The following is a 72089-nucleotide window of genomic DNA, read 5'->3' as shown; positions in this document are numbered from 1 at the left end:
GAGCACCTAGGGTTTCACCCAGCACACAAGCTGACCATCCAATTTGGGTTTCAATTTTTAGGACCGTCTTATGACAAATGGGTCAAACTTTTCATTGGGACATGAGCTAGAAATACCACGAACATATTTGAAGCATTAGAATTAGATTTGGAGAACTTTCATTTTTGAGCACCCGGTGCCCAGGTTGACAATTTGTCACCTGGGAAACTTCTAAGCATCCAACTGAAAATCTGACTCGAGCATCTTTTTCGTCTTAATAAAAAATAAGGAAGCAAGTGTTTTGGTGGAAACAGACCAACCTAGAGGCCAAAATAAGGGACCAAGGCCTAGGTTGACACCTGGTGATGGCCTAGTGCCCAGGTTGACATTTTGTCAACTTGGGCCAATTCCAATGAGTTTTTCCAAAAATTCTTCTAGGCACATTCTCTGTTTTCATCAAAGATTAAGATTCAAGTATTTTTTAGGAGCAAACGAAACTTCCTAGAGGCTTGAAACTAGACCCAGCTCCCAGGTTGGCGTATTGTCAACCTGGGCTATTTCCAATCATGTTTCTAAAAATTTGTTCTGGGCATTTTTTTGTCATAAAAAATAACGAAGATACAAGTAAACTCGGGGAGAAAATGACAACAACATAGGCATCAAAACTGCACCCAACGCCCAACTTAACCTAGTGTTGGGCTCAACACCCAAGTTGACAATCAACCTGGTGTGCTGGTTTTGATCTTTCAAATGAAAATTTTGCTCAGGGCATTCTCTCCGAAATGGTGAAAAATGTTGGGGTTTATGCCCTAAATAAAACTCCATTTCAATGTAATCCTTATTATTTAAATATCAATAAAGAAACAGAAGTATTTTTATCACTTATTGTGTCATTTGGTTCATGTTATCATTTATTTGTTTATTTGATTTATAAATTCATCCAAATCCTTATCACATTTATATTCTTGTTTATTGTGTCATCAGCACAGTGGAAAGTAATCAAGATTATGTGATTAAATATATATTCCTAGATTTATCAGTAAACAGGGTTTAACTGATATAATAATCTACAACATAGTTTACTTGCACCTTGGATAAGTGCTATGTCCTTTCCAGGGCATTGGTTAAAGTAAAACTTGGGTTGGGTGCATGGAGTATGCATCAGAAGGGACCGATATTGAACTTTGGATCAGATATGATAAACTTACCGTAATATCTATTCAATTCAATATCACTTAGTTGGTCCTAGATCAAATGATCTTAATCCTGACATGGTTAGGTTCGATCTCAAGAGTATTATACATGTTCTTTGATTTGTTAGTTAAGCCTACTTTTTGGTCAGGATGATACGTACATTTTGGGAACATGGTAGTACAATTGAGTGGGAGCTCTAAACATAGATATGGAATCTATAGCTTCTATCTAGCACATAGAAGTGAAATGATGATTTCTTTCGAGCTTGGCTAAACAGAGATAAATGGTTGAGTACTCATTTCAGTGATTATGTTTAGTTCACTGAAATATCATTTATAGGTGGCTAAGTGTTTTAAGGATAAAATGCATTGAAAGGTGAACGGTAATTTAATCCCTATACAATGTAAATCATCTATAGAGGATCATTGATTATTGGGATTATAACAATGGATAACTAATAGCGTATCTATATCGTGGAACATATAGAGCGTTCTATATAGCTGAGAGTGAAATTCCAAGTTCTATGAGTGGATGCAACAAGGAATTAATAAGTCAGTGAATTTACTTGGTAAATTCTGGGTCTGCTTATTGGAAGCTCAGATATATAGGCCCATGGTCCCCATACTAGTTGAGATAATACTACTTGTAAGACTCAATCAATTGATTTTGATTAATCAATTATAATTCTAAAATTAGACTATGTCTAATTTATGAATTTTCACTAAGCAAGGGCTTAATTGTGAAGAAAGAGTTTCTAGGGTTTATTTGTTAATTAAGAGACTTTGATTAGTCTAATTAATACATAAAAATGACAAATATTATTTAAAAATTAATTTTTAGTTATTAAATAATTAGAATTGGCATTTGAGTGCTTAAATTGGAAAATTGGCATTTTTGAGAAAATGAGATGGAAAAATGACAAAATGGCAAAATTACAAAGTGGGGCCCATTATCCATATCATGGCCGGCCACTTATGTAGCAATTTATCATTATTTTAATGCCAAATAAATCTAACCTAACCCTAGGTGGTTTCCTATAAATAGGTAGTGATGGCTTTAGGGAAAAGATGATGCATCTCATTCCTTCAGATAAAATTTGAGCCTCCTTCCTACCCTAGCCGAAACCACCTTCTCTCTCTCTTCCTCTGTTCTAAATCGAGCCTATAGTGAATGAGTGAGTGCCCACACACATCAAGTAGTACTCAATCATAGTGTGTAAGGCTGTGAAGAATCCAGATTCAAGAGAAGGAGATTCGGACTCAAATCTTAGTGATACTCTGCTACAGAAAGGATACAAGGGTTAGAGATCTGAGTGGAAGGAAACATTATATTCCGCTGCAACCACTGTAAGGTTTCTTATACTTTATATGTGTTTATTTCATATCGTTTTAGAAGTTCATATTTAGGATGTTATATAACATACTTGTTAGTAAATCTAAGATCCTGGTAAAATAATTCCAACAAAAATGGGGTAGGACACCCTATCCTCAAGTTCAAGAACCACGGAAGGGTAAAACAACATCCTGAAAGCTCCAAAAGAGCCCTCAGTGTGTGCAAGGTTATGCTTATCAGATTTTGATTTTGTCTCAATTGTTTGTCTAGTTTTTCATAGTGACTAAGAGCTTTGAAGTCAGTATTGGTTTTATGGTAATAAATCAGGTACGCAATGGAAGATTTGTGTTATAGTGAGATTTCTCTCACCTAGAAACTCGAGACCAGACTCCTCTTTAAAGGACACGTGTATTCAGATTTCCAATGAAGGCTGAATGTCCATGAGAGACTTCTCGAAGTTTAGACCTCGCTCAGGATAAAAACAGCGAGATACTGTAAGTGTGACTTAAGTCGCACCGCATAACCATAATTCTCATCATGCAGGGTAGATCCAACTCGCATATGTCAGAACATGTGCGAGTGTCCCCTCTATATCTCCGCGACAAGTATAGAGACCAATCCCCTATGATGCAGTTTGGTCCCAACGACCCAATAGCCCTGACAGACCAATATAAGTTCGCATGTCCAGACTTTACTAGCTCCAACATGCGACGTCTACAAAGGGCGATTACCTAAGGACGCAGACGTTCCAAACGTACTGGCGATCCTGCGAGCTCAACAAACGGAACATGAACGGTCAACTCGCAGATGCGGAAGACGCATACGTTGATGAATTTAGTAACTGTCACACATTTATTAATGTTAACGTTGTTTGAGTTTAGTTATTGCAATTCAATGTGTAAATAATGGATTAACAATGAATGTGATCCTCATGTAACCGATTGGACACCTACTTTGTATATAAAGGGGTGATCCACCATGAAAATGCACCTACGAATCCTTTGCTACAGTGGACTAAGCAGAACGAAATCTGACTGAACCACTATAATTCATTGTCTTGTTTACTTTTTCCAGCCTTGTTGTTTGTTCTTGCATTCCCAGTCGAGTACTCGCCATTTTAGGTTGAATACTCGCACTTGTCATTTCTCAAATAATTCTCTTTTTTATCAATTAAATAATACTTTTTGGTGTTGCGAAATTCACTCGACAACAATTTGTTTATCTGATTATCATTGTACCATAACCCCAAGGATCTCCGAATGTATAAATATTAAATCAAAACATAAATTACGTGAAAGAAATATATACCTCTTGATGACTATCAGGGTATCCTCAAAACTTCTCGTAAGTTGAATCATTTTAGGTTGACTAGAAACTCACACCGTAGTCTTCCGAATCGATGCACCACACACAAGAAATAGTGTAGGCTATTAGGATAAAGTGTATAATTTGTTCTTGATAAATTCTCAACACATGAGCAAGAACTATTTGAGAGAGAAAAATAGTTTTTCTTTTCTCCCTGTATTTTGAAAATAACAATGTGAAAAACTTTTTCTGATTCTCATATCAGGCTACTATTTATAGTAGTTAATTCTCAAAACTATTTATTTAATAATTATAATTAAGTGTCAAATAAAATTGTCATTTATATAATTTATTAATTAGACCATACAAAGTCTCTTAATTAATAAATTGACCCCAAAATCTCTTTTCTTCACAATTAAGCACTTGCTTAGGGAAAATTTATAAATAAGACATAGTCTAATTTTAAAATTATAATTGATTAATTAAAATCAATTAACTGAGTCTGCAACCAGTATTATCTCAACTAGTGAGGGGACCATGAGCCTATATAACCGAGCTTTCAATAAGTAGATCTAAAACTTACCAAGTAAATTCCCTAACTTATTAATTCTGTCTTGCGCCACTATAGATTTGGAATTGAATATCACTCTCAATTATATAGAACACTCTACATGTACCACGATACAGATACGTTATGATTATCTATTGTTACAATCCTAATAGTCAAAGATCCTCTATAGATGATCTACACTGAATAGGGACAAATTTACCATTCTACCCTTCAATGTATTTTATCCTTAAAAAACTTAGCTACCTATAAATGATATTTCAGTAAACTAATATAATTACTGAAATGAGATCTCAATCATTTATCTCTATTCAGCCAAGCTCAAAAAAAAAATTATCGTTTCACTTCTAAATACTTATAGAAGCTATAGATTCCATATCTATGATCAGTGCTCCCACTCAATTGAACTACCATGTTCCCAAGATGTAAATATCTGCCAGAACCATAGGTTAGCATCCATGAGCAACTTGAAGAACATTAATAATACAACTAAGTTGAACCTAACCATATTAGGATTAAGATACATAGACCTAAGATCAAACATTGATATTAACTTAGAAAGATATAACAGTAAATTTATGATATCTTATCCAAGATCAATTTCAGTCCCTTTCAATGTATACTCCATACATCCGATACTGGTAAACTTTGCCAATGCCCTAGAAAGGACATAACACTTATCCAAGGTGTAAGTATACCTTATCGCTGATTATCATGTCAGTCTAAATCCAGTGAACTGACAAATCATGGGAATTAAACTTCTGAACATATAATCATGATTACATTCCACTGTGTTGATGACACTATAATTATGAACAAATATATATTTATATATGTCATGGACTTAATAGAATTTATACATTAAATATAATCATGAAATATTCATGTGAACCATGCAACATAAAATAATTTCTGATCTATTATTAATTAGTAAATCTGATTATATTGAAATGAGTTTTATTTAGGGCACAAAATCCAACAAACTCCCACTTGCACTAATATAAAACTAAAAGTGCATTTCAAATAATCACAACACCTTGATATCCAGATCAAGTGTAGTATGTAGTATTTTCTTCGTAATAGGATCTAACAAGTTGTATACATTACAAACTTTCCTCCACCATTACATATCTTTAATCACAAAATTCTTGATATTGTGAAATTCCTCTCTATATGTCTACTCCTCTAGGGATACTACATTCTTTACTTTTTGGCGACTACTACTTCTGTGTTAGTCAGGAAGTAACATTAGTAGTTAATAAATTATTGGTACAATACCAAAAGCTGTTAGAACTTTCCAAAGACTGAATAAGTATCTTTCCTGCAACTTTAACATTAGTCTCACTGGTACAGTTAAAGACTTCAAATAAGTTTTTACACTTCTCCAAAATCATTGCTCCATCCCCAGAGTAATCACCATCTCATCAGTAGACTATCTAGCACTAACGCAAGTCTAGAAACCTAATTTGGTGTAATATAAAAGTATTAAAATACCACCTTTATCGACTAACATATAGTTCATCTTCTTGATCTTAAGAATTACTTGATTGTCTTCCAATGTTCCTTTCCTGGATTAATCTGATACCTACTCATTACTCCCACTCAACAACAAGTTTCTGGTCTAATGCATATTAGGACTGAGCATAAAATCTAGATCAAAAAACTGTTCAAAATGACCTACCGAACACTGCTAAAACCAAAACTGGCGGAACCAAAAACCGAAATAACCGCCAATGGTTAAAACTGACAATGGTCGGTCGATTTTTTTTGGATAGTAAACCGACCAAAAAAATCGAAACTGACCGAAATAACTTATACATATATAATTTTTTAATTTGTTTTGCTTTCTTTATGTATTATTATATTGTATACTGATAATATAGAATATATTATTGTTTTATTAATTTTAAAAATTAAAAGAATAAGACAAACTACTTTATTAAAGTTGACTCTCTCTCTCTCTCCAAACTCTTTCTTTCTTTCTCTCGTGACTCACCTTCTCTTTCTCTATCTCTTCTTCTCATTTTCTTTCTGCTATTAGAGTGTAGGGATTCAAACTCAAAGCCTTGCCCTGCCCCGACCCCTAACCCCCAAACTCAAAAATCAAAATCCCCAATCTCACTCACTCATTCACTCTTACTCGCACTCTCTTCTTCTCTCGTCTCTCCTGTTGGGTTTTATGCCCTAAATAAAACTCCATTTCAATGTAATCTATTTTATTTGACATCAATAAAGAAACAGAAGTATTTTTCATTCATTTGTGTATGTTTTGGTTCACTATATCAATTCCTTGTCTATTTGATTTATAAATTAATCTTAAACCCTTTTCACATACTTGATCCTGTTTATTGTGTTGTCATCACATTGGAAAGTAAACATGACTATGTGAATAAAGTTTCCTAGATTTATCAGACACAGGGTTTTACTGATATGATAATCTACAACAAGAGTTTACTTACATTTTGAGAAATGCTATGTTCTTTCCAGAACATTGGTTAAAGTAAAGCTCAGGTTGGATGCATGGAGTATGCATCGGAAGGGACCGATATTGAACTTTGACTTAGATTTAATTAAACTTACCATAAAATCTATTCAAGTCAATATCGCCTAGTTGATCCTAGATCAAATATTCTTAATCCTGTTATGATTAGGCTCAATCTTGAAAAGCTATTCGTGTTCTTTGATTTGTTAGTTAAGCCTACTTTTAGGTCAGGGTGATACGTACATTTTGGGAACACGGTAGTGCAATTGAGTGGGAGCGCTAGCATAAACATGGAATTTATAGCTTCTATCTGGCGAATAGTAAGCAAAGGATGATCTCCTTCGAGCTTGACCAAATGAACATAAATGGTGGAGTACTCATTTCACATAAGCTGAAATATCATTTATACGGGGTCAAGTATTTTAAGGATAAAATACATAGTAGGGTGTAATGGTAATCTAATCCCTTTACAGTGTAGATCATTCATATAGAGGATCATTGATCAAATTAGGATTATAACAATGGATAACTAATGATGTGTCTATATGGTGGAACATATAGAGCATTCTATATACTGAGAGTGCAATTCTAAGTTCTATGCGTGGATTCAACGAAGAATTAATAAGTTAGTGAATTTTAGTGATAAATTCTTGATCTACTTATTGGAAGCTCGGTTATATAGACCCATGGTCCCCGCACTAGTTGAGATAATATTGTTTGTAAGACTCATGTAATTGGTTTTGATTAATCAATTATAATTCTCAAACTAGACTATGTCTATTTATGAAATTTTCACTAAGTAAGGGCGAAATTGTAAAGAAAGAGTTATTAGGGGCATATTTGTTAATTATGATACTTTGTATGGTTCAATTAATAAATATGATAAATGACAATATTATTTAATAATTATTTATAGTTATTAAATAGTTAGAATTGGCATTTAAATGGTTGAATTAGAAAATTGGCGTTTTTGAGAAAATCAGATACAAAAGTGATAAAACTGCAAAATTGCAAAAAGTGAGGCCCAAATCCATTAAGCCATGGCTGGCCACTTTTATAGGAGTTTTACCTCTGATATTTTCATTATTTTGATGCCAAATAATTCAAACCTAACCCTAGTGGAATGCTATAAATAGATAGTGAAAGCTTCAGGAAAATAACATACTTTTCATTCAGAAAAACCTGAGCCTCTCTCTCTACCTTGGCCGCCACTCTCTCTCTCTCTCTTCTTCCTTGAATATTTCGAAACCCCTTAGTGATTAGAGTAGTGCCCACACACAGCAAGCAATACCTCAATCATAGTGAGGAAGATCGTGAAGAAAGATTTTCAGCAAAAGGAGTTTCAGCATCAAAGATTTAGAGAAAGAGATCCAGGTTCAGATCTTAATAATACTCTGCGACAGAAAGGATACAAGGGTTAGAGATCTGAACGGAAGGAGTCATTTAATTCCGCTGCACCCAATGTAAGGTTTCCTAAAATGTGTTTATTTCATCGTTTTAGAAAGTTCATATTTAGGGTGTTAATCAACATATTTGTGAGTAGATCTAAGATCCTGGTAAAATAATTTCCAACATCTCCATCCCAAACTCTCTTCTCATCATCCACATCAAGCATCATCTTCCATTTTCAGATTGAAGGTATTGGTAAGTTTTCTTTTCTTTTTCTTATACATCATCTTATTTTTCTTTCTTTATTCTACTCTCAGATCTCTCTCTCAAATTCAATGTTCTTTATTTTTTTTATTAGAACAGCTCCTAGTTTAAGGTTTAACAGTTGGAGTTTATTGTTTGAGGAGAAGAAATTAAATGTTAAATTTGCTTATCGTTTAAGTTCTAACAAAGTAGAGAATCAAAGAAATGTGGATGAAGGAAAAGGAGGAGGCAGTGGATTTAATATTTGCTTTAGGTGTTCTTTTATGCTTTGCGAAGTTTATTTTAATTAAGTTTTCATTTCAGATTTTGGTTTGCATCTATTACTGACCTATTATCTTTCATTTATGTTAATGTTCTTGTTTTATGCTTTATCAATTTTGTTCTGTAAAAAAAATATATTAAACAGAGCAATTTCTTACAGTGTAAAACAATTTATATATACATTTCTGCTGCACCTACCCATTTCTTTGATTATAGATAGATTTTTATATATACTTATATACATTTTTGATATTCATTGTTGATGATGGTTGTTGACCAAGATTAATAATATCCAACTAAGCTTTATTAGATAAATGAAATGGGTTAATTAAGGAGAAAAACAAGTATTAATGTGCTTACAAAATAAATTTGATTATATTTTACACAAAAAAAAATCAATTTTGGCGGTTTAAACCGACCAAACTGCGGTTTATATTGGTCGGTTTTAAGGATGTTTTTGGATTGGTCGGTCGGTTTTCAGATTGAACCAATCCAAACTGAAAACCAAAATTTGGATTTTTATTTGTAAAAAAATCAACCAAACCGACCGATGCTCAACCCTAATGCATATTAAAGCATATATGAGACCTCTCACTATTGATCCTAAGGAATTATTTGCTTGGCCTTTATCTTTTCTGGAATAGTTGAAACTGTCCTTTAGATAAATAAAATCTATGTCTAGAAGTCGAGAAGCTTCTATAGATGTAGCCATTAGAAAAATACTCGAGCATCGTACTAAAGTATGTTGCTCGCATTAGAGTAATTAAATAACCAGGTATACCATAAGCCATAGGTTTAGATAATCTTAAACCTATTATAATACTATGATCACGAAGTTTTGTTGAGTCCATTGAATAGATTTATTTTCAAAATTTCCTTTCTTGTCTTTGTAATAGAAAACATTTGGTTACTCCATATGAATAGTTTTAACCATAGTTTTCTTGGCTTTAATTCTTAGTTCCTTATTCTGACTATCCATTACTTATTTAAACTAACAATGGATTTTGTCACGAGTATCTTCTAAGTCATAATAGGGTGAGTTCCTTGACACCCTCCCACTACGACAAGGTACTGTAACTTTTTGTCTAAGAACACTAAGTGGTATTATCCTCATCGGTTGTGTCAAGACAACAGAGACAGTGGGATCATCTTATGCAGAATAAGATGATATAACACTTTGGAATCAAGAAAAAAAATATCTCCTCTACTTTGCTTCTTTTGTTTTTTAGATTTAGTCATATTCTTTGAAAAGTAGTATTTGTTGAAATAAACACTTTCTTATCTAAATGACCATAGGATGGTCCACCCCTAATCACTTTAGAATAGCTATCAAACATGCAAACCTTAGTTAATAGTTTTAGCTTCTCTTAAGGTCACGATTAGGACATCCATGAATCTAGTAATGGTTAACACTAAGTACACAACCATTCCATCATTCTGAAATGTTTTTATCACTAGGGTAAATCCCTAGAAGGACTTAGGAAACTGCTAGTAACTAATCATAACCTTTCACTATCATCTATATGTAAATTGAATTTTTGGAGAGGTAAGTTTTGGATACAATTCAAAGTTCAACTTAATGATCTTTGAATTGCATATCCACCAAATATTTCTCCAGCCCCATCAGTTCTCAAGATCTTTAATCACTTACCTTAATGATTTTCCACCATTGCTAGAAATTCATGAAATTTCTCAAACATTTCAAATTTTTTTGCATAAGGTAAAATCTAGAGTGGTCGTCTTAAGAATTTAGCGATAACTCATATCCACCCCTGAATGTACATCCATATTCAAATACAAATGATTCTACTTTCAAGTGGATATTGGCATATTTTCTCTTTGCAGAGAATGATCTTGCCAAAACCACTATGAACAAGAAGAAAATGCCATAGATATATTAGAATGTGGTTGTGGTCTTTTCATAATTTAGGTCTAGTTACAATAAAGAGTTCTTAGAATAGTCCAAGTGGATCCTGGTCACAGAATACTAAACTCATATTCCATACATTAACATACAGTTTGAATCCATTGACAGAAAATAGATATTAATAACTTATGAAAGTCATACTGTATTGTCCAATGTATTCTAGGAAACTGAAATTAAAAATTTCTATTTGGAATCTAAAATTTAAAGTCAAAGACTTAAATTTATACCAAATATTCATGAGTAAATATTATAGCTAGGACTACCACTACTAATCTAACTCTAAGTTTAAATTGCCTTAAGTAAGCATATACAAGTAGGAGATTTTAAGATCAAGGGTTTATATCATTTCAGGATAGAATTTCGGGAATATAGTCATCTGCGCCATTCAATTCATAGAAGAAATTAGAATGACATCATAAGCACTAATTTTTGATATTTTTTATAATTATTTATAAATTTAATTATCTGTGGGCCCCATTATTAGAAATGGGCATTAGAGTTATAATTTCTCAATTCCAGAGATTTTATTAAACTCTAGGGGTATTATTTGACTTATATGTGAATTATGTTATTTTTGTAATTTTTGCTCGGCGACAACGGAAAATGCGATGGATGGCTAGTTTGATCACATGGGTAAGTTTAGAACCTTATTTCTTAGTGAGATATATATTCGAGAAAATAAAATACCGGGGTTAAGCGGGGTTATGGAATTTGACCATTTTACCCCTAGTTTTGAGAAATGCCTAGGTGAGTAATTTTAAAATGGTGGTTTGGTGGCTGCCTAGGTGAGTGACACATGGCCATTTAATTTCAGCTAAGGATTATTGTAGAAATCCATTTTTCATTTAGAGAAAATCAAAGGAAAATAAGGAAAAAAAAGACCAAAAATCAAAGAACCTCTCTTCTCCTTCTCTCTCTCTTCGAACCAGCCATAAACTAGGGAATTGGTGGCTGATTTGTGGTGTTTTCAGCAAGGAATTCAAGGGGAACTCAAGTTAAGGTAACCCTAAAACCTATGGTTGTTTTATTTTGAAGCTTTTACGTGGTTTGAGTTTATGGTTTTGAAAAGTAGGAGCTGTTAGGGTTTGATTGTTGTATAATTCGAATTCTAAGTTTGATTTGAGTTGATTATAGCTTCTAGCAGTTGGTTTGGTTGTATTGTGATGAAATTATGCAAGTTTGAACCTTGGAACTCAAGTTTAAGTCTTTAATGGTATTTCTTGATTTAGTGTGTTTTTCTGGGAATTATTGGTTGGAATATATTGTGTATATCCTAATTAGGTACTCTGGAAGGTTTGGTTGCATTTGCTGGAGTTTTGAGCAAAATATGAGATTTTTGGGTGAACTGGTGTAAACCGGCTAGCCGGTTTTACCAGTACCTATAAAACTAGTTAGCTGGTTTTTGCAGGGTTCCCCGAATGTCCCATTTTCTCAATTCTCGTCCATTCTAGTGCCGTAGTGTTGGAAATATATTTTACCAGGAACTTAGATCTACTCACAAGTATGTTGATTTAACAACCTAATATTGAACTTCTAAAACGATGAACTAAACACATAAAAGTTAAGAATAACTTACAGTGATGACAGCGGAATTAAATGTCTCCTTCTACTCAGATCTCTAACCCTTGATTCCTGTCTGTAGCAGAGTATAATCAAGATCTGAGCCCGAAAGTTCTTCAGTTGGATGTGATCCTTCACAGTCTTCCAAACTATGATGAGGTATTGAGTGATGTGTGTGGGCACTTCTCTCTCACTAGGAATTTCAAAATTCTCTCTTGTTTTTCTCTCTTGATTTCGTGTGATACAATATGCTTGCAAAGACCTTGCAAAAGCATGTCAGAGAAGAGAGCAAAGGGCTACTATATATAGGAAAAGGGAAGAGCACAACTTTCCAAATAAGCAGTTTCCTTGTGTAATTGATTAACTGCCTTATTTAGTGTGATTCACTACTTTCCTATTTAGGCTAGGCTTTGATTAGCAATTATATGGCAATTTAAATTGAAAATAATAATTGGGAAACATGCAAAGGGTAGCCGGCCATGGTGTGTATGGGCCTCACTGGAATTTTGCAGTTTCCTCAATTTTATTTCTATTTCTCCAAAAATGCCATTTTTCCAATTCTAATCTTTTAAATGCCAAAACTAATTATTTAATAACTAAAATAGATTATTAAATAATATTGCCATTTAAAATAATTATTAATTAGACATGCAAAGTCTCTTAATTAATAATTAAACCTAGAAACCCTTTTATTTACAATTTCATCCTTAAACTGTGAGAATTCACAAATTAGACATAGTCTAACTTTTAGAATTATAATTGATTAATCATAAATCAATTATAGAGTCTTACAAACAGTATAGTCTCAACTAGAATGGGGACCATGGATCTATATGCTGAGCTTCCAATAAGTTGAACCGATTTACCAAGTAAATCCCTAACTTATTAATTCCTTGTTGAATCCACTCTTAGAACTTGGAATTGCACTCTCAGACTTATATAGAGCATATCATATGTTTCACGATATCAATATGCTATATCATTTAACCATTGTTATAATCTTAATGTGATTTAGAGATCCTCTATATAGATGATTTACATCGAGATGGGACCAATTTAACACCCCTCAATGTATTTTGCCCCTTTGAACACTTAGTTACCTGTAAATGATGTTTTAGTGATCTAATATATAGTCACTGAAACAAGAGCTCATCCATTTACTTCTATTTAACTAAGCTCAAAAGCAATCATCACTTTACTTCTATACACCAGTAGAAGCTATAGATTTCCATATTTATGTTCAGCACTCCCACTCAGTTATGCTATCATGTTCCCAAAATATATGTATTAGCTTGACCCAAAGATAGGCTTAACTAATAAATCAAAGAACATGAATAGCACTCCTGAGATTGAGCCTAAGCATATCAGGATTTAGATTCTCTTAATCTAAGATCAACTTCTGACATTGACTTGGAAAGATACAACGGTAAGTTTACAATATCTTTGACCAAGTTCAATATCGGTCCAGTCCAATGTATACTCCATACATTCGAAACTAGTATACTTTGCCAATGTTCTGGAAAGAACATAACACTTACTCCAAGTGTAAGTATACTTCATTGCTGATTATCACATCAGTGTAAATCCAAAACACTGATGAACAGGGACCAAATCTTTTGAATCATATAATCACAATCACATTCCACTGTACTGACAATACTGTAATTGTGAATAACTATATGTTCTGGATTTAACTGATTTTGTGCATATATCAAGTATGTATATTAAACCATAAACATGTAACATACATGTAATCATAATTCACTTCAAAATTCTAAATTGATAACTAATCAGATTGTAATGGGTTTTATTTAGGGCACAAAACCCAACACGTAGTTGGGTGTTTCCCTATTTCTTGAGTTAGTGTGATCCTTAGTGAATATAGCAGAGCCTAGAGTTGTAGGTTCGGGCTTCCTGGATTAGGGTTTCGGACATGTGATTTACCCAGTTTCGTTATGTGATTGGGCATCCATCCAGCACGAGACTTTCCGTTCAGGTTGGCCAACACACTTGAATCTGGAAAGAAGGTAGGAACTGTGTATAATATGTAATATGAATATCTAAGTGTATATATATGTTAAGTGTATATGCATGCTTATATGTTAATTGCATTACCAACACTTGTACGGTTATGGTACAGGTTATACATGTTGTGGCAGAGCGACCTGGAGTGTTCGGTCTCGAGACATTTGGGGATATTATTTTGTAGTCGCTGTGCGACCTGGTTATGTATTTTGGCATATTTTGTATAAAAGTTTAGAAATGGGATCCCGGTGTTTGTAAATGACTATGTAAATTATAAAGTTGAATCTTTATTATAAAAGTTTTAATCTGACACATTTTTTGAGAAAATTCTTTGATTAGCAAAGATAGCAGTGTAGGGTGCCTTAGCTTTAGGGCGTTACACATCTATTAGGGATGAATCTCACTAAAACAAGAACTATGTAGAACCAACAATGAAGATCGAATATCTCTATGATTAAACCTCATTATTTAAAATAATGTATTTTTAATTAATCACATATTTTAATGATGAAAATTACTTAGTTTAAGTTGGTCTAAAATTAATTTTTAACTTTAATTTAATTTTCAAAATTAAATTTCAAAAATCTAAATATATATAATATATATAATTTCAAAATTATATAAAAATATAATAAAATAAATTCCTGAAAATATCTAATTTAAGTTGTTCTAAAATAATTAAATTTTCAACTTAAATAATTTTTAAAATTTAATTAAATAAATAATTAAGTATCTTGAACTAACCATCTTAATTTGAAAAAATATCTCTATTTAAGTTGATCTAAAATTAACAAATTTTCAACTTAAAAATATTTTTTTAAAGAAAATCTGAATAACTAATTTCCTAGAAAAATCTACTTAATTATTAATTTTTTAAAAATATTCTAATTTAAGTTGATCCAAAATCAATTTGAAAATTAATTTTCAACTTAAATATATTTTTTTAAGAAAAATTCAAATAATTAAGTATCTAGAAAAATCTAATTGATTATAACTTTTTTTATTTAATTAAATACAAAAAAATACATATAGTTATCTTGAATTAATTTCATTAAACTAAGTGTGTTTTTCTTAGATTAATTTCAAAATAATCTGATGAAAAATAAATTTTATATATTTTAAAAATTAATTATGTTGCTAATCAATTTTATTAGGTTAAACTAGTGTAATTGACCTATACAATTATTCAACTAAGGCAAATGAGCCTTCACATTTGGGGTTATTCATGTGAGGGAGGGTTGTGTTCAGTATATCGTACCCACTACTATGGTCTCCTAACTCTCACACAAGGTCCAAAAAGAGAGGAATTTGACCCTTATTAAACAACTGATATTCATTGAATAAGCCCAATACTAATTGGACCTAAATAAAATCTATCAAATGTGACGATTTTATTTTAGTAACCTAATATATTTTAATTATCAAAATAAAATAGGCTCCCTATATGCACTTAGGCCCAAAGCAAACATATAGGCACAGGCACACACTGATTTGGATGGATCCTATCATGTTACTAGGTTTATACATAGATGAATGAAGATTACAAACTTTACCTGTTACAAATTATTTATTTGACCTATTGACAAGTGGACTATGGTTAAAATAAGATCATTGAATCTGTCAAGAAGTTAACTATAGCAATTTAGATCATACAATAATAGGTTTTATAAAATAAGTTTTAATAATAAATAATATATAAAACACACATGCAACAAATTTGATAGTTAGATATAGGATTTAAGAATTTAAATTAATTTTTAAAAAATAATAAAATATTATTTTCGAAAATAATTAAATTAAGTTGAATAATTAATTTAAAAATTAAACCTATAAATTTGAAAAATTAGGTTTTAGCAAACCTAAATATCTATTAAATATCAACTAACTTCTTAAAATTTATGTTATTTTTAAAAGATAATAAAATTAAATGTCTAATAAAATTAAATGATAAATAAATATCATTTATCTAATTTTATAATTTACTTTAAATAAAATAACAAAAATTTAAAATTTGACAAAATTATCTGGTTAAATTTTCAAAATTTTCTAGATTATTTTATTAAAATATATCTTATTTTAAATTTCAAATAAGGTCATTTTATAAAATTATTTAATTAATGTAAAATATAAAATATTTGACCTCCTTATATTTAAAAATAAGATAAAATAATCAAATTTTAAAAATAAGATAACCAATTAAGTAAAAAAAAAGATCGATTTTATCCATTTTCAAGTTCAAAATCTACTAAAATTAATTAAAAAAATTAATTAATTTCAAACTGATAATTAGATTTGAGATTTGAAAAATAAAAACCTAAATACAAAATTACACAAAAAAATCGAAATTAATTCCTTGAAAAATCATGAAAAAATAAAAAATCGAAAAAATTTAAACTTATAATTGGATTTGCATACCATCCGAGTGTGTGGGATGGGCATGCTGACCGAGGAATCACGACGTAAGAGGCTACATGCAACCTCTCCCCATGCGCAAGGCTCAATTTTCAGACAAAAATTGCCCAAATGGGTGAGGATCCTCGGACAGATCCCTGTCTAAAACTGCGTGCACTCGAGAAACAAGGGTGTTCCGCGCGCATAAGGGGTGATGTCAACCCTGATTTTTTCGATTTTTAAAAATTCATAACTAATTCAAATAAAATCCAAATCAAGTTCTGTAAAAAAAAAAAATAAGTTGTTTGATTTTTTCCATACTATCCAAGAAAAATAATTCTAGAACGAAATTCTAATTATTTTACGTAAAATTTTTGTAAACATCAATCAATCATCAATAAAAACATAGATCAACATGAATCACATCTAAATCACACATACATCGTTTTAAATCCATATTTCTTGAAAGTAAATCATTAGCATGACTTTGAGGTCAGTTGTTGGATTATATTTTACCAGGACCTAGATTTACTAACAAGTATTTTTTTAACATCCTAAAACAATAAAACTTAAACACATATGCAGCAGAATTAAATGACTCATTCCACTCAGATCTCTAACCCTTGTTCCTTTCTGTTGCAGAGTATAATCAAAATCTGAGCCCGAATCTCCTTCAGTTATTTGGATTCTTCACAATCTTACACACTATGATTGAGGACTAATTTGTTATGGGTGGGCATGCACTCAATTACTAAGGCTTGAAATTTTATGTGATGAACACTCTTAGATTTCGAAATTAGGAAGAAGAAGAAGAAGAAGTCTCAAAACTCTCTAGTTATCTGACAAAATGAAAACTAGGTTTAGAATCATTAGTTAGATTATGAGACTATTCTTTTCTTTTTATACTAATTTACTTAGGGTTAGGATTGAATTACATGAAATAAAAAAAAAATATGGTAAAATAATAGCTAAATAATCTCTATAGTGGCTGGCCATGAGAGTGGGTCCCATTAAATATATTTTTTTTTCTCCATTTTTTCAATCATTTATCTATTATTTTACAAATACCATATTTTCTAATTTCAATCCTATAAATGTCAAAACTATTTATTTAATAATTATAATTAACTATTAAATAAAATTGTCATTTATATTATTCATTAATTAGACTTCACAAAGTCTCTTAATTAACAAATAAACCTTAAAATCCTTATTCTTCACAATCAAGCCATAACTAAGAAAAAATTCATAAATAAGACATAGTCTAATTTTGAATTATAATTGATTAATTAAAATCAGTTAACTGAGTCTTACAAGCAGTATCATCTCAACTAGTAAGGGGACCATGGGCCTATATAACCGAGCTTCCGATAACTAGATCTAGAATTTACCAAGTAAATTTCCTAACTTATTAATTCCTCCTTGCACCACTATAGATTTGGAATTGTACTCTCAATTATATAGAGCGCTCTATATGTTCCACGATATAGATACGCTATGAAATTATCTATTGTTATAATCTTAATAATCAATGATCCTCTATAGATGATCTACACCGAGCAGGAACAAATTTATCGTTACACTCTTCAATGTGTTTTATCCTTAAAACACTTAGCTATCTATAAATGATATTTCAGTGAACTAATATAATCACTGAAATAAGTACTCAACCATTTATCTCTATTAAGCCAAGCTTGAAAGAAATTTTCGTTTTCACTTCTATGTCTAGATAGAAGCTATAGATTTCGTATCTATGATTAGCGCTCCTACTCAATTGAACTACAATGTTCTTAATCTATATGTCACGAGAAGATCCATTGGTCGAATTTAAAGAACAGATTGAAGAACACAAATAATGCAACTGAACTAGAACCTAACCATCTCAGGATTGAGATCATTTGATCTAAGATCAACTAGGTGATATTGAATTGAATATGTATTACAGTAAGTTTATTATATCTTATGCAAGTTCAAAATTGCTCCCTTCCAATGCATACTCCATACATCCAACCCAAGCTTACTTTAACCAATGCCTTGGAAAGGACATAACACTTATCCAAGGAGCAAGTAAACTACATTGTAGATTATCATATCAATTAAACTATGTGTACTGATAAATCATAGAAATACATTTAATCACACAATCTTGATTACTTTCCACTGTGTTGACAACACAATAAATAAGAATATCAATGTGATAAGGATTTGGATGAATTTATAAATCAAATAAATAACTAAATGATCACATGACCTTAATAACACACTAAATAAGTAATGAAAATAAATTTGTTTGTTTATTGATAAATGTATATAAAAGATTACATTGAAATTGAGTTTTATTTAGGGCACAAAGCCCAACATTACATTCATTGGTGGAGTGTCCTACTTTTTCGTGATACTCACACCTGTTACTCAAAATCTCTTTTGAATTTCCCCCCTTGAGGCGTCCGTGGGGCCTTGGACCATGTTGCAAGTTGCTTTATACATATTCTATCGAGTATCCACTAGACTGGAGTGCTCGGTGTATCTCGGCTAATATTCTTTCTTGGCTTTTTTGGAATTTTTACTTCGTCCTAGACCCTTTCCTCCTCTTTTATTCTGGGATTGGCTCACGATTTGCTTTAGAACTTTTGCTTTCGATTGTCTGGGAGCGAGACTGCATCTGGTATGTGCCGCTCTATACCCAGAGAAATGGGTTTGCGTGGGTACTTGTACAGACGCAGATGGTTCGTAGACTGTCATGGTATATTGCGTTTAGGAACAGGAGCTGTGGAGGTAAATCCAAGAGTGGAAGCAACAGGAGCCGGTGCTGGAGGGACTTCAAATGCTTGCTGATAAGCGTCTTCCAAAATGATAAAGCCTTGTGCCTAAGCCATGAATTCAAATAATGTCTCAACCATTCTTCTTTGCATTTCTCCCCACAATAGAGAACCAACTGCAAGTCTAGATTGTAAGGCCACCCGTTTCATGTCACCGATCACTTTAGTGTTGGCTTCCACCTCCATCATTCGCTGAATGAAACTCTTCAGGCTTTCTCTTGCATGTTGCTTGATGTTGGTGATGGGGCCCATTTCTAAATCATAGTCGCGGGCAACAATAAAATGTTTTCGGAAGGCAGACTATAATTCTTTCTAGGAGTGGATCGATCTGGGAGCCAATCTCTTCCACCAATCCTTGGTACTTTTGTACCAGTCCCTTTTGGTGCTACAAGTCCATGACAGAAAAGATTAAGGGTTAGAGATTTGAATGGAAGAAGACAATTTATTCCGCTGCACCCAGTGTAATGATCTACTAATCCCTTTATGTGTTTATTTATTGTTTTAGGAAATTCCATATTAGGATGTTAGAATATAATTAATCCAACATACATGAGTAGTAACTAAGATCTTGGTACAACATTTTCCAACACCTAAATACTCATTTGGAAGGTCTGCTTCTTTTCAGTTGAGGGTGAGGTGCCCCTTCGGATTTATAGACAACCAAATCTGGGTGTAGATATCTTGTATCTCGGATGGGCTTGAGGCCCATCTCTTCTTGTGACATTGGCCCATCATCTCGTAGGGCTTACGAGCCGACCTTGATCCATTAGACTGGGATTAGAAATGCCACGTGTTTTCTTTTCGAAATCATGAATAACACATACAATACCAACCATAATAATTCTTATTCAGGTATTAATTCCCAATCCCATTTCATTTTTATTTTGTAACCACACCCACCTAAAATACAACCAAACAAAAGTTTAGAATAAAAATCAAGGTTTTTTTTTTTTTTTTTTTAGAATTAGAGAAATGGATAGCACCGTGAAAGAATAAAAAGGCAATATTCAAGGGTTTTGGGGTTTAGGGATTTTTTATTTTTATTTTTGAGAGATATGGATAGCAGCTTGGAGAACATTCTTCAAGATGGGAAGCTATACAGACAGCTTAATTCTCTCATCGTGGCTCACCTTCGCCACAACAATCTCAATCAGGTGCTTTGTTTTTTGTTTGGTTCCTGAGAAAATTTGTAAAAAACAACAACGTTCATTTGAGTTTTACAATTTAATTAGATTCATTCTTTTTCTGGACACTTCTTGATTGAGTAAACTAAGTCCTTAAGTCATTTAGTGGAGTTCCTTGTTAATTTGTCTTAGAAATGAATGTGTTTTAGTCGCTGAATGTTTTGAGGAATAAATAGTTTAGTCTCTTATGTTACGTTGTTTCAAATAATCTTAAATTTGGGGAAGAAATAAGATAACTGGACTTGTATGCTTAGTCTGATTTGTATCATCTTGGTAATTAGATAACTCGACTTGTGTTTACACATCTCGATTCCCACTCCATTAACCGAGTATAATTGATCGATTATTTGACGAGCATACAACCCAATTGGTCCCACCAGTAGATTCAAATGCTGCGATTGAATCTGAGTTTGATATTTCGTTTGTTTTGTAGGCTGCAAGTGCGGTTGCTTCTGCAACAATGACACCCTTGAATGTTGAAGCCCCGGCTAATAGACTTCTTGAGTTGGTTGCTATGGTTAGTGCTTTGACTTTTGCCCCTCTTTTATTTTTCCGGTGTTATTTGTAGTTAAGTAAGCAGTAGAAGTTTTTGATTCTAAGATGAGTACAGGGTCTTGCAGTTGAAAAAGATGAGATGGTAAGAGGGGTTCCTTCATCTCTATCATATGATTCAAGTACATTAATGCCCGCAGGATGTGGTTCAATTCATGGTTCTCGTTCTGCCACTGTTGATTTCAGGTAGTTATTTCGTTTAGAATAAGGTGATATATCATAAGTACCTGATAGCGCCTATCATGTGCTGCAACCAAGCCTTGCATAGAGTGTGTGTGCACTATTCCTTTTACATGCATGTACGATTAAGAGGCTAAATGAAGGAAGAAGAGTGTCTACAACTGTATATGTCAATTCACGGAATGGACATTAAAGAAATCATTTAAAACTTATGAGTTCTTGGTATTTTCACAATTCCTTTTGTTTTTACCCACCTTCTGGATTAGTTGGGGAAGCATATTTGTCTGTATCCCAGCCTTAAAATATGTGGCCATCAGAATTACTAGTTAAGGGAATACCAGACATCACTCAATGTATTGTTTGCTGGTTGGGTGTGATCTGGAGCTATATTCACTGTGGTTTTTAAAAACTATGACATTATACAAAAGTGGAGACTAATTCTGCAGTCTTTTGTCAACTAGTGCTGTGCAAGATACAAAAGGCTCTTCAAAGAGTTTCCCCAAGCATGAGACGAGGCATCTTTCAGAGCACAAAGTGAGTATAAATTTAATACAAGAAACTGTTTTATTGAATAGAACCTTTAGTTTTTATTGACATGTTTATTTTTTAGAATGTTGCCAGATGTGCTAGGTTTAGTCCTGATGGGAAGTATATTGCAACCGGAAGTTCTGATACATCAATAAAGCTTTTTGAGGTGATGATTTTTTAGTTTTACTTCTTGTTTTTTTTGCGGTAACTCTTTCTAATTCATTTGCAGCCAATTTTCTGATTTAGGTTTCGAAAATCAAGCAAATGATGTTGCCAGATCAAAGAGATGGTCCTGTGCGACCCGTAATAAGGACATTTTATGATCACACTCAGGTGAACCTACAATTGCCTCTCCATTCCTTTTGCGTGCCGTGTTTTTTTTTTTTTCTTCTGTTCAGTGGTTCAAGTTCTTATAAATATACTTTATAGAACCTGAAAAGTGTGACCTACTCTAATGCTTTTACTTGTTTCATCTCTTATAAAGTTCAGCCAATAAACGACTTGGATTTCCATCCAGAAAGCAATATTCTTATTTCTGCATCGAAAGATCATACAATAAAGTAAGCCCTATCCAATGATATTTTAGTTAAATAAATTTCAATTCCTGTTGCCTTCTTATTGTTTTAATTCATCGATATGTTCAGCAGCCATGGGAAAATTGAAAACCTTTAAATAGGAGGTTTACACATGATACTGTTCTCCTAGTGGTCATAATTTTACTTGATGACTGGTCTCGATTGCTTGCTAATATTGAACAAGATTTAACTTCCAGTTATTTTAAAATACTTGTTCTGGTGTGTTAGGTTCTTTGATATTTCCAAGATGACCGCAAAGAGGGCATTTAGAGTTATTCAGGTTTGCATGTCTTGTCATCAGATGTAGGAGCGTGTCCTTTGAATTCAGCTATAGAGTTGTGACTAAGTTATGTATGTCATTCCTTTTCACTAATGTTTTTCTGATTTCCAGGATACACACAATGTGCGTTCAGTTTCTTTCCATCCCTCTGGGGATTTTCTTTTGGCAGGTAAATTTGTGTGTTACTCTTATTTATATTTTACATAAATTTTGTGTGCGAAATTACTTGTGGTGATTTAAAAAAAAATTAAAATCACAGGAACTGATCATCCCATTCCTCATTTGTACGACATTAACACTTTCCAGTGTTACCTCTCTGCTAATGTACCAGAGATTGGTGTTGGTGGAGCAATAAATCAGGTATAATCAATTCAAATTTCATATTGAAAATGTGTCATCCACTGTTTAGATTATTCAATATCCTGTTAGTCATCAGGTCAGGTATTCAGCTACAGGCGGCATGTATGTTACTGCTTCTAAAGATGGTGCAATACGTATATGGGATGGTATAAATGCGAGTTGTGTACGTTCCATAGTTGGTGCACACGGGACATCGGAGGCCACCAGTGCTATTTTTACCAAGGACCAAAGGTTCAAGATCACTTGTTACTGTAATTTGTTATTATATTAGTATTTAGACTTGCATCTTTGAACCAAAAGATCTCTTAAATCACTAGGTGTCAAGGTTTTAAAAAGTGGAATCGGGTAGTGAGGCATTTTCCTTTAGTCCCGTGAGGCGTGCACCTCAACAATAAGAAGAAAAACTTCATAAAATATCGTAAAATTCATAACAAACAACTCATAATTCATAACAAAGTCATAAAATTCATGAAAAGTACTAATTAGGTCTTCAAATGGCAATTTATATTCATAAAAAGGTTTGATTACTTATGAAAATAGTAAATGTTCTAAACATATATAGAAACATATTCCACATTCCAACTCAAAATGTCAGAGAAGTCATAATGATCATTATCGCTTTCATGATCATCATTATCTTCTTCTGAATGATAGAGAGGAGGGAGGAGAGAGAGAGAGCTGCGTGAGATTGGGGGAGAGAGGAGGGAGGAGTCGGAGAAGAAGAGAGCTGCTTAGGGTTTATTTTTCAAATCTATCTACTCTACTAAAATTATGTTAGAAAAGGCCCAAACTAACGTCCATAAAGTCAATTACAAATCAATATAAGCTATTAAACTAAAAAAAGTCCAAGTCAGCCCAAAACAAACCCTGAAAACACAAATTAAACCCACTTGGCGAGGCGTGCGCCTCACACACCTCAACACGAATCGCCTAAGAGGCGTACGCATCAAGATGCCTCCTCAGGGTGAGGCGTACATCTCAAGTCCAGCAGCTGAGGCGTTGCTTCAAAATCGTTTTTTCACTGCCTCGCCTTGAGGCGCGCCTCGATCGATTTTTGAAACAATGCTAGGTGTAATCTTCATGTGGCTTGCTTTGTGACATGACATGAAGTTTGACCTTGTAGGTTCATTCTCTCTTGTGGGAAGGACTCCACTGTGAAGCTATGGGAAGTTAGCACTGGAAGATTGGTCAAACAATACCTAGGCGCCATTCATACACAGTTGCGATGCCAGGTGTGCAAGGACTTGCCTACCTTTGATTATTAATAATGCGTGAAGTGCCTATTGACTTTCATTTCTGTTATCTCAATTATTTTCAAGTTGCTATATAACTTATGTTTATGTTTGGGCCTATCATACAAAAAGGAATATTAAGTTGTCTGTTGGTTGGCTTTTTGGAAGAAGTGAATATGGTTAAGGAAAAGGAATGTTACAAATGGCACCACTTGCTCTAATCTTTAATTTTTTTTTTTTTTTTGAGCCAAATATGTTGTTTAAACCTTTCTTGGTTGCAGGCTATTTTCAATGATACCGAAGAATTTATACTATCCATAGATGAACCTAACAACGAGGTTTGTGCAGAATCTTGTGCTGTTTTGTTGTCTTATTTCTTTTATTCCTCAAATTCATTTGGAATCTGTGTTGGTTGCAGATTGTGGTATGGGATGCGGTGACGACAGAAAAGGTGGCAAGGTGGCCTTCCAACCATATTGGGGCTCCTCGTTGGCTTGAGCACTCACCAGTAGAGGCTGCATTTGTTTCCTGCGGTACTGACAAGTCAATCCGTTATTGGAAAGAAAATCTCTAGTCAGAGTTCCAGACTAACTGCTATTTATTTATTTATTTTATATGCAATTTTATGGGAAAAAAAAAAAAGTAGCTAATAATTTTTATTCCACTTGATTTCTCATGTTAGATTAAATGTTTATTTATTTAGGTATATGATGTCTCCACAGTGCGAAAATAGCAATAACCAACAACCCAATCCAATTGTTCAAAAGTAAATAAAATAAAATAAAATAAAACCTATCCAAGAATAAGTCAATTTCTATGTTAGAATACTTTGCCATCTTATGTTTTATATCTGTTAATCTAAAAGATAAATCTTAATATCTTTTGTATAAAAAAGAAACGAACCAATCTGCTGTATTAAACGTTTATAGATGAGGTTCACACAAAGATCTTGACTCAACACGTTCAATAATAACATCCTATTCTTTAAAAGCGTAGCAAGTAAGCTAGGCGAACATAATATTATAGAAAACTAGCTGGTCTATATACCTTTATTTATTTAATTATCTTTTGGAAAATTAGCGTCTGCAATACAGATAAAAGATCAGGAGGTCATTACATGATAGCATCAACTGAAATTAAGGAATACTCAATAGATTCAGTAACAGTCACGTTCAAAGCTAATGCCCACTTGGTAATATGTTGCATTAGGGGTTTGCAGAAAGTTATCCGATCCAATCCCAACCGACCGATCTAATCCCAAGCCGATTCAATAAAATCAGATATCCAATCTTAATTGGATCGGATCGGATGCAAATTTTAAAAATCCAATTGGATCGGATCGGATGTTGGATGAGACATCCGATACAATGGATAACCGAACCGATCTAATTCAATATCATCCAATGTCCATCCAATCATATTTAATATTTATAATTTTATATATTTAATTATTTTGTTTTGAAAAAATATATTAATTATTAATAGGTTTTTACTGTGCACCTGTACACATTGATTTAATATTTTATATAATATTTGCATTTGATGTATTGGACTTGTTTATTAAGTTAGATTTGTGTTATATTTTTATTATGGGATTATGAAAATTAGGTTGGATTTGGATTAAACTATTGTTTAGGCTAATTAGGATTTTTGCCCCCTGAACTTTGACATGTACCAAATCATGCCCCCTGAACTTTTAAGGTCATTGAAAATGCCCCCTGAACTATTGAGATTGTTGGATTTAAGGACTTTTTTCTAATTTTAGTAAAAAAATCTAATATGGATGAAAGTTCAGGGGGCATAATTTAGTGCATGTCAAAGTTCGAAGGGCATGATTTGGTAGTTATCAAAGTCTGTGGAACATGGTTTAGTACATAAACAATCATTGAAATAGTAAAATTGAATAAAATGAGACAAAAGTCTTTAAATCCAACAGTCTCAATAGTTCAGGGGGCATTTTCAATGGTCTTAAAAGTTCAGGGGGCATGATTTGGTACATGTCAAAGTTCAGGGAGCAAAAATCCTAATTAGCCTATTGTTTATTATTAGATTATTAGGTTTTAAATTATATTTTTTCATATATTTTTTCTTTTTAATGAAATCAACCTAAATAGTGGCTAAAATGGATTGGATTCATCCATTGGATCCAATCCAATCCAATAAAAAACCAGTTAAAGCATCCAATGGATGAAACCGATCCAATCCAATACATCCATTGGATCGAATCGGATCGGATGACTCAATTCAATTGGATTGGATCGGATGGCAAAATCCAATATCCAATAAATAACTGGATTGGATCGGATGGGTCTAAATCCATTGAATGTGATCCAATAAACACCCCTATGCTGCATCATCCTAAGAAGAGAGGCAGAAAGTTTACACTCTTGGATAAAATTAGAGATACCCCACGGTATGCTTACCAATGAAAGCATTAACAATATTTAAACAATCACACTCAATTACAACAAACAAAAAACTAAGTCTAATAGCAATATGCTGAAGAGTTAAACTCCACGCTGCAGCTTCACCTCCAATAGGACTCAAAAAACGTGGCTCTTAGTCTCAACCCAAACCACATCAGAATCAGAGTTTTTGGCCACAACCGCCAACATCATAGAATCTCTCCCAACAGTAACATCACAGTTGAATTTGATCCAACTCCTTATAGGAGCCTGCCAACTAGAATCATTGATGACTATAGGTTGCTGGTGCAAAACAGATTGAGAGGATTCTGTAAAACAATTAGACACCACGTTAATGAAATTGGTAAAATTAGGATGAATGTGGTTGTGAATGAGATCCTTTGGAGCTTTTCATATGACATCCACAACAATGGATGCATAAAGAAGCACTTCATTAGCATCCATCATCGATCCCTTGTTTACCCAAATTCCACAAAAATTTAATCCAATCCCAACAAGAGTATCTCTAATTGAGAAAAGGCCAATGGTACACTCAATATTGAAATGCTGCCCAACAATCCCTCTTAATGGAGTGCATTAGTCGACCCTAACTCGACTTGTTTACATTTAGCGCCAAGAAATCTCAACTTTAACCCAATCCATTGGGTTCCCTTGTCGACCTATCATTTTTACATGGGCTATACTTATTTTTGGACTACATATTGATCGACATAATTACATATTCAATTTATATATAAATATCATAATTAGTATCACATATTCAATTTATATAATTATATATTAATTCTATCATTTGAATAATACACTAAATAAAAAATATATAAAATTTCGAATAACTAAATTATTACAAAATTTCAATATAATGAACAAAATTGTTCATATCAAATATAAATAAACTATAATATTCTTATATTTAATTTATTTTCTGCTTAAATATTAAAAATTTAACTATATTACTAATTTTAATAATATACTAGACATGAAGGAGTTAATTCATATCAACTTTTTTTATGACCATAAACAAAATCTTATTATTTTTTAAATATTAGCACTCCCAAAAGTTTCTCTATTCTATTATTCAAAATACCAACCAAAACTTCAACTTTTTAATTTTACTTCAAACTTTTACATTACCATATATTAATTTTTTTTTGTATTTTTTTTCCCTCCATATCTTTTAAATATTATATTTTAATTTAATTCATTCATTTTATAAAAATATAAAAATAATATTACATATATATATTTATACAAAGAAAAGTTAAAATATAAGATAATTAGTAATTTTGCCCCATAAACTTTCGATAATACTTATTCTACCCCTTAAAATATACAGCTTATTAAGAATTCCCTTAACTTTTACATTTACAGAGTTCCGTCCTATTATTCTGTTAAAATGCTGGTGTATCTTTGTTAATTAGCAACCTTACCCTCTAAACTCTACTATCAAATCGTACCCCCTTAAAATAAAAATAAGAAAGTTTTAATATTTTTTTTAATAAATCTTAAAAAAATAATTTAGATCTTAAAAAAAAATTATTCACAAAGATTAAGAAAATTAAAACTAATTATGCGATTTAATAAATTATTTATTATTTATTAAAAAATTAATTTAAATATAAACAAATCATTTAGATATAAAAAATAGATTAAAATTTTAATTTTATAAAAACTAATTTTACAGGAACAAGCTTGAATCTATTTTTTTCATTCAAAAATCTAGATTTGTTTAAGTAAACATAATATTTTTTTAGTTTAATTTCTAACCCTTTTTTTTCAAAATAATTATGTATTTTTATTGATTTTTTTAATTTTTTTTTTTGAGATATGAGTATAAATATAAGGGATATTGGCGGCTAAGCCACCTAAACTTTACGTTTTGTAACACTTAACCACAAAAACTAAAATTTTGGTGGCAAAACCTACTGAACTCCCATTCTGTTTTGCTCTATACCCCTCCGTTTAAAAATTACAATTAAGTGCTATGGTGGACTGCTAAAGTGTATACTAATGTATACGTGTCAAGAATTTAAGTGGCCCACGTAATATTAAAATTATTTTGAATGATTTAAATTTTATTTTATTTTTATTTTTATTTTTCTTATTCTTTTTCTGTTCTTGTCGTCTTCTTTGTGAGCCAACAACCTGGGTTCCATTACTATTACTATCACCACCAATATTTTTGCAAAACCAACAAAACCCAGAAATAATGAATCACCCTAAAACTGCCATAGTTATCACCATCCACCACAACCACCACACTACAAGCCACTACCATTACCGCCAATATTTCTGTAAAAAAAAAAACATACAGATCTGAAATAAAAAACTCAAAACGGAGCATCACCGTTGAGCCACCACGCAAGGTGACTGCCCAAGTTCGATAGTGACGAAAGGGGTATTGAACTATGAGATCAAGAAGCCCATGTCAAGAAGAAAATACATTTGGAGACTATTAGTCGAAAGGAGGTCCAAAAGCCACCGAATCAGAGTCAAACATCTCAAAACTCCATGGATTCCAGTGATGGTTAACACCCGATTTTAATGATCTTCAAGCCTAATCTATTGAGGGATTTTGTTCTCCTAGACCTCCCGAGTTTAACCATACCATTCACTATCCAAAACCTCTGAGGGTGGTCGTTCTCTTCGTGCAGCGTGTGTCGTCGGCCGGTGATGGAATACCAGCGTCAGGTCTAGAGGATAAACCACCGAGAGTGAAGGAGAGGGAGAGAGAGAGAGATGATCTGAATAATTTTTGGGGAAAAAAAGAAAAAAAGAAGAAGAAGAAGAAGAAGAAGGAATGGGAGAAGGAAGAAGAAGAAGAAGAATGAGTTGTTGGTTCGAGAAGAAAGAAAAAAAAAGTAAAAAAAATAATTTTTTTTTTTTTCTGATTTTAATTTTTTTTTAATATTTAAAATTATTTTTTAAAAATTAATACTACGTGGACCACTAAAAATTTTCCACGTGTACAAGTGTGTACACGTGGATGTTGGAATTTATTTTACCAGGATCTTAGATCTACTCACAAGTATGTTGTTTAACACCCTAAATATGAACTTTCTAAAACAATAATTAAACACATATAAAGTTAAGAAAACCTTACACTCAGATCTCTAACCCTTGTATCCTTTCTGTCGCAGAGTATTATCAAGATCTGAGCCCGAATATCCTTCTCTATGTGTGTGATCCTTCACAGTCTTCCAATCTATGATTGAGGTACCACTTGCTGTGTGTGGGCACTACTCTATCACTAGGGGGTTTGAAATTGTGAAGAGGAAAAGAGAGAGAGGTAGGGTCGGCTATAGAGAGAGAAAATGGAAGGCTCAATTTTTCTGAAAAAGGCAATCTTTGATTTTTTGACAAAAAGCTTATTTTGAACTGAGCCATCACTTTCTATTTATAGGCAACTACTAGGTTTAGGTTAGTAATTATTTGACATTAAAATAATGAAAATATTAATTGGAAAAACTCACTCAAGTGGCCGGCCATAGGTGTTAATGGGCCTCACTTGGATTTTGCAGTTTTCACAATTTTTATTTCTGTTTTCTCTAAAACGCCAATTTTCCAATTCTAAACATTTAAATGCCAAAACTAATTATTTAATAACTAAAATAGATTATTAAATAATATTGTCATTTAATATAATTATTAATTAGACATATAGAGTCTCTTAATTAATAAATAAACCTAAAATCTCTTTTCTTTACAATTTCACCCCTGCTTAGTGAAAATTCACAAATTAGACATAGTCTAACTTTAGAATTATAATTGATTAATTATAAACCAACTATTGAGTCTTACAAGCAGTAGGGTCTCAACTAGAATGGGGACTATGGATCTATATGTTGAGCTTCCAATAAGTGAACCGAATTTACTAAGTAAATCCCTACTTATTAATTCCTTGTTGAATCCACTCTTAGAACTTAGAATTACACTCTCAGACTTATATAGAGCATTCTATATGTTTCACGATATAGATATGCTATCTCATTTAACCATTGTTATAATCTTAATGTGATCAAAGATCCTCTATATAGATGATTTACATCGAGATGGGATAATTTTACCGTTTACACCCCTCAATGTATTTGGCCCCTTAAAACACTTAGCTACCTGTAAATGATATTTTAGTGATCTATGAATTAGTCACTGAAACAAGAGCTCATCCATTTACTTCTATTTAGCTAAGCTCGAAGGGAATCATCACTTGACTTCTATACACCAGTAGAAGCTATAGATTCCATATTTATGTTCAGCGCTCCACTCAATCATACTATCATGTTCCCAAAATATACGTATCACCCTGACCCAAAAGTAGGCTTAACTAATAAATCAAAGAACATGAATAGCATTCCTGAGTCGAGCCTAAGCATATCAGGATTTAGATTCTTTTAATCTAAGATCAACTACTGATATTGACTTGGAAAGATACAACGGTAAGTTTATAATATCTTAACTAAGTTCAATATCGGTCCAGTCTAATGTATACTCCATACATTCGAAACCAGTATACTTTACCAATGTCTTGGAAAGAACATAACACTTACTCCAAGTATAAGTACACATCATCGCTGATTATCACATCAATGTAAATCCAAAACACTGATGAAACATGGACTTAGTCTTTTGAATCATATAATCACAATCACATTCCACTGTGTTGACAATACTGTAATTGTGAATGAATATATGTTCTGGACTTAACAGATTTTGTGCATATATTAAAACATATTAAACCATAAGCATGAAAAATCCATGCAAACATAAATCACTTCAAATTTCTTAAATTGATAACTAATCAGATTGTAAAAGGTTTTATTTAGGGCACAAAACCCAACAGTGGATAGTCCACCGTTGCACTTATTTGTGATTTTTGGACGGAAGGGTACAGAGCAAAACAGATTAAGAGTTCATTAGGTTTTGCCACCAAAATTTTAGTTTTTGTGGTTAAGTGTTACAAAACGTAAAGTTCAGGTGGTTTAGCTGCTAATATCCCTAAATATAAATAAGTTTAATTTTTTCTTCGAAAAATTTTAGTCTGTTTAAATTATTTTATTGAATTTTCAATAATTTTAATTTTTGACTATTTAAAATATGCGTTTATAAATAAAATAAAATTTTAAAACATTATCTTTAGGAATAATTTTAATTTTTAAGTAAATTTAATATTTTTAATTAATATAATATTTTTATCAAGTTTTTTAATAATTTTTTGTTAATTTTCTCAAAACTATTAAAATATTATTATTTTTAATTTTGTTTAATAAAAAAGAACAAAATTATGTATTGTAAGTTTTAAGATTAAAAAGAAACTGAGAACTAATAAATGAAGTACATATATAGTTACGCATGATTGAGCTCATGTGGGAGAACGTGATCGAGGCCACAGATCAACAGATCCCTTTACTTTTAATTTCTCATTTTTTTTTCTATAATTAGTAGTATAGTAGTAAGTAATAGTAGTAGTATACTAATACTATTCATCATTTATATATTTGTTTATGTATATATATACTATTGAGAGAAAAAGAATGTCATGTAATATGGTGGGCATTTCAAAAGTGAAAGCTGATGATATCACAAAGAGAAAAAGAAAGAGAAAGAGAAAGAGAAAGAGAAAGAGATAGAGCATGGTCTATATAGGTCACACAAACACACACTTACCCATGTGGGATGTTTTGTGATCGATGACCAAATATATTATAACTGATTTATTATATGGTTTTTTTTGTATATATTTATGTAAAATGAAACCTAAAAAAAAAGCATAATTATTTAACTATTATATTTTATTGGAAATTTTTAACAAACAGTATATTTTAGAAGACAAGATCAAAAAGTATCGAAAGTTTAAAAGACAAAAATATTAATTATTCTAAAATATAAATAAGCGCTAATCATAAGTAAAAAAAATATATAAAATAGCTAAAGTTTAACTTAATTGATGGATGTTTGATTTTGTAACGATCTATAATTTAAAGATAGATCTATTTTAGCTTTGGGTTTGCTAGTTTATAGCTATTGGAGGAATCAGTTTAGCTTTGGGTTTGCTAGTTTACAGTGGCATTAGTTTCTTTATTCTATTTTCAAAAAGGATAATTAGGATTTTTCGCCTCTTGACTTTGACATGTACCAAATCATGCCTCCTGAACTTTTAAGGTCGTTAAAAATGCCCCCTGAACTATTGAGATTATTGGATTTAAGGACTTTTGTCCAATTTTAGTAAAAAATTCTAACACGGATAAAAGTTCAGCGGACATGATTTAGTACATGTCGAAGTTCGAGTGGCATGATTTGGTAGATATCAAAGTATGGGGAGCATAGTTGAGTACTTAAACAATCATATAAATAGTAAAATTGAATGAAATTAGACAAAAGTCCTTAAATCCAACAATCTCAATAGTTCATGAGGTATTTTTAACGACCTTAAAAGTTCAGGGGGCATGATTTGGTAAATGTCAAAGTTCAGAGGGCAAAAATCCTAATTAGCCTTTCAAAAATACTTCACCAAAATCCTATTTTCTTTTTTTTTTTTCTTTACTTTTACATTACATCATACATTAACTTTTCTATTTTTTCTCTATACTATTTAAATACTACAATTTTTTTTTATATATTTTGTAAGAATTAAAGAGTGACATTATTAAAAGGGATATTGGCGGCTAAACCACCTGAACTTTACGGTTTGTAACACTTAACCACTGATTGTAACGCCCAAAATGTGACTTTCACTAGCGGTGGTTGTAGTATAGATCGGGCGGTCGATTCCACAGGGAAGTGATTATGGACAAATACGTTAGTAGAAAAATAGAAACAAAACGTTAATAAATAACGATAATAGTGACTAATGAGTTTGTGATTTTTGATTTGATAATAAATATTAAAAAGAAGTAAATAAAGGTGTAGTCAATAGTAAAAGAAACGAAGGTTTCAAAAATTATCCATACACTTGTTTAGCTATTTTGTACCCTTGATTCACAAAGTTAAAGAACGATGTAACATTAAAGTTCATTATATTTTTGAGTATACAAGTTCTTGCAAATAAAAGAAATGATTTAGTTTTATGTAGAACCTAGAAATGACATTATACATCAAGCAATAATGCAATAAAAGATTAAACATAAAACTAAACATAAATATTATTTTTACTAAATAGAAACACATAGAAAAAGCATGACTAATCCTATATATCTTTAGTAAAAATAATGACAAAGAAGATAGAAATAGAGATGGTGGTGATAGTGAAGGAAATGAACATTAATATTACTTTTCTTAATTTTTAAGCACATAGGAAGAGCATGACTAAACCTATATGTTTAATAAAAAGTAAATAAAAATGAACATAAAAGATAAAATAAGATAAATACTACTATTACTACAATCACTAAATAAAAATATATAGAAAGAGCATGACTAAGTCTATATATATTTAGTATATAATAGCATATATAGTAGTATAGATGGATGAAGAACAAAAAAATAAAAGTAAAATAAGAACTTGCATTGCTCAAATAAATATTACAAGTAAATCAAAGATACAAAATAACATCACTTTGCATATGGAATCATCCTTAACCTTCTAAGGAAGATTAGGCCATTATGCTAATCATTCTCATAAAGAAATATGATAAGAAAAGTGAAGAGAAATTTTGCTATAGTTTCTTTACTCTAAAAATTACACTAAAAATTGTTCTTAAAAGAGATCCCCTAAATTATCTCATCTCTTCCCTATTTATAGTTAAAGTGAGTGAATTAAAATAATTAATAAATTAATTATTTTAATATTTTTCTAGAAATATCTCGCATAAATAAAGTAGGTGAGATATGAGAAGGGCAGAATCATAAAATATACAATGTGCAATTTATTGGCTGAGAGAAATAGTAAAATGAGCCAAATAAATGCAAAGGAATATAAAATTAAGGTGTATTTTGAATTTGGCATTTTTGGGAAGGAAGCTTGAGAGAGAGGCTATTGGCGGACAGGTGTCGGCGTGTGAGGATGGCGTGGGGAGAGAAACTGCAGCAGACGGGCCCCACTCGCTGAAGCTGGCAGGCGGCTGGCAGAAGTTCCAGGCGCGTGAGCGCCTTGTTAGGAGTGAGGAGCACGCGCGCACTTGAGCCCTTGGATCTGCGCACGGACGGCTGGTGATGGGGCTTTACTGACACGCGTGTGGGCCTCTATTAGGATCCAAAAATTTGATTTTCTTTTTGTATATATATTTTCTTTCTCTAATTCTTCACTTTAAAATACTATAATTTCAATTCCTTCAATAAAAAAAGACAATAAATTAAATCTAAATTAAATATTTTCAACATAAAAATATATCTTATTAATTTGATGAAAATATTAATTTATTTTTAATTTATCTTATACTTTAAGCTTACTAAATGTATATTTTTCACCATTAATCAACCACAAAAACTGAATTTTTGGTGGCCACACTACCTAAATCGTGGTTCCGTTTTGCTTTGCACACCTCTGTCCAAAAATCACAGTTAAGTGCCACGGTAGACTGTCCACGTGTACACACTTGTACACGTGGCAAGTTTTTAGTGGTCCACGTAATATTAGTTTTAAAAAATAATTATAAATATTTTAAAAAAAATTAAAAAATCAGATTTTTTTTTTCTTTTTTACTTTTTTAATTTAAAAAAATTAAAAAAACAATTTTTTTTACTTTTTGTTTTTTTTTCTTTTTCTTTTTCTTCTTCTTTTTCTGCACAAATCCAAAGAGGGCTGCGAGGGTTCGGCGACAGAATGCGACAGAAGGAGGCGAACTCTTCTAGTGAAATGAAACTGTCGTGGTCTGAATCGAGATCTTCCATGAGTTGAGTTAGGTCTTTGGAGGCAACGGTAGTGCCTAGGGCTTTGAGAACGTCGCCGAGTTCGGAAACGGAGATCTTGCCGTCGCCGTTTGTGTCGAATTGGCTGAAGACTTTTTGGAGCTCGTCGGGGTTTTGGAGGTAAACGAATGATGATGATTTTGATTGAATGGGTTTGTTGGTGGTGGTGGCCGCCATTGATGAAGTGGATTAGTTCGTAGGTACAAGAAGAAGGGCTGGTCTGGTTTCGGTTGGGGAGAGAGAAGAAATAAAGAAGAGGAGGGCTAGGGTTTCGGTTGGGGGGTTTGGTCTTGCACGCAGGAAAAGAAGAAGAAGAAGAAGAAGAAGAAGAAGAAGAAGAAGAAGAAAAGAAAAAAAAATAAAAGAAAAGAAAAAAAGAAAATAAATATTTTTTATAATTTATTTATTTTATAATTTTTAAATATTTATAATAATTTTTTTTTGATTTTTTAATTTTTTTAAATATTTATAATTATTGTTTAAAACTAATATTACCTGGACCACTAAAAACTTGTCACGTGTACAAGTGTGTACACGTGGACAGCCCACCATGGCACTTAACTGTGATTTTTGGACGGAGGCGTGCAGAGGAAAACAGAACTAGTGTTTAGGTAGTTTAGCCGCCAAAAATTTAGTTTTTGTGGTTAAGTGTTACAAACCGTAAAGTTCAGGTGATTTAGCCACCAATATTCCTTATTAAAATAATATTTAGGGATAATTGCGGCAAAAGTCCCCAAAAACTTAAGGTTGATGCAGGTTAGTCCCCAACCTCAAAAATTGGCGGTAATAGTTCCTAATGTTGCAATATTTGTAAGTCTGTTAGTCCTTTTTTCTAACGGATCCGTTTTCTAATTCAAAATGTCACGTGTCGATAAATAATTGGTCTAAATTATTATTTGAATTCAAAATAATTTAAAATTAAAAAAAAAAACTAAATAAATTATTTTAAAATCATAAATTATTATCTTTTCTTTTCTTTTTTTTTTTTTACGATTTTTCTTTCTTCGTCTTCTTCCTTAGTCTACCCAGAACTACCCAGAAAAATGAACCACCCACCAACCCCCAACCCAAAACCCAACACCACCCCACCCTCGACAATAGTGAGACCACAATCTCGACGAGACCACCACCCCGTGAACAAAAAGAAAATAGGCAATAACAAAGACCTCTTAATCAAAAATCCCTAAACAAAATTAGTAATCAAAATCCCTTATTCAACCAATGACAATCACAACAACAAATAACTCAAAATCTAAAACCCAAAATCCAAACCCATTACAAAATAATTGGGATTTTATACGTCGGATCTGGACTTGAGGTTCCTCGTGCAATGAAGGAAAGAGCCCGATCTGGCCTTGAAGGAAAAGAAAAAAAAATGAATAACATTTAAACGAAATTTTCTTTCGATTTGATCACTAATGCTCTTAGCAATCTCTCGAATCTTCTTCTGTAATGGATGTTCAAACACCCATGAAAAATTCATCATCGTCACATTGAATTTCATGTTCTTCACTTCTTCCAATTCACTGTGAATTTAATAACGCATCAAATTCAAAATCCACAACATAAACTCACCTAAAAAAATCACATGCCTGGGATCGACGTTGCAGAATCTTCCAGTGCCGATAACATGCTTGATTTTGATAACGGATGGCTGCTGTGGATGTCGCCTGGGGTTTAGATTTTGGGGCTTATTATTCTGTTGAGTTGGGGATTTAGACAAGTTAGATGGTGATGGTGAAGAGCCAATGGAGTTGGAAATATTTTTGGTGATGTTGAAGAGCCACTGGAGAAGGTGAAAGGTTGAAGAAGAAGGTAGAGAGAGGTAAAAAAACAAAAATGGAAAAATTTCAAAAGAAGAAAAAAAAACAAAAAAGATAAAGAAAAAGAAAAGATAATAATTTATTTATTTTTTTTTAATTCTAAATTATTTTGAATTAAAATTATAATTTGGACCAATTATTTATTGACACGTGGCATTTTGAATTAGAAAACGGATCTGTTAGAAAAAAGGACTAACAGACTTACAAATATTGCGACCTTAGGGACTATTACCGCTAATTTTCGAGGTTGCGGACTAACCTGCATCAACCTTAAGTTTTTGGAAACTTTTACCGCAATTATCCCTAATACAGTAGAACCTCTATTTATGAATACCTATTCAAGAATAACCTTTAATTTGTTATAAAAAAAATCAAGTCCCAATTTAGGCCTATTATAAATAAGAATAACTTTTAAATTGTAATTAGTTATACAATTTCTAAGTCCCGTATTAACAAAGTATATCTCTATATAAGAATAATTACATGTTAATGAAAAATATACATAAATTTTATAAAATTATTTATGTAGAATTAGTAATTTAATTTCAAATTGTAATACATGTATAAATATTATATTTACTCAAAAATAATTCTATTATAATATAAATTAAGGATTGTTTAATGTCATTGTTATTACATTGATATTTTTTAATATTTTAATTTTTTTTTAGTGAAACTCTATCTAGTTATAACCTCTCAATTAGAATATAATTTGCTTCTTATATAGAGGTTCTACTGTATTTAAAGGAATAGTGCTTCTCTACTTCGAGCTGTTTTAGCTGACTTGAAATCTTTATATATATATATATATATATATATTTTAACTATTTTAGCTCATGAGATGTGAGTGGTACTCTTTCTTGTGAGACTTTAAGAGAATCCTCACCGACCATCAGAGTAATTTGGTGTAAGTACCATAATCGGTTCAACCTTAGTACATTAATCCTATAATCAAAGCAGTAGTATAGCTCTTCACCCTCATTAGTTTTTTCTTCTTCAATAGTCTTCGTTGCTAGCAATCAAATTCAGATCAAACTAATTACCTGTTTATAATATGTTTCATCATCAACGCTGGCTTTTACATGAGCATGACATATTAGCACATTCTAAAATCGCGGAATTAAATTGCTTATAGCTAATCCTCACATTATGATACATGCCCCCAAGACTAGGGCAAAATATACAATCATACAAATTGTACACCGATCTTACTACCCTCTCTTTAATTTCATTGCATTGGTCAGTATCCCCATCAAATTTCAAACACCACCTTTATCTCTTGTTAACATGGATTACCCTGACATAAGTTTATTTCCAGGACAGGGATAATTTTGCAAAACAAAGCTCTTCTGATTGGTGAAGTAATCTTATTACTAATGTTGCTAACAATAATAGTAAATCACAATAAACACTTGACAGCCGCATTAAACAATAATACTAAAAAAGAAAAAAGCAGATAGAAGTATCAAAACTCAAAGGAAAAACGAAACTTATATCAAGAGCATCATCAAAACATACCCTTTTATGACAAGTTCGAAAATTTGAAATGTTCTCAAGTTAGAATTCAAGTAGGCCGCCGCATCATTCGTTTTGGTTTCTTCACGAAACTCAATCGAATTTGCTTGAGGCGACTTCTTTTTCTGGCCATCTTCTCAGGCAGCGTTTCCCTCTTCTTTTCTTTCTTCTTCTTCTCAGCCTTGGACTTTTTCATGTATCTTGGGTCCACCTGATAAGCTTTGGGTTCCACTGGAATTCCTCTCCTCAGAGCGTCATTGAAAAGGGAATTAGCCTTGTCCAGTCTGTTATGAGAGCACAACTTCCCCATCAGCAAATCATAAGTCTTGATCCCTGGTTCACAGCCATCCTTCTTCATCTTCTCGAAAACACTCAAAGCATGATCGATTCTCTCAATTCCACACAAAATCTTCAAAAAACTGTAATACTCCTTTTTCTTAAGCAATTCACCATATCCTGCAGACTTCATTCTATCAATCATTTCATCCCCTTCTCCAACTCTCGCAGCCTGGTATAAACTCTTGGTCAGAACAAGATAAGTTTCTGCATTTGGATAACAACCCCACTCGCCCATTCTATCAAACACTTTCAAGGCATCTTCAGTTTTCCTAATCTTACACAAATTGTTGATCAACACAAAGAATGTCTCAGCGTTTCTTGGAGTTCCATTCACGTCCATATCAAGAAGCACCTTTTCAACCTCGGAATGAAGCTGAAAAGGATCCTTTTCCCTGCATATTTTGCAAACACAATCAAGAATTGAATTGTAAGCCATGGGTCCAAGCTCAAACCCTCCTCTATACATCTCCCCAGCTAATCTCTTTGCCTCCTCAAGCTTCCCATCAACACACCAACCCTTAATCAGCACATCACAGATTCGTTCGTCGGGGAAAAACTCGTTCGCCAAGTTCTTCACCATCTTCTCTGCATAGCTTGCGAACCCATTTTCACAAAGCTTCTCCACAACCAATCTGAGTGATTCCTTGTCCCTTTTGAGTCCGTAATCTCTCTCCATCTTCTCGAAGAATGCAATCGTCTGAGTTGGCCTACCAGCTCTCACTAACCTATCAATGGCTGAAGCTAGGGTTTTAGGCCCAGCCACGCCTTGGCCACTGAGGATTACATCGTAGATCACCTTGAAATCCTTGCGCCGTCCAAAGTAATCTACGAAGAACGAGAGGCTCTCGTCAGAGTGATCAAATTTAGGGTTTGAGATGAGCCATTCGTTAAACCCTAGAACCGTACGGCCAGCTTCAGGGGAGAAATTGAGCGCGGCGAGAACTATAGGCGGAGTGGGTACGATATGAGAGAAGCCGAGTGTAAGGCGTTCAACGATGGGTAGAGGCTCTGTCTCCGGGTCCTTGACGAGCTCCGAGGAGAGAGACTGGGCAATCTGATCTTGGTCGATTAGGGTTTCAGACGAGGAAGAAAAAAATCTAAAGAGATGGATTTGGGGCAGAGAGAGAGAGTGAAAGGTTGAAGGGGTGGGTTGGTAATGGCGGAATGGAGAAGAAGCGGGAGTAAGTTCTGATGAAGTAAGTAAATGGGGCTTTCTAATGAAAGACGAAGAAGAAGAGAGGCATGAAGATGAAGAAAATAGGTTTCGAAGAAGGAGTCGTCGAAGTTGCAGAGACTGTAATGGCGGCATTTTCAGAATGAGAAAGCTCAGTATTGGAGAGAGCCAACCCAAGGCCAAGAAGTAGGGTGTACAACTTACGGGCCACAGTTCTGATTCCGAATTTGTTTTACTTTAGTTTTTTTTTTTTTTATTTGGAAATGGAGGTTTTTTTTTTTTTTTTTTTTTTTTTTTTTTTGAAATGAAAGTAATTTATTAAATAGCAACATCCACTATTACAATAGACTATAGAGCATAAGGAATATTGCTCCCAGTAAAAAGACGATCAGACCAATAACAAGCACTGCGAGCAACATAATATGCGGTTTTGTTAGCAGATCGTTTAACATGAGTAATAGAAACATTATTTAAAGTAGAAAGAATCAATTGACACTCTTGAACAAACAATCCAAAGACAGAAGGAAGTGCAACCGAGCTATTAATAGCTTGAACAACTACAATACAATCTGTCTCGATTAGCACATTGGATAGGTTCTTCGTCCTCAACCAACTAAGGGCCTCCTTGACACTCAACATCTCAGCAACCATCGGCTGACAGACCCCAATATGCAGAGAAGAACAAGCTTCGATAAACTTCCCATGACAATCTCTAATGATGATGCCAGTACCATATTGATTAGTAGCTTCAAAAATTGCTCCATCAGTATTTATTTTCAGCACACCAGCAGGAGGTTTTACCCAACATACACTGCTGCCAGTAAGAGTAGACTCATGCAGCAGAGGTTCGAACCTGTTTTCTTGAGCCAACAACCAGCTAAAATGAGCAGACCGAGCTAGCCTAACCACATCAACAGCCTGGGAAGAACGATCCTTCCAAAGTAGCTCATTTCGAGCTTTCCAAATGCCCCAGCCTACTATCATAACTTCGTCCAACAAAGCCACTCTACCCCTTGCCAAAAAATCCTTGATCCATTCGGCAAAAGTAGTTGTTGCAGAAAATTGTAGCCCAACACCAGACCTATGCCAACAAGATTGAGCAAAGTGACAACCAACCAAGACATGGAAAATGGTTTCTTCATCAAAATCGCAAAAAACACAGCGAGGGTCAACAAGGACATGTTTAGTACGCAGCTGAGAACGAGTAGGAAGACATCCCGAGATAGCTTTCCAAGCAAAATGAAGAACCTTGGGGGGAGCTTTAACTTTCCAAAGAACTCTCCACAGATCAGACTCCAATTGTAGGCTCCATTCACCTTTCAATTCTTGGAGATGGTGGTAAGAACTTTTAACCGAATAGAAACCAGTAGGTTCCTTACACCAAAACCATGAATCAACATTAACATTGTCACTTAAAGGAACATGCAGTATCAAGTCTATATCCCTTACCTCAAATAAGTCATGTAATACCTCAAGATCCCACTGCTTACTATTAACTTGCATCAACTGGGAGACCGTGCAATGAGTCAAAGCATGATGTGTGGATATCACACAAGGATTTACACCAAAAATCAGCCAAGGAACATCAAGCACTAGAGTAGAAATACCTGAACCGATTCTCCTTCTAGCTCCGTCACGAATCAGTTGTTGAGATTCAAACACACTCCTCCAGATGAAACTTGGATTGGCACCTATCTCAGCAGTAAGAAAATTACCATTTGGGTAATAACGAGCCTTGTAAATACGTCCCACAAGTGAATCCTCATACAAAAGAAGACGCCACCCCTGCTTTCCTAACAAGAAAAGATTATAATCTCGCAAATTACGAAAACCAAGCCCACCTGAATTCTTGTTTCTACAGAGATGTTTCCAACTAAACCAATTTACACATTTTGTTCTATTATTTGAGGAACCCACCAATACTTTGACATTAAGCTTTCAAGGTGTGAACAAGTTTTAATCAGGAGCAAAACACAGACATCGCATAAGTTGGCAAGGCTTGAGCGATCGTTTTTAGCAAAATCTCTCAGCTAGCCTTCGATAATAAACGACCTTCCTAGCTTTGAATTCGTTTTTGCATCTTATCTTTGAGAAAACCCAAGATTGCATCTTTATTTCTCCCCATAGTACAAGGGAGACCCAAGTAAGTGCTTTGTTCATCTACCATGGACATTCTCAGCATAGAACAAGGGAGACCCAAGTAAGTGCTTTGTTCATCTTATCTTTGAGAAAACCCAAGATTGCATCTTTATTTCTCCCCATAGTACAAGGGAGACCCAAGTGAGTGCTTTGTTCATCTGCCATGGACATTCTCATCATAGAACAAAGTCGATTTCGAACAGCTAGAGGAGTATTGGAGCCGAAAAAAAATTGAAGACTTGGTGAAATTCACCTGCTGTCCAATAGCAGCCTCAAACAACTGAAGAAGACGCAGAACATTGGAAGCTTCCCATATTAGCACGACAATAAACATAGCTATCATCAGCAAATAGCATGTGCGAGATTACGGGTGCCCCATTTGCAACTTTACAACCTTTCAAGAGGCCTTCAACCTCAAACTTTTTTATTACTGAAGTGAACCCCTCGGCACAAATAAGAAAAAGATAGGGGGATAAGGGGTCCCCTTGACGGATTCCCCTTCCTAGCACAAAAGAATCTTACTCATGACCGCCATGGACAATTTTGTATTTAGCCAAAACAAGATCCACAAAGCGAGTGGCGAAGCCCATTTTTTCCATCATTGCTCTAAGAAAGCCCCATTCAACTCTGTCATGGGCTTTGCTGATGTCCAATTTCAAAGCCATGTATCCCTCCTTACCCTTACGTTTCCTCTTTAGATAATGCATGACTTCAAAAGCAATCATGATATTATCTGAGATTAAACGCTCTGGGATAAATGTAGATTGAGTTGGAGAAATAACATGTGGTAACACCACTTTAAGCCGATTACCAAGCACCTTGGAAATAACTTTGTAAAGGACATTACACAAGGATATAGGCCGTAAATCACTCATGGAAGTGGGCTATTTTTTCTTCGATATAAGCACAATATTTGTATCATTAAGCTCAGTAGGTAGAGTAGCATTATCAAAGAAAGCTCTAACCTGTGTAACAACATCGTCCTTCACAGCATTCCAATTTTTTTGAAAGAACCTAGGTGTCATACCATCAGGTCCCGGAGATTTGTCCAGGTGCATATGAAACAAAGCACGCCTCACTTCTTCCTCAGAAACTCGGTTGAGAAGCTGCTGGTTGTGTTCGGTAGTAACAGCACTAGGAGTAACAGCAATGACAGATGAAAAATCTGATGCAGAAGTAGTGAATAGGCTCTTGAAATAATCCAACATAACATCTAGAAGCCTATCGTCCCAAGTCACCCAAACACCTGAGTCATCTTGAAGACGAGAAATCATATTGTGCTCTTTCCTAGCTGTAGATTTAGCATGAAAGAACTTACTATTACTATCACCTTCACGAAGCCACAATTATTTGGATCTTTGGCGCCAAAAAAATTCTTGCTAGTTTAAGGTCTCACTAAGCTTCAATTCAGCATCACGAAACCGCTGAATAGAAATAGGATCTCGCCCTTTCTTCCATTGTCTAACCTCTCTTTTACAATTTGAAATTTTTAGTTTGAAGTTACCCGTATACTGTTGGGTTTTATGCCCTAAATAAAACTCATTTCAATATAATCAGATTTACTTATTAATATAGATCAGAAATAACATTTAATGTTGCATGGTTCACATGATTTATTTCATGATTATATGTACATAATGTATGAATTCATCTGAAACCCTTTTCACATACTTGATCCTGTTTATTGTGCCGTCAACACATTGGAAAGTAAACATGACTATGTGAATAAAGTTTCCTAGATTTATCAGACATAGGGTTTTACTGATATGATAATCTACAACAGAGTTTACTTACATTTGGAGAAGTGCTATGTTCTTTTCAGAGCACTGGTTAAAGTAAAGCTCAGGTTGGATGCATGGAGTATGCATCGGAAGGGACCGATATTGAACTTTGACTTAGATTTATTAAACTTACCGTAATATCCATTCAAGTCAATATCGCCTAGTTGATCCTAGATCAAATGATCTTAATCCTGTTATGATTAGGCTCAATCTCGAGAGGCTATTCGTGTTCTTTGATTTGTTAGTTAAGCCTACTTTTAGGTCAGGGTGATACGTACATTTTGGGAACACGGTAGTGCAATTGAGTGGGAGCGCTATCATAAACATGGAATCTATAGCTTCTATCTAGCGAATAGTAAGCAAAGGATGATCTCCTTCGAGCTTGACCAAACGAACATAAATGGTGGAGTACCCATTTCACATAAGCTAAAATATCATTTATACGGGGTCAAGTGTTTTAAGGATAAAATACATTGTAGGGTGTAACGGTAATCTAATCCCTTTACAGTGTAGATCATTCATATAGAGGATCATTGATCACATTAGGATTATAACAATGGATAACTAATGATGTGTCTATATGGTGGAACATATAGAGCATTCTATATACTGAGAGTGCAATTCTAAGTGCTATGCGTGGATTCAACGAAGAATTAATAAGTTAGTAAATTTTAGTGCTAAATTCTTGATCTACTTATTGGAAGCTCGGTTATATAGACCCATGGTCCCCGCACTAGTTGAGATAATATTGCTTGTAAGACTCATGTAATTGGTTTTGATTAATCAATTATAATTCTCAAATTAGACTATGTCTATTTGTGAATTTTTCACTAAGTAAGGGCGAAATTGTAAAGAAAGAGTTTTAGGGGCATATTTGTTAATTATGATACTTTGTATGGTTCAATTAATAAATATGATAAATGACAATATTATTTAATAATTATTTATAGTTATTAAATAGTTAGAATTGGCATTTAAATGGTTGAATTTGAAAATTGGCATTTTTGAGAAAATCAGATGCAGAATTGAGAAAACTGCAAAATCCAAGTAAGGCCCATTACTGTACATGGCCGACCACTTGGTTTGAATTTTTAAACTGATATTTTCATTATTTTAATGCCAAATAATTCAAACCTAACCCTAGTGGAATGCTATAAATAGATAGTGAAGGCTTCAGGAAAATTACACTTTTCTTCTGACACTTCTGATTCAGAAAAACCTGAGCCTTCTCTCTCCCTATCTTTGGCTGAACCCACTCTCTTTCTCTTCCTCATTGAGATTTCAAAATTCTTAGTGTATGAGTAGTGTCCACACACAGCAAGTAATACCTCAATCATAGTGAGGAAGATCGTGAAGAAAGATCATCAGCAAAGGAGTTTTAGCATCAAAGATTCAGAGAAAGAGATCCAGGTTCAGATATTGATAATGCTCTGCTACAGAAAGGAATCAAGGGCTAGATATCTAACGGAAGGAGTCATATTATTCTGCTGCACCCAATGTAAGGTTTCCTAAACTTTATACGTGTTTATTTTATCGTTTTAGAAAGTTCATATTTAGGGTGTTAATCAACATACTTGTGAGTAGATCTAAGATCCTGGTAAAATAAATTCCAACATATACTCTCTTCCCCAAACGGTAAGCATCTCCCCACAATACTTCAGCTTTTCAATAATCGGTTGACCACTACAATGCTCCCAACAATCAGTCACAACTTGTAAACACATGGGCTAACGAAGCCATGCATTCTCAAAATGGAATTGCCGAAATGGACTTGTAAAGCTTCAAATGATAGACTCAAGGAGTAAAGGGCAATGGTCCGAAGTTGTGATTTCAAGATTAGTGAGCTTAGCTGAATTAAACCGTTGAAACCATTGAGAACTTACCAAAGCACGATCAAGACAAACTTCTATCCAGGCTTCAGTACCTCTTCCACGCTCCTAGGTAAAAGGATACCCGATCAAGTCAAGATCAATGAGATCACACTCAACAATAATATCATTAAACCCATCCACTAACCATTGAGGATAACTGTTGCCTCCTCTTTTATTAAGATGACTAGTTACATTATTCAAATCTCCAATGACACACCAAGGGAGAGTAGACTCTGACTTAAGAGTTCTCAATAAATCTCAAGTTCTATAACGCAAGCTTCTATTGGGCTCCCCATAAAGGCCAGTTAATCTCCAAGGGGAGGAAGCAGCTTCAGATATTTGAATGTCAATATGGTTGAATGAATAGCCAAGCAACCAAGCTTTTGAATCATTACGCTAGAGCATAGCCAATCCCCCACTATGACCTCTGGAATCAACCAAAAATAAACCATCAAATCCCAACTTAACACGTAGTCTTTCAAGTTTCTCTTATCTAGAAAAAGTTTCACAAAAAAAAAAGAAAATTGGATTTCTTTTGGACCACAAGGTCCACAAGGAATTGATAAACCCACGGGTTCCCAAGCCCACGATAATTCCAACTTATGATACTCATAATGAACGGTGGGCCTAGGAACCAGAACCCACCGAAAGGCCATTTTTTAAGCCCATATTATCATTCACATCAACTTCTTCACTAACCTCCATCTCACTACCATTATCCACTACAAATTTATCAATAGACCCATCCACTTGGGCTCGGCCCACATATTGCTTGTCCATGTTTTCTGTATGAGTTTCCACTGTACAACGTCATTTGGAGTCTAAAATAATTAAACTTTCATTCCCATCTCCCAACTCATTCCCCATCAATAAATTATTACTGTTTGGAGCATAGTCAACCTTACCATTATGGCCCATGATTTGCTCCTTAAGTTTAGGAGCTAACAAAAAATCTGTACCAGCTTCCTTCCTATACGCATGGACAATCCCATGATCGCCTCCAATAATCTCCACAGAAACCGGCCTATTCAATGGCATCCCCCTGCTGTAACAGGCGAACTGGTATTCCGACCGGCAAAAGCATCATCCGACTCAATGCCATCACGCTACCATTGAGCCCCAACCAGATTGTTTCTCCTCCTAGGTTGTGCTCTCATCCAAACTCCATAAGGTTTTACAATATTTTCTATTGGCACTTCAAAAAGCTTGGAAGAAAACTTTTCGAAATGTCCGATAACGCCACAAATAAAGCAAAATGTAGGGACATAATCATATTTGAATTCTGCCTAAAATCTAGGATCATCCATACTCCGTTGAAGCTTCTTCCTTCGTTTCAGCGGAACAGTAATATCAATTGTGACACCGACCCCCCATATACTCACGCCACACATGTTGAAAATTCTTAGGATCCGATTTTATGAACGATCCTACGAAATTCCCCAATCGTTTAACAACAGCTACCGATTTGAATCCGACTTGGAGACCATGTATCTGAACCCACATATCAAGATTATTAATAACCACCTTCTTAGGATCTTCACCCCTTTGTAGTTTTTGAAAAACGAATTGTAATCGATTGAATGTCCACAGACTACCTTCAACGACCCTTTCCAAATCGATCTCGTGATAAAACTAAAAAAGATACCGATTAGCTTCAATTTCTTTAACGTAAACTCCTCTTCCTGGCTGCCACAGAGACGCCATAACATGTCTCATAACTTCAAAATTGATGGCCTGAGCAATAAGAAAATGGCCTACAATGCATAGATGATCATGACCAACCAGATCGTTAGGCACAAGAAAATCAACTCCCAAATCCCCATCATCTTCTCCTTCAATACTTATGTCCGCATACCCTTCTTCAAGATCGTTTATGGACAAACTATACGAAGCCATCCTCACCAAACAGAAACAAGAACAAACTAAACACGTACTGACACACACAAACTCACAAACTCACCATGTCAAAAGACAAGACCTGATGGTTGTATTACTAGTAATAATAGTGAACAATATTTGGAAATGGAGTTTTAAAATTACACATTTTATATTATAAAATATTATAATGTAGAGAAAAAAAAAATAGAGAATAGATAAAAATTTCTATTCTAATGGGTGATCTCCTATTTATATACATATAAAAGTTAAATATTAAAAAACTAAAAAAAAAGAAAACTAAGAAAAAAGAAATATTGATTACAATTAATGGTAATAAATAAAAGATTTGGTCATCCATATAATTATTAATATTTATAACTGTTAACGCAGATTTTCGTTAACTAAATTTGAGCCTAACAGTGACAATTTCACACACAAAAAAAAATAAAAGCTATAAAATAGAAAGTATGAACACACATGGTTTTTTTACGTGATTTTGCAGTTAAAATTCTGCATAGTCCACGAGTCAATCTTATTTAAATTTCTGATTGTTTTCTCACGGCCTCTTTTGTATGATTTTTTCCGTCCCCTTTTTGATCTTACTTGCCACTATTTATAATTATATAGTGGGTAGTTAATTACAAAGTTGACTATAATTTTTCACAACAATTATCCCCGAAAATCATGGGGTTTGATTACATATCACGTAGTGTAAATGCGGTTGTTATTTGAAAATCATATAGCTGTGATTTTCCCGCTTTTACTGAGTCATAATGATCGTGTATTTAAACACGTCTTTAATTGTTGTATCCGGGGATGTCTCGACATAAGCTTGGTTCCAGTGATCATAATAGCGAGTTGGACCCATTTTTCCTTCTGAGGTCGACGATGCACATCTAATGATGATCGCGGTTTTTATTAACAAAGAGTTCTTCGAGGCTCGTTAGAATGTTAACTTTTGACTCGTCAGGATTGTGAGCCTCACTAAGAAGATGTCTAAGGTTGACTGGGTGAAGTTACAAGAAGCCTTCCCATAGCGAGATAGGTACCTCACTTATTAGGTCTCGAGCCCACCCGACTGTTATACTTAGTTTGTACATTATACACTAAGTGTTTCTGCAGTCGATATGTGTCACTTTCGGCTTCCTAAATGTAACGTACTTGATCCTTCGCTATTCGCATTCAACGACATATGGTTTCTCGTTAATATACTAAGCAATAGTTTGTTTATTGACTCCTCGCATAAGACCTACAATCAACAGGTTACAAATATACTCTGATACTTACGTAACTAATGAGCTATTCCATAAAAGAGCAGTTACATCAATTCATATTCCTTTTATCTTGACACCTGTCCCCCACTGAGATGGTAGCCGAATTTTGGGTATAACAATTTCCCCTAAAAAGTTCTTTTTTTAGTAAAAAAGTGCTTTTTAATAATTACAGAGGGCATTTTAATCATAATCCCTTTTTGGAAAGACGCGTCCTTTGATTCTGGCAGTTGTACGATTTTGAGGATAATTATGAATCGTCTCTTCATATTCTGCCCTACTCCCAACCGTTAGATTTCCCAATCTTTGGCCTTCTTATCACTAGACTTTGGGTATAAAAGGGCGACTTAAGCTTGCCATATTTCACAAACTTCTAGTTTTTTGGTGAGATCCATCTTGAGAATGGATTGTCTCTTTCTTGCTAAAATGCCATCTGAGTTCAGAAGTTCACCCCCCAAATTCGTAACACCAGGATGCACCAACCATTTTTCTTCTCCATTCATTCCCAAGGACTTCAAACCTCAATTGGAACAGAAACGACGGATTCCAAGACTGAGGAGCTTCCTACCAATCCAAACTAAGGGAACCCCGTAGATCGTTATGAGCGATCTTTACAAGGGATTCTTGAGGGTAATTATTATCCCTTGTGAATGGTGGTTTGAGTCGGATTATACATATTATTATTTTTTGTTGCTCCATTGACCCCTTTTTTTAATGTCTCTGCAGGAATAGACATAGATCTTGTGAGCAATCCAATCATGATTTACTAACAAGTATGTTTCATTAACATCCTAATATGAATTTCTAAAACAATGAAATAAATACATATAAAGTTTAAGAAACCTTACATTGATTGCAGTGGAATATAATGACTCCTTCCGTTCAGATATCTAGCCCTTGATTCCTTTCTGTAGCAGAGCATTATCAAGATCTAAACCTAGATCTCTTTCTCTCCTTCTTGAGCCTGAATCTCCTTCTTGTTGATTTGATTCTTCACAGTCTTCCACACTATGATTGAGATACCACTTGATGTGTGTGGGCACTCACTCTATCACTAATGGCTGAAATTATTTAGTGTGAAGAAAGGCCTAGTGTTTCGAATTGAAGAGAAAAGAAGAAGAAAGAGGTCTCATCTAGGTTTTTAGCTTTGGAGGCATTAGTTAGATAATGAGACCACAACCTTCCTTTTATACTATTCTTCAATAGGATTAGGGTTGAATTATATGGATTAAAAAAAATATTTGGCAAAAATTCAACCTTGGCCGTACAAGATAGTGGACCAATCTCTAGTTACAATTTTGCCACTTTATTTCAACGACTTATTCTTCTTTTCAATAATACCATATTTTCCAATTCAAACCTATAAATGCCAAAACTATTTATTTAATAATTAAAATAATTATCAAATAAAATTGTCATTTATAATATTTATTAATTAGACTCCATAAATTCTCTTAATTAACAAGTAAACCCCAAAACACTATTTCTTCACAATCAAGCCATAACATAGTGAAAAATTCATAAACTAGACATAGTCTAATTTTAGAATTATAATTGATTAACTAAAATCAATTAACTGAGTCTTACAAGCAGTATGGTCTCAGCTAGTATGGGGACCATGGGCCTATATAACCGAGCTTCCAATAAGCAGATCTAGATTTTACCAAGTAAATCCACTAACTTATTAATTCCTTGTTGCATCCACTCATAGAACTTGGAATTGCACTCTTAATTATATAGAACGTTCTATATGTTCCACGATATAGATACACTATTAATTATCCATTGTTATAATCCCAATAATCAATGATCCTCTATAGATGATCTACATTGCAAATGGATAAAATTACCGTTACACCCTTTCAATGTATTTTATCCTTAAAACACTTGGCCACCTATAAATGATATTTTAGTGAATTAATATAATCATTAAAATGAGATCTCAATAATTTATCTCTATTCAGTCAAGCTCGAAGGAAATCATCGTTTCACTTCTAAATACCTATAGAAGCTATAATTCCATATCTATGTTTAGCGCTCCCACTCAATTGTACTATCGTGTTCTCAAAATGTACGTATCACCCTGACCAAAAAGTAGGCTTAACTAACAAATCAAATAACACGAATAATACTCTTGAGATCGAACCTAATCATGTCAGGATTAAGATCATTTGATCTAAGATCAACTAGGTGATATTGAATTGAATAGATATTACGGTAAATTTATCATATCTAATCAATGTTCAATATCGATGCCTTCCAATGTATACTCCATACATCCGATACTGGTAAACTTTGCCAATGCCCTGGAAAGGACATAACACTTATCCAAGGTATAAGCATACCTATTGCTGATTATCATGCCAGTCTAAATCTAGTGAACTGACAAATCAAGGAATTAAACTTTTTGAACATATAATCATGATTATATTCCTCTGTGCTGAAAACACTATAATCATGAACAAATACATATGTTTTGGACCTAATAGAATTTATAATCATGAAATAAATCATGTGAACCATGCAACATAAAATGTGATTTTTGATCTTTATTAACTAGTAAATCTGATTATATTGAAATGGATTTTATTTAGGGCACAAAACCTAACAAACTCCCACTTGCACTAATATAAAACAAAAAGTGCATTTCAAATAATCTTAACATCTTGATATCCAAATCAAGTGTAGTATGTAGTATACTCTCCGTAATAGGATCTAACAGGTTGTATTCAATACAACCTTTTCTCCACCATTACATTTCCTTAATCACAAAATCCATGATATTGTGAAATTCCTCTCTATATATCTACTGTTTTAGGGATACTGGATTCTTTACTTTTGGCAACTACTTTTGTGTTAATCAGGAAGTAACACTAGTAGTTAATAAATGTTGGAACAATGCCAAAAATATATAGAACTTTTCTTAGACTGAATAAGTATCTTTCCTGGAACTTTAACATTCAGTCTCTCTCTGGTAGACTTAGAGATTTCAGATAGGTTTTTACACTTCTCCAAAATCACTACTCCACCCCCAGAGTAATCACCATCTCATCAGCAGACTTTCTAGCACTAAGGCAAGTCTAGAAATCTGATTTGGTGTAGTCTAAGAGTATTAAATACACCCTTATCGACTAACATATAGTTCCTCTTCTTGATCTTAAGATTCACTTGATTGTCTTCAAATGTTCCTTTCCTAGATTAATCTGATACCTACTCATTACTCTCACTCAACATCAGGTGTCTGGTCTAAGGCATACTAAAGCATACCTGAGACCTCTCACTGTTGATTCAAGGAATTCCTTCATGGCTTTATCTTTTCTGAAATAGTTGAGACTTTTCCTTAGATGAATAAAATCTATGTCTAGAAGTCGAGAAGCTTCTATAGATTGCCATTAGAAAGATGCTCCAGCATCTTACTAAAGTAAGTTGCTAGCACTAGAGTAATTAATTAACCAGGTATACCACAAGCCATAGGTTTAGATAAACTCAAACCTATAATACTAGGAACATGAAGTTTTGTTAAGTCCATTGAATAGACCTACTAATGAAAATTTCCTTTCTTCTCCTTGTAATAGAAAAATTTTGGTTGTTCCATATGAATGGTTTTAACCATAGTTCTCTTGGATTTTCTTCTTAGTTTCTTATTCTGACAATCCATTACTTGTGTAAACTAATAATGGATTTTCATCACAAGTGTTTTCCAAGTCATAACAGGGCGAGTTCCTTGAAACCCTCCCACTACGATAAGGTACCGTGAATTTTGTCTAAGAATACTAAATGGTATTGTCCTCTTCGGTTGTGTCAAAACAACAGAGGCAATGGGATCATCATATATAGAATAAGATGATTGAACACTTTTGGAATCAAGAAAAAATATCTACTTTATTTGCTACTTTGTTTTCAGACTTAGTCATTTTCTTAGAAAAGTAGTATTTGTTAAAACAAACACTTTCTTATCTAATGACTATGGGATGGTCCACCCCTAATCACTTAGAATAGCTAACAAACATGCAAACCTTAGTTAACAATTCTAGCTTTTCTTAAGATTACGATTAGTTCATCCATGAATCTAGTAATGGTTTACACTAAGTACACAACCATTCCATCATTCTGAAATTTTCCTATCACTAGGGTATATCCCTAGAAGGACTTAGGCAACAACTAGTAACTAATCATAGACCTTATATTATCATCAATATGCAAATCAAATTTCTGGGGAGGTAAGTTTGGATATAATTCAAAAAATCAACTTAATGATCTTTGAATTGCATATCTACCAAATATTTCTCCACCCCTATCAGTTCGCAAGATCTTTAACTACTTACCTTAATGGTTTTCCACCATTGCTAGAAATTCATGAAGTTTTCAAACATTTCAAATTTCTTGTGCATAAGGTAAAATCTAGAGTGTACCTCCATCTTCGAATGGGATGATTATACTTTCAGTGGATATAGGCATATTGGCTCTTTATAGAGAATGATCTTTTCAAAACCACTATGAACAAGATACAAATGCCATAGATACTAAAATGTGGTTGTGTCTTTTGATGACTTAGGTTTTGTTACAATAAAGAGTTCTTAGAATAGTCCAAGTGGATCCTGGTCACAGAATACTAAACTCATATTCCATACTTTAACATACAGTTTGAATCCATTGACAGAAAAGGGATATTAAACACTTGTGAAAGTTGAACTGTATTGTATTCTGGAAATAAAAATAAAAAATTTCTATTTGGAATCTAAAATTTAAAGTCAAAGACTTAAATTTATACCAAATATACATGAGTATTCTTCTCTCTTGGACCACCACTACTAATCTAACTCTTAGTTAATTTGCCTAAAGTAAGCATATATAAGTAGGAGATTCTAAGATTGCGGATTTATATCATTTCGGGATAGAATGTCGAGAATATAATCATATGCGCCATTCAATTTCATAAAAAATAGAATGACATTATAAGCAAATGATTTATAAACCATTCATCCAATGATATACCATGTAATCAAATTCGAAATGAATAAGCTAAGAGGAATAAGTAAAGGATAATTTCGATTTAAAATAAGAATCCAACGATGTCCTGGTAGGCGAGAGTCAAAGTTATTCTTATTTGTATAATCTTCTTGTTTCATATTGTAAATACTTGTCAAAGGTGTCATCAATTGATGAACAGCTAGATGTTGCATTTACAAATATTTATCTATCGAGATCTAACACTGTTATGTTTGTCTAATGGATGACAATTCATTAGGATGTGTCCCATTAAAAATAACAACCTTAGTTAGACCAACAATGAAGATTCAAAAATAAACTACAATTAATAACAGAAAACAACATGGTTCAATATAAATTCACACACAATTTAAAAATTATCAAGCATTTAGCAAATAACAAAGACATGTGAAAATACAAAACAGGCACATCTTAAATAATTTCTAAGGTTTCCAACAAACTGATACAGTGTCCCGGTAGGGGAGAGTAAAAGTATCATTCATTGAATAGAGTTGTCAGCTCATCTAAAATGGAAACCATTCTAGCAACCTTTTATTCGATCAAAATAAGAATCCAACGTTGTCCCGGTAGGCGAGAGTTAAAGTTATCTTATTTTATGAGCTTCTACCACTGTTTCATATTTCATAAATTTATCTCTAAGTAGTCACCGTAGGGGAGAGTCTAATAGAGACGAAAACTTACAAAACACTTATCATAAGAGATCTTACGGTGTTAAATGCTTTCAACGAATAACCATCCATAAGCGGGACAAAGTCTAGCGTCTTGAGGTTATATTGAAAACATTTAACTATTATAAGACCAACAATGGAGATCGAATATCCTTATAACTAAAAGCTCATTATTTTAAAGAGTTGTACTTTCTTTGATACTTATTTTAATCTATTTATTTTAATATATATTTATTAAATTAAAATTACCAATTTAGAATAAAATTCTAAATATAAATTTTAATTTAATATTTATAAAATTATACTTAACGAAGATTGGAAATATAAAAATAAATTATTTTCCATCCTTACTATTAATTTTCCAATAATTATTACGAAAATTATTCAATTTGAGTTGATCCAAAATAAATTAAAAATTTTCAAATCAAATTTAATTTTCTATAAATATATAATGCAAAATTCGAAAAATAATGTATTTAAAATAAATACAATTTTTGAAAATGCTATAAAATAAAATAAAATAAAATAAAATAAAATAAAATAAATCTTGAAAAATTATTCCAAGTTATGTTGGTCCAAAATTAATTAATAAATTAATTTTTAACATAAATATAATTTTCATATTTAATTAAATATTAAGAAAAATTATCAAATATTTAAGTATCTTGATAAAAATCAACTTAAATATTAATTTTCTATTTAATTAAATATCACTAGAAAAATACTTCAAGCAAACAGATAATAACTATCTAGACTTTCATTGACTAATTAATTAATTTTCTAATAATAATATATTTTAATTTATTTTTTTAATTAATCATTAAATGAAAAAATATATTGATTTAAGTTGGTCCAAAATTAAAATAAATAATTTTCAACTTTAATCTATTTTTCAAGAAAAATTCAAAATTTTCTGCATTTAAATAAAAAATACAATTTTGAATTTTATAAAAAAAGATGATTAATAAAATAAAAATAAAATATATTTTGAAAATAATTCAAATTTAAGTTGTTCTGAAATTAAAATTTTCAACTTAAAATAATTTTCTATTTAATTAAATATTCTGAAAATAATAATATGTAAGTATCAAGAATGAAAACAACTTAAATATTTAATTTTCAATTTAATTAAATGTATTAAATATAAGAATTCAATAATCAAGTATATAAGAAAACTTAATTATTCATTCTAATTTAATACTAGGAAAAATATTTTTTACTTTAAGTTTATCCAAAATTAATTAATAAATAATTAATTTTCAACTTGAAATATTTTCCTAAAAAAATATTAGAAAATATAACTAGTCATTAGAAATTACTATCTAGAATATATCTCATTAACTAAGTGTTTTTCTAAAATTAACTTTAAAATATTCAATGAAAAAAAATTTCATGTATATTTTAAAAGTTAATTATGTTGCTAATTCAATTTTAATTAGGTTAGACTAATATAATTAACCTAATACAATTATTTAAATAAGACAAATGGGCCTTCACAATTGGGGTGGTTCATGTGAGGGAGAGCTGGGTTCAATATGTTGTACCCACTGCTATTAGCCCCTAACTCTCACACAAGGCCCAAATGAGAGGAATTTAACCATTAAATAAATAATTGTTATTCATTGAATAAGCCCAATTCTAATTGGGCCTAAATAAAATTACTTATGTGAAATTTTATTTTAGCAACCTAGTCCATTTACTTAGTAAAACTTAAATGGGCTTCCTATATGCATCTAAGCCCAATAGCAAAGATATAGGCTCACACAGGTCAAATGATTTGGATGGGCCCTATCATGTTACTAGGTTTACACAAATGAAAGAAGTACAAAATTTACTTGTTACAAATTATTTATAGGATCTATTGACAATTGGACTATGATTAAAATCAGATCATTGGATCTGTCAACAAGTTAATCATAGCAATTTAGATCAAATAAATAATAGGTTTGTTAAAAAAAAGTTTTTGAATAAACAATATAAATAAACAAACAATATCCATGTAACAGATGTGAAATAAGATATTAATATAATTAAATTATTATTTTAAACTAACCAACTAAATTTTGAAAATTTAGGGTTGTTAAAAAACAACCTTAAAAATCTCAAAATTTAAAATTCAAAAATGAAAACTAATTTAAAATATCTAGGTTTATTTGAATTATTTTTATCAAATTAAATCAAATATCAAATAAGATAAATGATTTAAAAAAAATCTTCAATATTATTTTCTAATCTTATAATTTAATAAAATTAAAATAATAAAATAAACCAATTTTAAAATAGATGTGGTTAGATAATTATTATTTTAAGAATAAAATTTTAAATAAATAATAATTTTTCTAATTATATGTCAAAATATCTTAAACTAAGCATTATTCAAATTTCTACAAAAATATTTAAGTTATTTAAATATTTAAAATAAAATTTATAAATTTCTAATAAGTAAAATGATATAAAAAAGGTAAAATATCATTTTTCAAACTTATAATTTATAAAAATTAAATATTTAACAAAATAACAAATTTTTGAATTTTAAAATATTATGGTTAGAATATCTATAAAAATATCTAGGTTAATTTCAAATTTATTAATTATTTAATTTGTCATATAAGATAATTTTAATATAATATTTCAAATAAGAAGGATAAAGTTATCTTTTAATTTAAAATATGTTAAATATCAAAATATCTGATCTTATAATTAAATAATTTATAAATATTAAAGAAATTAACAAATTTTTAAATCTGACCATAATTTAAAAAATAAAACAATCAATTTTTAAATTTAAACCTCAAAATATCAAAGATTAATAATTATCTATTAAAAAATAAATATTATTAATTTAAAAAATGATATTTAAGTTCAAATATATTAAAAATAAAATTTTATTTTAATTTTGGGGTTTGAAAATTGGAAAAAATCCGAAATTGGGAAAAAAATCCCACAAAAAATGGGTTTTGGGTGTTGGCTGCGAGTAGGCTGCGTGCATCCCATGAGAGGCTGTAAAAATCCTCCTACGCGCGCGGAAATACGGAAGCAGCAACCTCCCTATTTACTAACAAGTATGTTTCATTAACATCCTAATATGAATTTCTAAAACAATGAAGTAAACACATATAAAGTTTAAGAAACCTTACATTGATTACAACAGAATATAATGACTCCTTCCGTTCAGATCTCTAGCCCTTGATTCCTTTCTGTAGCAGAGCATTATCAAGATCTGAACCTGGATCTCTTTCTCTCCTTCTTGAGCCCGATTCTCCTTCTTGTTGATTGGATTCTTCACAGTCTTCCACACTATGATTGAGATACCACTTGATGTGTGTGGGCACTCACTCTATCACTAATGGCTAAAATTATTTAGTGTGAAGAAAGGCTTAGTGTTTCAAATTGAAGTAGAAAGAAGAAGGAAGAGGTCTCATCTAGGCTTTTAGCTTTGGAGGCATTAGTTGGATAATGAGACCATAGCCATCCTTTTATACTATTCTTCAATAGGGTTAGGGTTGAATTATATGGATTAAAAAAAAAATATTGGACAAAAAATTCAACCTTGGCCGTACAAGATATTGGACCAATCTCTAGTTACAATTTTGCCACTTTATTTCAACCACTTATTCTTCTTTTCAATAATACCATATTTTCCAATTCAAACCTATAAATGCCAAAACTATTTATTTAATAATTAAAATAATTATCAAAAAAAATTGTCATTTATAATATTTATTAATTAGACTCCATAAAGTCTCTTAATTAACAAGTAAACCCTAAAACACTATTTCTTCACAATCAAGCCATAACATAGTGAAAAATTCATATACTAGACATAGTCTAATTTTAGAATTATAATTGATTAACTAAAATCAATTAACTAAGTCTTACAAGCAGTATGGTCTCAACTAGTATGGGGACCATGGGCCTATATAACCGAGCTTCCAATAAGCAGATTTAGAATTTACCAAGTAAATCTACTAACTTATTAATTCCTTGTTGTATCCACTCATAGAACTTGGAATTACACTCTCAGTTATATAGAACACTCTATATGTTCCACGATATAGATACGCTATTAATTATCCATTGTTTTAATCCCAATAATCAATGATCCTCTATAGATGATCTACATTGCATAGAGATAAAATTACTGTTACACCCTTTCAATGTATTTTATCCTTAAAATACTTGGCCACCTATAAATGATATTTTAGTGAATTAATGTAATCACTAAAATGAGATCTCAATCATTTATCTCTATTTAGTCAAGCTAGAAGGTAACTATCGTTTCACTTCTAAATACCTATAGAAGCTATAGATTCCAAATTTATGATTAGCGCTCCCACTCAATTGTACTATCGTGTTCCTAAAATGTACGTATCACCCTGACCAAAAAGTAGGCTTAACTAACAAATCAAAGAACACGAATAATACTCTTGAGATCGAACCTAATCATGTCAGGATTAAGATCATTTGATCTAGGATCAACTAGGTGACATTGAATTGAATAGATATTACGGTAAATTTATCATATCTAATCAAAGTTCAGTATTGGTCCCTTCCAATGTATACTCCATACATTCGTTATTGGTAAACTTTGCCAATGCCCTGGAAAGGACATAACACTTATCCAAGGTGTAAGCATACCTATCGCTAATTATCATGCCAGTCTAAATCCAGTGAACTGACAAATCAGGGAATTAAACTTTTTGAACATATAATCATGATTATATTCCACTGTGCTGACAACACTATAATCATGAACAAATATATATGTTCTGGACCTAATAGAATTTATAATCATGAAATAAATCATGTGAACCATGCAACATAAAATGTGATTTATGATCTTTTAACTAGTAAATCTGATTATATCGAAATGGATTTTATTTAGGGCACAAAACCCAACCAGATAGTTATGAGCGATCTTTACAAGTGATTCTTGAGGGTTAGTATTATCCCTTGTGAATGGTGGTTTGAGTCGGATTATACATATTATTTTTTTTTTGTTGCTCCATTGACCCCTTTTTTTTATGTCTCCGCAGGAATAGACATAGATCTTGTGAGCAATCTTAGAGGTCCTCCTCAGGCTCACAAGGAATCTCAGAGGAAAGTTGGCGTAGTTTCACATGAATCCGGGAGGGAAGTTAGCATGGTTTCTATCAGAGAATCCAAGCAACCCAAGACCCAAACCTGCACCAGAAGACCTTTATGCCAACCTTTCTCTGGTGTCGAGGAATTTACTGTGGCTGGGAATAAGGTCTTAGCTGTAGGAAATGGGATCTTCTGATGAGGGGAATGAGGTCTATGCAGAGCTTGAGACCTTCTACATGTAGGCGGTCTTTCTTGAGCTACGTGTAGCTGGTCTTTCTCCAAGCTACGTGTAGCTGGTCTTTCTCCAAGCTATTTGTAGACGTAAACTTCCATGTGCCGCTCGATTTGGTCTGCGAACATTTCATTTACTAATCGCTGATATGTTGCCCCAACATTCTTTAGTCCAAACGGCATGACTTTATAACAATAGAGTCCCATGTTCGTTACGAAGCTTGTATGTTCTTGATCTGGGACATACATTTTTATCCAGTTTTATCCAGAATATGCGTCCATAAATGACATAAGCTCGTGCCCAGCAGTTGCATTTACTAACTGGTCGATCCTGGGTAGTGGAAGACAATCTTTTAGGCACACCTTATTCAGATCAGAGAAATCAATACAAGTTCTCCAAGTTCCGTTAGGCTTCAGGACAAGAACAGGATTAGCTATCCATGAGGGATAAAACACCTCGCGTATAAAGCCGTTGACCAACAACTTATCCACTTCCTGTTTTAGTGCCCCTTGTCTCTCGGAATCCAAGGGTCTCTTTTTCTGCCTCTTTGCTGGGTAGTTTGGATCAACACTTAAATGATGTCAGATAATATTAGGGTCGATCCCTATCATATCTCCATGGCTCCAGAAGAATTGATCCTGTTTTGCCTTCAAAAAACTTATTAGCTACTATTTGAGCTACTCGTCCAAGTTTTTCCCAATGTATACAAACTTTGCGGGATTTCCTAGGTCGAGAATAACCTCTTCCAATTCTTTAATTGGTTTTAATAGGTTTCTTTCATCTTGAACTCGTGGGTCAAGATCTTCGTCTTTCTCTTCATTTTCTTCTACTAAGATCGCCATTAATTGGTGACTGGCTTTCTTATGCTGAAACTCTATGCGATAGCAATTGCGAGCTAGCATTTGGTCGCCTCGCACCACTCCCACACCTTTTGGTGTTTGAAACTTCAAGGACAGGTGCTTGATCGAACTAACTGCCCCTAGTCCAATCAATGTTGGACGACCCAACAATATGTTGTAAGCCGATGGCAGGTCAATAACTAGGAAATCTTGCATAACAGTGGCGGATAGGGGTGCCTTGCCCAAGGTTAATGTGAGCTCGATTATGCCAAGACTGGCAATGCTGTCTCCAGTGAGTCCGTAAAGATTCACCATACAAGGCCTCAATTTGGCTTTTTCAAGCCCCATCTTTCTTAGAGTTTCCTTATAAAGGATATTTACTAAGCTCCCATTGTCTATTAACACCCTCTTGATTCTTTTATTGGTGAGTTGTTGAATGGTAATCACCAATGGATCGACGTGAGGATATCTCACGTTTTTTTGTCTTCCTCCGTGAATATAATGGGAGGTTCCTCAATTTTCACCTTCTTGGAATGATCTGGGGCAAATGTTGAATGTTCATTCTTTATCTCTTTCACATATCTTTTCTGAGAGTTGTTGCTTTCCCCTACGATATGTGGCCCTCCCGAAATAACTAGGATGTCCTCCCCTTCAATAGGAAGGGGTTGTAACCCATGGTTGTTTGGGTTGGGCAGATTGGGATGGTTGTATCCGTGGCCCTGTCTTTTCACGTACTATTTAAAGTGGCCTCGAGCGATGAGACTTTCTATCTCATCTTTCAATTGGCGACATTCGTCGGTCGTATGCCCAATATCCTTATGGAATTTACAATGCCTGTTAGGATCTCTTTTGCTCCTCCCATTCCTCATGGGCTCAGGCTTGCAGAAGGCAACCTTTTGCTCATGTGTGAGGTAAACATTCTCTCAAGTTTTATTAAGCTCGATATAAATAGTATACACTGGCACGTACTTATCGTGCTTCTTCTATTTCTTTTTATCCTTTGACAGTTCCTTAGAATCATCCTTTCTCTTTTAACCAAATGCCCCCGAGCTTGTTTTCAACAGGTTCATTTCCTTTCGAGCTTCTTCCTTCCGAATGAATACCAGAGCCCTTTCGTTGAACTTATGGCATGTTTGGTTTAGTGTAATGGGAATTGTAATGGAATCATTATTATCATTACATTGTTTGCTTTCATTTTTAAACCTTTGTAATGGCTTTACATTGTAATGGTCATTACACTATGTATTGTAATCCCCATTACATCATAAAACAAATGTAATGATGATTACACTGTTAGAAAATATCTCTTTTGCCCTTTTTTATTACATTTTTCTAAAATTATAAATATTAAAAATAATAAAACTAAGGGTATTTTTGTCAATATACAACTTATTTATTTGATTACAATGTTCATTACAGAGTTAAAACCAAGCATCATAATACCATTCCAATTACAATTCTTATTCTATTACAAAACCATTCATATTACAATTACCATTCCCATTACATTACATTACATCAAAACAAACACTACCTTAGTTATGTTTCTTACTGGACGACCTTGTAAGTCATCCCACAGCTCGCCCCTTGCAGTTGATGGATCAGTAGAGATCCCCGTCTAAAGGGCTGTAAGTTGGGTACTGTCATCCAAATTCCTAACCCTAGCTACAACCGTGCTAAAACGACTTAAGTATGCCTTAAGTGTCTCGCTGGGCTGCTGCTTTATATTGGTTAGAGAGGCTGCTTCGATTCGTCTATCCCTAGCAGCCTGGAACTGTTTCTTGAAATCCATGGGCAGCTGCTCTCAAGAAGTTATTGAATGGTGAGTAAACTTGTTAAACCAGCTTCTCGCTGCTCCAACAAGCGAGGTAGGGAACAAGATACAACGTAAATTATTCGTTACATTGCTTGCTCGCATTATTGTATTAAAGTTGTTCAAATGCGAGACCAGATCAGTGGTTCCATGATATGACGAGACATGCGGGTTTTTGAATCCTGAAGGAAAAGGGGTATTCATGATATCTAGATGATACAGCTCAAGCTCCTCATCTGAGTTGTATCCAGATTGTCTCCCTAGTTCCCCCACTTGATATCTCCTGAACTTATCCTCCAACTTGTTTATTCGCAATTGAATGGGATCCTCTTGCTTTGGACCAAGTTGTTGGCAAAGGTCAGGTTTCTTTCGATTCAAGTGCTCTCGCAGATTCTGTTGGGAGTAATTGCTGACAGACCTCGTCTTACTCATAGATCGCGTCCTACTCATAGAATTCGTCCTACTCATGGACTTCGTCTTTGAGCGACTCACGGATTTACTAGTTCCCATGCTTTCTCGATCATTATCTTGTTGAGTACCTTCTCCTCTTCGAGTTGATCAACTGTGGGTCCTTGACCGCCTCGAGGTTACGCTTGCTTCTTCATGCTCTGTTCTTTCCCTGTGCCACCCTGGCCGCGACTGCATCACATTCTAATTCAGCGTTCCGCCGCCGCACCTTTTCCAGACGTCATCTTCGGCGGCGGTTTTCTATTTCATAAGTACATTCTCCCATAGACTGGCACCTCCACGATCGGGCACTTCATCCCTTGTCCCAGGGTTCTGGCCACTCCCACGGTGAGTTCTCCTCGAGCGTGTTGTTCGCGTACTAGGACCAACATCAGGTTGAGTCCTCCGTGAACATGTGGTCCGTGTGCTGGGGCTACCCTCAGGTTGAGTCCTCCTAGAGCAGGTGGTTGTTGGGTTTTATGCCCTAAATAAAACTCTTTACAATCTGATTAGTTATCAATATAAGAAATTTGAAGTGATTGATGTTTGCATGAATTTTACATGCTAATGGTTTAATATGTTTAATATGTTTATTACATTCATACACACAAAATCAGTTAAATCCAGATCATATGTTTATTCACAATTACAGTATCGTCAACACAGTGGAATGTGATTGTGATCATATGAATCAAAAGTTTTGGTCCCTGTTTCATCAGTGTTATTGGATTTACACTAATGTGATAATCAGCGATGATGTGTACTTACACTTGGAGTAAGTGTTATGTTCTTTCCAGGACATTAGTAAAGTATGCTAGTTTCGAATGTATGGAGTATACATTGGACTGGACCGATATTGCAACTAAGTTAAGATATTACAAACTTACCGTTACACATATCTTTCCAAGTCAATATCAGTAGTTGATCTTAAGATTCAAAGAATCTAAATCCTGATATGCTTAGGCTCAACTCAGGAGTGCTATTCATGTTCTTAGATTTATTAGTTAAGCCTACTTTTGGGTCAGGGTGATACGTATATTTTGGGAACATGATAGTATGATTGAGTGGGAGTGCTGAACATAAATATGGAATCTATAGCTTCTACTGGTGTATAGAAGTCAAGTGATGATTCCCTTCGAGCTTAGCAAATAGAAGTAAATGGATGAGCTCTTGTTTAACTGACTAATTATTAGATCACTAAACACCATTTACAGGTAGCTAAGTGTTTTAAGGGGCAAAATACATTGAGGGGTGAGAACGGTAAAGAAATCCCATCTCGATGTAGATCATCTATATAGAGGATCTTTAAATCACAATAAGATTATAACAATGGTTAAATGAGATAGTATATTGATATCGTGGAACATACAATATGCTCTATATAAGTCTGAGAGTGCAATTCTAAGTTCTAAGAGTGGATTCAACGAAGAATTAATAAGTAGGAATTTACTTGGTAAATTTGGTTCACTTATTGGAAGCTCAGCATATAGATCCCTGGTCCCAATTCTAGTTGAGAACATTCTGCTTGTAAGACTCATTAATTGATTCGTGATTGATCAATTATAATTCTAAAGTTAGACTATGTCTAATTTTATGAATTTTCACTAAGCAGGGGTGAAATTGTAAAGAAAAGAGTTTTCTAGGTTTATTTATTTATTAATGGACTTTATATGTCTAATTAATAATTAAATTAAATGACAATATTATTTAATAATCTATTTTAGTTATTAAATAATTAGTTTTGGCATTTAAAAGGTTAGAATTGGAAAATTGGCGTTTTTGAGAAAATAGAGATAAAATTTGATAAAATTGCAAAATTAAGTGAGGCCCATTACAACACCATGGCCGACCACTTAAGTTGATTTTTCAAATTAATATTTTCATTATTTTAATGCCAAATAATTCTAAACCTAAACCTAGTAGTTGCCTATAAATAGAAAGTGATGGCTCAGTCACAATACAAGTTTTCAACAAGCCTTTCTGACAGAAATTTCTCTCTTCAGAAAAACTGAGCCTTCCCCACTTTCTATACCTGGCCGAAACCCTCTCTCCTCTTTTCTCCTTCATCTTTTTCGACCCTAGTGAAAGAGTAAGTGCCCACACACAGCAAGCAGTAACTCAATCATAGATTGGAAGACTGTGAAGGATCAAACTTGAAGAAGAAGGACATTCGGGCTCAGATCTTGATTATACTCTGCTACAGAAAGGAATCAAGGGTTAGAGATCTGAGTGGAAGGAGACATTAATTCCGCTGCATCAATGTAAGGTTTTCTTAACTTTATATGTGTTTAATTTATCGTTTTAGAAAGTTCATATTTATGGTGTTTAAACAACATACTTGTGAGTAGATCTAAGATCCTGGTAAAATAATTTCCAACAACTGGCCTCAGAGCCATGGTAATTGATTTACTTACATGAAATTTGGACTTTAAAACGATTGTTTGTTTGTTTTTGGATGGTTTCATGTTGTATTGAGTGTTATTTGATGATTGATTGATGTTTGTAAATTTTCGTAAAAAATAATTGCGATTCTGTTTCTGGAATTATTTTTATTGGATAGTATGGAAAAAATTAAGCAAGTTAGCCTTTTACAGAACTCAATTTGGATTTTATTTGAATTAGTTATGAATTTTTGAAGATTTGAAAAAATCGGGGCTGTGCTGAAATTTTCCTGCGATCGCAGAACTGTCCCTACAGTTCACAATTTTTTCGTTTTTCTTCGATTTTTCATGCTTTTTCATGGAATTAACTTCCGATTTTTTGTATGGTTTTGTATATATACTATTACTATTCCTAATTCAATTCTAATTATCATTTTGAATTAATTTAATATTTTCTAAATTTAATTCAAGATATTAGTGTAATTTGAATTTGAATAGAATTAGTATCTATCTTATTGCTTAAAAATCTATCTTATTTTTAAATTTGATTATATCTTATCTTATTTTTAAATTTAAGGTCAGATTTTTTATATATTTTTTTTAAAAATTAAATCTTTTTAGATATTTTGACCTTATTTAAATTTAAAATAAGATATTTATAATCATGTAATTTTAAATAGATGTAAGATATTCTGCTAACTTTTAAATTTTGTTATTTTATTTGTTTAAATTAAATTTAAAATCTGAAAAGATATTTCATTTATCTTTTCTAATTTTTATTTAATTTTTATTTTTAAAATAACATTTAATTTTTTAAAAGTAGTTAGCAAATTTTAAAATGATATTTAGGTTGGTTGAAACCTAATTTTTCAAAATAGTAGGTTTAATTTTAATTTTTTTTTAAATAATTTCGAAATTTAAATTTTATTTATTTTATTTTCGAAATTAAAAATATTTTTTTTAATTTTTATTTTTTCGAAAATTAAATTAATTTTTTTTTGATTATTTAATTATTTATTTTTCGAAATTATTCATTTAAAATTAAATAAATCCTACTTCCAACTATCCAGCTAACCTTGTTGCAGGAGTATGTGGTTTTAGCTTGCCTGTAAGTTTTTTAAAACCTATTATTACTTGATTGCAAATAGCCATGGTTACTTTTTGCCAGATCTAATGATCTGATGGCTCCCTTGGTCAAGTTAATAATTTGTAATAGGTAAATTTTACAATCTTCTTTCATCTGTGTATGACCTAGCAACATGATAGGATCCATCCAAAGTGTGCCTGTGTGAGCCTATGTGTTTAATTTTATTATAGATGCATATAGGTTGTTGTTGCTAAATAAAATGTCACACCATGATAGATTTTATTTAGGTCCATTTAGTTATTGGACCTATTCAATTAATAACAGTTATTCATTTTAAGGTTAAATTCATCTCTTTTGGGCCTTGTGTGAGAGTTGGGAGCCATAGAAGTGGGTACGACATACTGAACCTTGTGTGAGAGTTAGGGGCTAATAGCAGTGGGTACAACATATTGAACCCAGCTCTCCCTCACATGAACCACCCCAATTGTGAAGGCCCATTTGCCTGATTTGAATAACTGTACTAGGTTAATTATATTAGTTTGACCTAATAAAATTGAATTAGCAACATAATTAACTTTTAAAATATATGAAATTTATTTTCATTTTAATATTTTAAAGTTAATTTTAAGAAAAACACTTTTAGTTTAGATATTAATTCTAGACAAACTATTTGTATTTTTCTTGTATTTAATTAAATATAGAATTTTAACTAACTAAGATTCTTTCTGGAGCTTATTTAATTAAATATTCCTATCTAAGTTATAAATTAGTTGTAACAACTGATTTTTCTTATCTAACTTAAATTTGAATATTTGATTTAAATTTTAAATCAAGTTGAGGAATCCTAGGCATTAGTTATTAAAGATTCTTAAGATATTTTTTAAGTTAATATCTTTTCAAATATTAACTTAAAATGGAATATTTTAGATATTTTTTTGGTTAATATCTTTTCAAATATTAACTTTAAAAAGATATCTTCAAATTAAGTGGTTACAACTTAATTTTTGATATTTAATTAAATCTAAATTTGAAATTATTTAAGTTGTAGATTTTTTCTATATAACTTAAATTAGATATTTTTCAATTTTTTTTTTTTGAAAAGATACTTAGTCAAATAAGATATTTTCTAGATAGTAATTTCTAGACTACTTATTATTTCTAATATTTAAATAGGAAAATTATACTTTGTGAAATTAATTATTTAAATAATTAATTTTGGTACAATTTTATTAAGTATATTTTTCCTAGTATTAAACTAGAAATAAATAATTAAGCCTTCTCTACACTTAATTATTATTTCTTGAATTTAATACATTTAATTAACTTGAAAAATCTAAATATCTAAGTTGATTTTCATCTTGATACTTAAATATTTATTGATTTTTCATGACACTTAATTAAATAGAAAATTATTTTTAAGTTGAAATTTAATTTTTCAACTTAAATTTAAATAATTTTCAATATATATATTTTTCTTTATTTTATTAATCAATTTCGAAATTTGCATTTTATTTATGCAATATTTTCGAATTTTTTATTTTGAAAAATAGATTGAGTTGTAAATTAATTATTTATTTTAATTAATTCTTGGACCAACTACAATCAATGATTTTTTCATTTAATTGATTAAATTTAAAATAAATGAATTTAATATATATATATATTATTAGAAATTGAATTAACTAGTCAAAAGAAAATCTAGATAGGTGATATTTTTGCTTGAAGTATTTCTTTTCTATTTTTTATTATTTTCGAAAATTGTATTTCTATATACTTTAAATTTTCGAACCCAATAAATATATTCTCAAAGGAAATTTTTAAGTTGCTAATTATTTATTTAATTCAACTTAAATTAATTTCCTTAATATTTATATTTAAGATTATTACTAAGATGGAAATAATTAATTTTATTTCAATCACCATCTAAGTATAATTTTATAAATATTATATTAAATTCTTATTTTGAATTTCAATTCTTAATTTAGAATTTAATGAGATTTATTTATTAGAATAATAAAGAAAATACATTTTAAATAATGAGCTTTATTATTATTAAGATATTTGATCTCCATTGTGGGTTTTACACCGCGTTTGTTTTAGTGAGTAATCCTCCCTAATGGAGGAACGTTCATTAGCAATTTCGCACCGTTTAATCTCGCATGATAAGTGGTTTGTAAGTGTTTTATATGGTATAGATCACCCTAATGGTGGCGACCATATTTGACTTGCAAATTGCGAAACAATGGTAGAAGCTCATGAGATAGAATAGCCTTGACTCTCGCTTAAACGGGACAACGCTAGATAACGATCTTGATCGAATAAAAGGTTGCTAGAATGTTTAACATTTTAGATGAGCTGACAACTCTATTCAATGGATGGTAGCTTTGACTCTCGCCTAAACGGGACACTGATATCAGTTTGTTGAAAACCTTGGAAATTATTTAGGATTGAATTTTTTAAGTATTTTCTCATATCATTCCTACTTGCTATGTGCTTATAATTTCTGAATTGATTTTGTGTGTTAAACCATTATTTAATTTCTATTTGTTGATTTCTATTATTTTGTAGTATCCTGTATTGTCAAAATGAATCCCATGTTATCACTGTTGACTGAAAATAAGCTGAATGGATCTAACTTTAATAAATGGAATGAGAACATTAATATTGCTCTCATAGGAGAAAGTGCCTTGTTTGTTTTAACTGAGCCGTCACCTGAAGTGCCTGGGGATAATGCATCCAAAGCTGTGAAAGAAAAGTATGAGCGTTGGCAGAAAGCAAATGACAAAGCTCTATACTTTATGCTTTCTAGCATGGTTGACACCCTCAAAACTCGGTTTTCTAAAACTGAGAAGGCTGCTGAAGTTATGACGAAGTTAAATGAGCTATTCGGTAAGGCATCACTTCAGTCACGCTTTGACGCGACTAAGAAGTACATTAATGCACGGATGGAACCTCATCAAAACGTGCGTGACCATGTTCTCCTCATGTCAAGTTATTTCCAAGAAGCCCAGGATCATGGTGCTGAAATGGACAGTGCTACTCAAGTAAGTCTTATCTTGAATAGCCTGACTCCAGCATTTCTACCATACACATCAAATTATGTCATGAATAAGAAGGAAATTGACTTTCATGAATTAGTCAATGACCTTCAAACTTATGAAAATTTGATTGGAGGATCCAAGAAGAAAGGGAGTAAACCTCATAATCCTGGGAATGGTAATGGGACGATAAAACCTGAAGCAAATGTTGCCTCTACTTCAAAGCCCAAATCGAAGAGGAAGTGGAAAAATACCAAGAAGCGAACAAAAGCCATGAAGAATAAAAAGGCTGTTCCTTCTGGTGATGCTACACTTAAAGGAAAGTGTTTCTACTGTAATGAGAAAGGTCATTGGAAACCCCAGTGTCCTAAACTTCTTGCAAAGAAACAAGGTATTTCCATTTATAAACTTTAAGAGTTTTAGTGAATTATTATCCAATTGGATTTATGATTCTGGACTAAACTTTGTTTATTTGTTTTCTTCTTCTTATAGGCAAGGCTACTTGAACTCAATTGAGTTGGATCAGAAAGCTGGACCAAGGGTGAAATCGTCCAGATGAAGACGAAGCTCTTCATTTTTGAATTAATTGTTTTAGTTTAAAGACAATTTGGATTTCAAATTTTAGTTAGGGATATTTATCCCTGTTTCTCTCATATTATTGCAATACAATTTTTATTAATAAAGTTTATAATTTTTGAAATTTACTGTTGCAAATTATGAGATAGAGCTTCATTTATTTTATCTTCATCAATTATTACCACATTATATTTGTAGGTTTGTATGTGTAAGTGTTTTTATTATTGATGCAAATTCTATAATATTTTCAACTCTTCATAGAGTTATATTATATAAACACTAGAAACTATTTCTATGTTTATCAATAATTGTTAATTCTCATACAATTATTAAGAATTTGTTTAATAAAAGGATCTTTTGATCTGATAGGGGTGGAGAAAAGTTAAGAAAACTATGCAGTTCAACGATCTTTTATATCTAATGAACTCTGGATAGTATTCAACTCCACATAAACTCTATCACACTAAGAGAATCATGATCTTTACAACCTTTAGCGGTGGATCATAATCTCTATATACTTAGGGGTGGAGGTTATCCATAGTACCCTATATGTATATTCTTAGGGGTGGAGTCCATTCCACAATTCCCTATGAAACACATATCTTGTTTAAACATGGAAGTAATATAATGAGTCAGCTATTGTCAATATAAATTCTTGATCTTGATTGTATGTTCCATTTCGATTTTACTGTTGTAAGTAAAAGTTTGATACCTTTGAAAGTTCTTTGTTAAAGTTTCACACTACCTTAATTGAGTGGGAGAATTTTAAAGTTCTATACCCATCTTCATTAGGTTGATACTTGTGATAGGTACTTAAGAACACTACTGAAAAGCAAATCTAACCATTCACATGGATAGGTATAGCTTATCAGAATTATGAGAATAAGATAAAGAACTCTAGTTCAGTCCATTCAAATGACTTGAACCAAGAATTCTTAATCCTCATAAAATTTGATGGTATCTTAATTTTGATTACTTTAATCTCTGGCATGTATTTTTCACTTCAAATACTAGTCTGCTATGTTGATGACTTAGTCTTGACTAAAAGTCTCAGACTAATACAAAAGTCACAACTAGGTAACTCTCCAAACAATCAGAGGTTAAAAGTATTATTTAACCAGACATCTGCTATTGAGTGGGAGCTATCTAAGATGTAATCAAATAGGGAACATTAGAAGATATTCAAGAAAGATTTATGAAAGTGATCTATATGTCAGATATTAAGGAACTGTGTATCAGTTGTCCTAGTATCTCACCAACTCATTTCGATTTCTATGAGATGGTGCTTACTTTGGGGGTGGAGGAATTATTGAATAATAATTCAAGCTTTACCAGAGAAGAACTATAACTTGGTCTATTCGAAAATACCAGAAAGTTATATCACTGAAGAAAAGTCTACACTGTATTATCTCAATTACATATTTTAAAATATGAGAGATATGTCTTCTGTTAATTCAGATGTACT

General features: G+C 32.6%; 3 protein-coding genes across 5 annotated transcripts; 1 reads left to right on the top strand and 2 right to left on the bottom strand.

Moving 5' to 3' along the window:
* Window positions 1-20414: 20414 nt before the first annotated feature.
* Window positions 20415-25108, top strand: LOC115695680 (cleavage stimulation factor subunit 50). Of its 2 annotated transcripts, XM_030622742.2 has the most exons (14): window positions 20415-20650; window positions 21114-21197; window positions 21291-21418; window positions 21874-21946; window positions 22023-22106; window positions 22187-22273; window positions 22430-22500; window positions 22744-22795; window positions 22907-22964; window positions 23055-23155; window positions 23232-23386; window positions 24279-24387; window positions 24669-24725; window positions 24806-25108. In XM_030622742.2, the coding sequence occupies exons 1-14, from the start codon at window positions 20552-20554 to the stop codon at window positions 24959-24961; spliced, it is 1314 nt and encodes a 437-aa protein (XP_030478602.2). In that variant the 5' UTR covers window positions 20415-20551; the 3' UTR covers window positions 24962-25108. The 2 variants fall into 2 exon arrangements, with proteins under 2 accessions (XP_030478602.2, XP_030478603.2); XM_030622743.2 differs by lacking the exon at window positions 20415-20650 and having other exon boundaries at window positions 21112-21197; window positions 21301-21418.
* Window positions 25109-26930: 1822 nt separating this feature from the next.
* On the bottom strand, window positions 26931-35834 carry LOC133036257 (probable calcium-binding protein CML27). The gene is made up of 2 exons (XM_061112784.1): window positions 35612-35834; window positions 26931-27121 (listed from the first exon to the last, which is right to left on the bottom strand). Exons 1-2 carry the CDS (start codon window positions 35832-35834, stop codon window positions 26931-26933), a joined length of 414 nt encoding a protein of 137 aa, XP_060968767.1.
* A 2386-nt stretch (window positions 35835-38220) lies between these two features.
* Window positions 38221-40757, bottom strand: LOC133035845 (small ribosomal subunit protein mL104 (rPPR9)). 2 transcript variants are annotated; one of them, XM_061112238.1, is made up of 2 exons: window positions 38999-40757; window positions 38221-38523 (listed from the first exon to the last, which is right to left on the bottom strand). In XM_061112238.1, exon 1 carries the CDS (start codon window positions 40641-40643, stop codon window positions 39045-39047), a length of 1599 nt encoding a protein of 532 aa, XP_060968221.1. In that variant the 5' UTR covers window positions 40644-40757; the 3' UTR covers window positions 38221-38523; window positions 38999-39044. The 2 variants fall into 2 exon arrangements, with proteins under 2 accessions (XP_060968221.1, XP_060968222.1); XM_061112239.1 differs by having other exon boundaries at window positions 38221-38492.
* Between the last annotated feature and the right edge of the window lie 31332 nt (window positions 40758-72089).

This window comes from Cannabis sativa, chromosome 3, assembly GCF_029168945.1.
Source record: "Cannabis sativa cultivar Pink pepper isolate KNU-18-1 chromosome 3, ASM2916894v1, whole genome shotgun sequence".
In the NCBI taxonomy this organism is placed as follows: Eukaryota; Viridiplantae; Streptophyta; class Magnoliopsida; order Rosales; family Cannabaceae; genus Cannabis; species Cannabis sativa.
Note: the sequence above shows the minus strand (reverse complement) of the source record. Positions and strands in the feature narration are given on the sequence as shown.

What these genes read in the sequence shown, in the direction of transcription:
- LOC115695680 (XM_030622742.2), top strand. Translation starts at nt 20,552, where the DNA reads ATGGATAGCAGCTTGGAGAACATTCTTCAAGATGGGAAGCTATACAGA. An exon ending in ATACACAGTTGCGATGCCAG is followed by an intron (nt 24,388 to 24,668) that starts GTGTGCAAGGAC and finishes TCTTGGTTGCAG; the next exon opens with GCTATTTTCAATGATACCGA. An exon ending in TAGATGAACCTAACAACGAG is followed by an intron (nt 24,726 to 24,805) that starts GTTTGTGCAGAA and finishes TGTTGGTTGCAG; the next exon opens with ATTGTGGTATGGGATGCGGT.
- LOC133036257 (XM_061112784.1), bottom strand. Translation starts at nt 35,834, where the DNA reads ATGGCGGCCACCACCACCAACAAACCCATTCAATCAAAATCATCATCA. An exon ending in TCTCGATTCAGACCACGACA is followed by an intron (nt 27,122 to 35,611) that starts GTTTCATTTCAC and finishes ATTGTTTTACAG; the next exon opens with AATCCTCTCAATCTGTTTTG.
- LOC133035845 (XM_061112238.1), bottom strand. Translation starts at nt 40,643, where the DNA reads ATGCCGCCATTACAGTCTCTGCAACTTCGACGACTCCTTCTTCGAAAC.